This window comes from Lactuca serriola, chromosome 3 (genome assembly GCF_051521515.1).
Source record: "Lactuca serriola cultivar US96UC23 chromosome 3, Lser_US96UC23_V15, whole genome shotgun sequence".
In the NCBI taxonomy this organism is placed as follows: Eukaryota; Viridiplantae; Streptophyta; class Magnoliopsida; order Asterales; family Asteraceae; genus Lactuca; species Lactuca serriola.
In genome coordinates, this window is record NC_136410.1 from 106,552,002 (window position 1) to 106,624,090 (window position 72,089).

The following is a 72,089-nucleotide window of genomic DNA, read 5'->3' on the forward strand; positions in this document are numbered from 1 at the left end:
AACTAAACTATGCTAGTGTACAAGGCTTTAGAAGAGTCTAAACTAGTCTCTTGGCTTAAGGAAGGCTTTTAGGGTGTTTTGGAACCTAAAAATGGAGTTCACGGCCCAAGAACATCCTTGGCCGTGAACTCACTTCTAGCCTTTGTTTCTTAATGAATTTGTGGTCTAAACATGTCATGGTAGCTCTAGGTTGAGTTCAAGGCTTTGAGGGGCATTGGGCACACTTTGGCCCTTTTATAAGAGTTTACTCCCCAAGGTGTTCTTGGGCGGTAAACTCTCATATCTTAGTGTTTTCCTATGATTTCTAGTGTATTAAGCATATAAGAAGCTTTAAAACAACACTAGATAGAAGTACTCACTTTTCGGAACGAAGTCCGAAGATCCGTGAGAGAGAATCTGCTTTTCTCTAGTGGAAATGGAACTAATGAATAAATATGGTTCATAATTCTATATATGGTCCTGAGATTTTTGGCAGAAAATATTGTATTCCCGAAATGAACTCTAATATCATAGAGTTTTGGAATAACAGTGTTGCACAAAACCCTAGTGCATCCACTCTCCTGATATCTCCTTAAGTGTAAATCCTGAAATACTCAAACTTATACCCAAAAGTATGGAAATTCACTGTAACTGATCTAACTTCTATTCACTGGATATGGTTCGTACAGAATGGAAATTTTGGGTTGTCACAATTACATTGGGATTTTGATCCCATAAGGTTAAATAATATATATATATATATATATATATATATATATATATATATATATATATATATATATATATATATATATATATATATATATATATATATATATATATTAGAACTTGCAATATACAATTTTGCCTCATATAAGCAATTTTACCCTAACATGTCGATCCTTACAACGAAATGATCCATACTCTCGGATCTAAAATTTACAACATTACCTAATTTATACTCCCGGATGAAGTATGTATTATCCATGCTCTCATATAAACGACAAATGACTATGCGCACTCCATACACTCGGACTAAGGACAACTGACTATGTCTAATTCATTCTCGAATCAATGACACATTTTAATGACGATCGTCCCTTGATCAAATGGTTGACTACTTTATTGGGAGAAAGAAGCCATTGAATGTTTATTATCCTCGTTGGATTGGTCTAATCTTGTCTCGAGAATAAGGTTATGTTGAAAGTAATGGGATTATCATTCCAATTACTGCCCTTTCCTTAAAAATTATTAATGTTGATCCATATTAAGATGATTTGCCTATTACTGCAAGGATGCAAAAGTGGATTGAAAATCCATATGTGGTTGAATCATTAGACTCTAAAGACGATAATGATGAGGATGATGATAATAATGATTTTGGTGATGAAGATGATAATGATGATGAGAATGATGACGATCCAAAAGCTGATAATATAGAAGGGGCTGATGAGGAAGAAGACACTAATAAAGATGAAGAAGAATCAGTAGCTGACATAGGAAAAGACTTCACTTAGAAAATGAACTTTCCCCGAAGGATGAACAAGCACATTCTTTTTTCAACTACGTCCTCATCCTCTTCCTCTGTTGATGAAAATGTACCTCGTGGATCAACCCCTTCTATTGTGAAAACTAATTAGCCAATGATTCAAGATGTCAATTCTCCAAAGCCAGCGTCTCCTCATCCTCAAGCTGAGACTGTCCCTATCATGGCTGTTGTTTTTCATCAAGTTTATCAGTGAGAATCCAACTCCAACTTTGAAACTGTTGTGCTTTCTAAACTCTCTTTAATTGTGCAGTTAACACAGTTAATGGATAAAATTTTGACTAAAGTTGAAATGGATGTGTATATAATAAAGCGACTTATGGATTTGGGTGATAATGATGATGATATGGTTGTTGATACCAAACTCTCCAAGTGATAATCCTCCTCCACCTCCTCCTCTATCAACAAATCTTCCTCCACCACCTCCTGCACCATCTCATCCTCCTCTAGGAACTCTTTCACCTCCTCCTAACTCTCCTCCCCAGTCTGATGCTACCAAAAAGGGGGAGAATAATCAAGAGGATCCTCGACTAATGTAAACACAAGTGATCATTGTACCAACTCCATCTCAACCTAAGATGAGTAGAAGGGTTGAAGCTGAAGTTAATCCTCAAATGCAGATTGTTGTTGTTGACATTCCAGAAACTGGTGACCAATCATAAATCGATGACTATGGAGGGTTTTTTGATCTTGGTTTCATGCAACAAGCTATTGTTCCTACTTTTCCATTAAATATTGTCTATCCTTGTTCTTGTTTTGAGGAGGAGATTTCTCAAGAGGTTCCTCAAGGAACTGATAGTGACATTGACTTTGACAATGATCAGCTCAATCCACGAAAGAGGAAGGCTTCCTTCTTAGGGGAATCTCATGACGTTGAAGCTGGAATCTCTTCTGGTGATGTTGCTACTAGTGACCCTTCAACACCTCCTTCCAAAAAGAAAAGCAAGCTCATCTTTGATCTAAATGAGTTAGTAGAAACATGGAGGTTACCTATTAAGGAAGTTATAGAAATCATGTTAGAGTATAATGTTGCTATCTTACAAAAGAAGCAAGCAAGAAAAGAAGAATGTTTATCTGCCAAACTCCCTCAAGCTCTTTCTTCCACTAATGAGAATGCAAATATTCAATGCGATGATAATCACATCAAGAAAATCTTCAATAATAATGTGGAGAAACAACACATTGTTTCAGAACTGAATGACCGGATTGAAAGGAAGAAGTTTGGAGATGTTCTTACTCCCAGCTCAAAGCCTAATCCTATCATCAAAGTGATATACACCAAACTGAGGAACACGTTACTTAAGCTTCACTTAAAAAGAAAACAAAATATGAATACACTGAAGCTGTTTATGCTCGTGATCTATTCAAATTTGACTACAATGAGTGGATGTAAATTCAAGGAATTATCGACAAACACAATGGTATTCATGCTCAAGAAGTGAAGTTGGAAATTCAGCAGTTGCTCAACAAAGTCAAGAAGCTGAACCTTATGTCATCCGATGGTCCATCTAGACCATCCTCATCAGGAAGAACAGGTACTCCTAGACAGTCTAAGAATACCAAGTTTCTTTTTCCTTATGGAACTTGGTATATCAACAATGAATTACCAATGGGTAATGAACCAATCCAATATATGTTCATTCCTGATCTAGAGAACGAGATATTCTATCTCGATAGTCAAAATCAGATGTGCTTTCCACGTACTAATGATCTTCCTTATGCTCCCACTGAACATTTGTTTCATCTTCTCTTAGAAGGACTACGTCACTATGAACTGAAAAGAGGATATTGTGTGCTAATATCACTGGAGCTTAGTAGAAGACTGGATGAACTTAAGCTTGATCAATTCACATGGATTAAGCCTGAAATATTAAAAGAGGCTGACAAGTTCTACAATGGCTATTCCTATGAATCTAAAGAAGAAATTTAGTTTTGATATCATCGGATAGGGAGATTGTAAGGTTACACCTTATGATCTAATTATTCAAACACACGACACGTTGATAGATTAGCATCAGCGTCAACTACATCCATAGCCCCAGCGTATCAAGCTTATCAACGTCAGCTTACAATTTAGTTATCCAATTTTAATCATTTGTATATTAGGTAATGATATAGATAAGTATAGAATAGATCATAGATCCGATATCTTTGTGATAAGATCGGTTCTTAGTATAGATTAGATGTAATCCCTTAAATAAAGGGATATAAATGTATAGATTAGTATAAATACAGCATTAGCGGAAACCTTAATGTAGTGATCAATGCTTTGTGTCAATTGTATTTGCGACAAACCCGTCTTCTTGCTGAAGACAAAAACTCTTTCTTGGTGAAAGAAAAATTTGGAGAACTTCTGTGTTATTTACTTTCTGCTATTATTTTTATTAGATTAGTTTTATGTTTGTTATTCATACTTGTAGTTTATCCGATCGATACAAACCTTTAGTTTTGGGAAGGGAACGACTGTACGCCAAATTCTCAAAGTGTGAGTTTTTGGTACAAGAGGTCCAGTTCTTAGGACACCTCATTAAATAGAATGAGATTCTAGTCGAGCCGACCAAGATTGAGGTTGTTATGCATTGGGAATTTTGAAGTGTCCCTCAGTGATCAAGACTTTTTTGGGATTAGCAAGGTATTATCAGATGTTTATTCAAGATTTCTCCAAGGTTGTTGTTCACCTCATTCGTCTGACGAGGATGGGCGTGGATTTCTGATGGGGGTCTGAGCACCAGGCTGCATTCGAAACACTGAGACAAAAGTTACGTGAGGCCCCAATGTTGACCCTGCCTGAGGGTGTTGAGGACTTTGTAGTATATTGTGATTCATCCATCGCCAGTCTGGGGTCAGTTCTTACACAACGGGGGAGGGTTATTGTTTATGCTTCTCGGCAACTGAAGTCGCACAAGGTGTGATATCCTATGCATGATATGGAATTGGGGGCGATGGAGTTTGCCCTCAATATTTGGCGACATTATCTCTATGAGGTCCGGTGTACTATCTTCATGGATCACAAGAGTTTGAGATATCTCATGGACCAGCCAAATCTTAACAATATACATCGCAGGTGGCTTGACGTGGTTAAGGATTATGATTACGAGATTTTGTACCACCCAGGGAAAGCGAATGAAGTCGCAAATGCTTTAAGTTGTAAGTCGGTTAGTACTTCTATTAGGAACTTATGCATGAGGATTTAGATGAGTTCACCACTTTTTGATTAGATGAGGGAGGATCCGGATGTGGGAGTTAAGAAGGAAAATTAGAAACAAGAAAGGATTAGGGGCAAGATTGACAGGTTTTCTACCGACAGTGAGGGATTATTGACTCGGTGTGGCTGGGTTTGGGTACTAACTTTCGGCAAAATTAGGTAAACGTGTTGCAGGAAGCACATAAGTCCCAATTTTCGATAGATCCAGGAGCCACCAATATGTATCAGGATTTGAGACTTAGCTGTTGGTGGTCGTGCATGAAGAGGGAGATAGCTTGTTATGTTGAGAGGTGCTTGACTTGTCGGATGGCGAAGGCCAAGCACCAGAAGCCACATGGAAAGCTTCAGCCATTTGGAGGGTCCAATATGGAAGTGGGAGCAGATCATCGTGGATTTCATCATCAAGTTACATCAGCTAGCTAATGGGTTTGATGTAATTTGGGTGATAGTGGACCGTTTGACCAAGTGTACCTACTTCTTAGCTACTCGGGAGAGCTCCTCGGCCGAGAAATTGGTCGACGTTTATGTGTGTGAGATCTTCTCCTAGCATGGAGTTCCCATTTCTATTGTATCGGACCAAGATGTTCAGTTCACTTCTTGGTTTTAGCAAAGGTTCTACAAGGAAATAGGCGTGAGATTACATTATAGCATTACTTATAATCCACAGACTGACGACCAAATCGAGAGGAACATTCAGACACTTGAGGATATGTTGAGAGCTTGTTTCATAGATTTCAGTGGGAGATGAGACTCCTACCTTCCCCTAGCTGAGTTTTCTTACAACAAAAACTATCACTCTAGTATCGATGCGCCACCATTTCAGCTTCTTTATGGAAGGAAGTGTCGTACCCCAGTCTATCGGGGAGAGGTTGGTCACAAGGTCATAGAAAGACTGAGGTGGTTCTTTAGACGACCAAACTTACTCAGCAGATCACGAAGAGGTTGCAGACAGCTCAAAGTCGGAAGAAAAGTTATGATGACATGCATCGATCAGAGCTGGACTTCTAGGTCGACAATACATTTTTACTAAAGGTGTCACCTTGGAAGGGTGTAATCCCGGTATATTGGGTCATTTCAAGTGATTGCTAGGGTTGGCAGGATAGGCTATCGACTAGATCTGCCTCAGGAGCTTAGTCCGATTCACATCACCTTTCACGTTTCTTAGCTATGGAAGTGTGTAGTCGATGATTCAACAGTGGTTCCATTTGATGATATTCAGCTTGATGATCGCTTGAACTATGTTGAGAGGCTAATGGGGATTCTGGATAAGAAGACGATGGCCTTGCACAACAAGGTGGTATCCTTGGTCAAGGTCCAGTGGCAGCATCAGAAAGGTTCTGAGTGGACTTAGGAACCCAAGGCAGAGATGCATGGGCACTACCCTGAGTTTTTCTCAGTTGAGGAGTTCGAGGACAAAGTCTAATTTAAGTCGGGAAGAGTTGTAACACCCATTCTACGTTGAATTTAATTTACTACGTTAAATGTTATTTTGGGTAGCCACGGTGTTGGTAGTCTCACCACGACATGACACTACTATATGGGTAGCGGTGTTTTAATTGACCACCATGACAAGTCAATAGGTTCCATGCATGGTAACCGCTGTTGGTGAAAACCCTAATTTTTAGGGTTTAAGCCCTATTTAATCATCATTGACTCCCAATACCTTTTCCCTCATTAGCCTCCATTGCCCTCATTGTCCCTTGCAAACCTTAATCTCCATTGGTGGAGTTTTCAGCTCAATTTTTTTGTTTGGTGTCCATTATAGAATGAAGGAAGACTTTTGAAAGCAAGGAAGGAGATCCAGGCCTTGTAGATATGAGTTGTACACTTCTTGAGCAACCCCCAGGAGGTATAAAGTTCTGAACTTGATGATTATCTCTCTAGATCTTGCTAGTGTTAGATGTTGTTTGCTTTTAGTTCCATGTTTTTGGTTTATAGGAGTATGGACTACTTAAGACCAAATTAGTTGTCCTTTTGGATGTTTTGGAGTGTTTAGGGTTATAAAAATGGGATCTTGACCCTTCACTTTTCTCCATACATGCATTATGTGGCTCTTCAATGTTAAATGTTAGTGTTTAAGATCTGGACACTTTATAGCCATGTAAAGTCATAAAGTTGGAAACTTTATGACTTAGAATGTTATTTAGGCCTAGAACTGAGCTTTGGATGAAAGGAATTTATAGATTAAGAGCTTATTGCTTAACCCATGTTGTGCTTTTGCTCTTTTTGGACTTAAAAAAGAGATCTTTACTCCTTGGAAGGTATTAAGGGATAAAGTTGGAAACTTTGTCCATTTAGTCCCTAGATTGGACCAGATCTGGGCTTTGGATCCCTTAGAGTCGAGGAAATGGACTTATTCCATTAAGTTGTTCAAGGAACAATGACTACTAGGTGGCCATAACTACCAAGACGTGGCTTCGGGGCTAAGGTCCGCCTTTTTTGGCAGTTTCTGGCCGCGACGTGGCTACTAGATGGAGTTGACTTTTAACTTTGATTGAGTTTGACTTAGGGGCATTATGGGTATTTTGAGTTGTAAATTGAGTCAAGGTCACTGTTTTCTTTATAGGTGACCCATAGAATTGGCAGTTGGAGCAATGCTCTTTTCTGCTATCTTTTCAGGCTGTGAGGTGGTTTTTCCTCACTGTACTTGTGGGTCGAAGTCAGTAATGTCCGTCCAGTACATTGTGTATTTTGGCTTGAAATGTTGTTATACTATAGTGAACTGTTAAGATCTATATGATTATTTGGTTGCTTTTATGTATTTATTTGCTTTACATGTCGGCATATTGTGGTTGGGCTGAGATTGTGCAACTTTGTGCTGCCAGTCAACAAACCTGTGCAATCCAACCGAAAGGTTGTGGGCCAGTGGCAATCCAATCATGAGGTTGTGGTCCAGAAGGAGGCAATCCAACCGCGAGGTTGTAGGCCTAGGAAATCCAACTAGAAGGTTGTGGCCATGGCTAATGTTACCGGGAGGTTATGGACTCATTATGTATTATCTGTATATGTTTTGTTGTGTGGTACTTTGGCGAAGCTCGCTAAGCTTTGACTTATAGTTTAGGTCTTATATTTCAAGAACATCAGATGATCCGATGAAAGCAAATGCATAATCGTACACATCATTCGGTGTTATGTTTTAGAGATTTGGTTACACTATGATTCTGGGACATATGTACTTTATACTTGGTTTTTAAAATGGGTGTTATTTGAAAACAATGATTTTCCTTAATTAAAAATTAAAATTTTATCGTGATTTTTAGGTTGTTACAGTATATCTTTTTTTTTTTTTAATTTTGTATTATTCTTTTTCAGTAACTTTATAAAATAGAATGATATTAACTTAAATCATCTCCGGTCAATGGCCACTTTTAAACGTTTTGTTTTTAAATGAGTTGACTTATCTTCAACTTTGTAAAATATTTTACAATCGCCTCTTATATAATCTGTTAATTTTATGCATATGTAAAATATTTTACCTTTATTATGTTTATAAGAAAAATATTATGTGATTATCACAATTTATTTTTTGAAATTTGGAATATATATAAATAAAAACGCTAGCAACTGGCTAGTGAAAAAACGGAATTACATCGTTGCGTTTAGTTATGGGTTTTGAAGCCACAAGTTCCAATTAGTATGAAACTTATGTTTCTTATGAACAACCTAATTAAAAGAAATAGCAGCAATGTCATCAAGAAGCCTATTCTTTTTTGGTGCAGAATTATCAAACACACACTTATTCTGGAAGTTTTATAAGCTCCACCAGGCTATCAAAATGATTGTATAGAAAACCAATCATTTATCAACCAAAGTACGAGAAGAGAAGCTAATATACATGGTTCTAAAAATCTAGCTATGACGCACCATGCCTCCAACGCTTGTACTTGACGTCACGTCTTGAGAAAATGTCGTCTTATGTCATATATATGTATATAAAAATGAATAATATTAGAATATATATATATATATATATATATATATATATATATATATATATATATATATATATATATATATATATATATATATATATATATAGAGAGAGAGAGAGAGAGAGAGAGAGCTAGATTCAAATGTTTCTAACAACTATTGTGTGCATGTATGCACCAATGAGAATTGATAAAATAATAAATCATTAAATAAATTAAAAAAGGGTATAATGGTAATTAGGATATCTAATTATGGTAAAAAAAATTCATTTAATCTCTCTTTAATTAGTTAAACCCTAAAAAAGCCAACATCCTTAACCCTAAAACCCCCCCATTCCGTCGACTAAACCACCCAAACATCAACACATCCTCCTCCCTCTCAATCGGCGCCCTACACTGCGATACCCACCTCCGATACTTTCATCTGAATGAACGAAACAACTTTTCATTGGGAGTATTCTCTAAGGTTTGTTAGTAGGGTTTTTATTCGGGATACTCTTCAGAGACATTAACCGATCTCACACCCAAACTCAAATTGGGTTTTTCGCATCCAAGGTATTTTCTCTATACAAATTGGGTTTTCCGCATCCGAATCTCGCATCAGTACCCATTTGAGTCTTTTTTGTTAAAAGGGTTTGAGGGGTTGAAGGGAAGATGGAGGTGTATTCAGCGATCTGATGGTAGGTGCTTGGTTTCCGGTGAACAGTTCGTGAAGAAGGCGAATTTGAAGAACGTGCATAAATGGTATAATTTGGGGATGATGGTGGTGTTTAAATTTGGGTACAGGTTCTAACGGAATTAAAAAAGATGAAGCAAGAAACTCATTGATTTGACATTGTTACTGCTAATACTCCCAAATGTCTGCAACAATTACTCATTGGAACTGTAATATTTGAAGAACATCTTCTCTTTACTTGAGTAAGTTTTCCTTTTTTCATGTATTTTATTCATAAACATACAATTTAACACTTCTGATTACTGAATTTAGTGCAAAACTTAGACAAAAATTGATTGTTCACATCGGAAGTTTTCTATAATATTCATTGACTTTCTTTATTCACAATTTGGTGAAATTAGTTAATAATCTTCAATTATTTTATTTATGAAATGTTCGCCGGAGATCAACATCCGCTGGTCGCGATTTCTTAGCCACCACCGGTGTTATCCAATTGACTATTTAGATCGTGTTCCTCTTCCCGATCAATTGGCAGAATAATGTTGAAGACCTAACAATCAGAAGATACATGATGTCTTCAACGAAAATATGAACGTACAAAGTTTGCCTCCAAAGTCAAAGGTAACAAAAACAATCACTCCACATCTATTTTCTTTAGAATTGGTTGCTTTCATTGTATATGTATATTATTGCACTCTAGTATTCAAGAATCATAATATTCCATAACATTCAACTAAAAGTGTTTGTTCATACAATTTAGGAACGAGAAGGTGTTTGTTGGTTTCAAGAATATATACATTGTATATTATATACACATTCTGTTAGAATTTTACATTGTAATGGTGCTTTTAGTTTAATGATTCTTTAAGAATGATTTATGTTGGATGGTTTTCGTTGTTATTTTTGAATTTTTTTTTTATTAAGGATTAAACTCCATGATATGACACATAATTGTTTTTTTTGGTATCTTGATTACAACATCAACAAAGAATCATTCTGTTAGAATATTAAACAAAGAATAGAATGCTGAGATTTTGGCCAACGAGTGCAGGTAAATCTAGGGTTTCAAATTTCAATATTCTCACAACTTAGATTTGCCAGAATATATTTTATGTATTCTCTCATATTCTATGTATTCTACCAGAATATATAAAGTAATAGTTAATTGCAGTTAACATGCTTTTAACCATTATTAGTTTTCGTTGTATTTGTGATAAGAATGGCTGGAAGAATAAGTTGAAGACCTAATAATGTTGTTATTTTAATAATGTTGAAGAATGAATAAAGTTTGATCATAATCACATTTTAATAATGTTGTTATTTTTTAAGAACTTTATTCATTTATGTTGATATTTTTTTAGAATATGTATAAGTATATGAAAATGTAAAAGACTTTTAGTCTATAATAATATGTATGAATTTGTATTTATATTCGGATGCATAAGAATATATCAGATGGTTTTTATTTTTTAATCTCGTATTCAGGAATTTTGTTATTTTTCAATAATATTCTAATAGAATAAAATTCTGAAAAAAACATTATTTTAACAAAAAAAATATTCTGACAAAATAAAATCGGTTATGTTTACAAATTACGTTAGAACTAAAATTGATTAATTAAAAAAAATTCAAAATTTTAAAATTAGGAAAATTAATTATCCCTAAAAATCCAAAAATTTCATTTTATAATTGTAGTTAATTGTCCAAAATACCATTTTGTTAAAATTTTTGTGATTATATGGTATATGCTATCCTATTTTAATATCATACACTCTCAAATCATGTTCATTGTTTAATTTCATCCGTTGGTACAGATCTGTGCATTCTGACACCCAAGTTTATATATATATATATATATATATATATATATATATATATATATATATATATATATATATATATATATATATATATATATATATATATATATATATATATATATATATGGTTGTAACGCACCATGGCTCCATCACTTGTACTTGACGTCACGTCTTGGAAAAATGTGGTCTTAAGTCATACATATGTATATAAAAATGAACAATATTATATATATATATATATATATATATATATATATATATATAATTGCGGTCTTAACAAAGTTTATGACTCGTCATGACTCATAAAACTTGAGACTTGACATTGTCTTAACTACACGCCTCACGCAATTTAAAACTTTACTAAATCACACCATTTATCAATTTTAGTGAACACCCCTTGAGCCACTTCACAGTCTAAAAAGACATGATTAATCTCTTCTGAAAAATCACAACAAATCAGTCAAAGTAAGCTTGGCACATCATGAATACCACAGGTCACAATAGTATCTTTAGTTGGAAGCCGATTCTAAATTAGCCTTTAATATTAGCGATTAAAATTATATAAAATAATTAGTCAAAAAAATAACAAAGCTTTAAAATATTAAATAAAACGAAATGGTAAAATGAAACATTTATAAATAGTGGACGTTAATTGTGGCAAACATAAAAGTAAAAAAAAAGCAATTAATGGAATCTAACCATTTTGTATTATTGACATAAAGACAATTTACTTGCTATCTTTACAAAAGAATATTACTTTTTCCTAATATTTCGTTTTGTAAATTTTAAGGGGTTATTATATTTTGAAAATAAATGGTTGTATGATGATGACTAACGTAAATGTTACTATGGTAGACTAAGGAGAAAGTATTGATGTATGTTTTGTCACTTGATTGCCTATATTGAGGCTATGTAAGTCGGGCGTAACTGTATTAAATAGATTGATTCTCGACCCTAGCATGTAGCCAAGATGATAAGGAACACATAAAAAAACCAATTAAACTAAACAGAGTCCGTATGGGAAAATTATAAGCATTTGAAGTTTGGGAAAAACCGTGCTTAAGCCAATGAAAGTATATTGCCCGAATGAGCAGGTCATGAGAAAAACATGGACCGTGTTTTTTTGGACAAACCATATAGATGCTTCGAAGTGTAATAAATCTAATAAAATCATACGTGAATGAAAGCATGTCATTGCTAATTTATATATCGATGTTTATATTTTTACATCCTCGATTGTGGAGTGAGGAATAACATCTCCGCATCGTGCCATGGAAAACCTCAATGAACATTGTTATCGGTATATTTTGATCATTTATCGATAATTTGTTGATATATCTGGCAATATTAGAGGGGAATATATTGCAATTTACGGAATAAAAACATGTCCCTCCCATTTATATTGACCAATACTATCAACTCAATCACATTTAACTAAAATTGCACAAGTTAGCTTAGCCAACCTCTCTTCGAAATTAGACGTTTTGTATTCTTTACATGTTTTCCATAATATTTTTTCAACTTTTTGATTATTTTGAATCCTACCTCGAATATTTTTATAAATATATGCAACAAAGCCCTTGATATGTATTTAAGACTAAAGGGTAAAGACAATAAAATTTGGCATTCAATCTATGTTGGTATTATTCTATAGAGTAGGACGTGCTAATTCTTAAAAATAAAAATAATAATATAAAATAAAATCATAAACTGAAGGACGTGCTAATTCATTAAAGAAAATCATAAACTAGTCTTTAGTTTATCAAAACTTAAAAGTCATATAACAAAGAAAAAAGTAAATAAATTGTAGCATCCCACAATACATGTCCTGGAGATGTTCTTTTCCAGGTACAATAATCTTCTTTTGATTAGCTGGGTTATTGATTTGACAAGAAAGGTCCACAAATATCCTATAAATTATTTATAACAATATGACTTTTGACATCAAATTAACTTCTAATTTTTCAAATTAAATGGTTAACCAGAACGAATTGGGTTCGATCTTAATTTACGTTGTTTAGGCACAAATATACTAAATGCTCACAACGTGGTAAATAGTATTTCGAAGTTATTCATATGTTGTTCAAAACTATGTTTCATGATTTTATTTTGTACAATTTATTTATTTGTTAACGTTACCATATGTCACTTAGTAACAAGATAAATTAAAAACCGATTCAATGGTTTATTTTTGTCGGACAAAATTGTAAAATTGATTCTCGTGGTTTCTCAAAAACTATAGATAATGTCTAGGTTTCTAAAAAAACTATGGACAAAGTCTAAAATTTTTCTTAATTGCCTCAGAATTTTCTTATTTTGATTGTTGAAAAGATAAATTTATCCTTATAATTTGTTTTGTACATTTTATTTATTTATTTTAATATTTAAATAATTACAATAAAAAAAAATAAAAAGTAAAATACTTACACTCACCATACCCTCTTTTCTCTCGGTCTCTCTTTCACTCTCTTTCTTTATTTTTGACTCTTTTCTTCGACTTTTTTTCTCTTTCTCTTTTTATTTTTTTCCTTACCTTTCACTGCAAATATATTTCAAGAAAACCCAGATCGTCTCACTTAAGACCTAACCCTCATTTCTGTAAGCTCTCTGATTAGTGAAATTTGTTTTCTTTTCTCCGGTCGTTTCAATGATTATCAGCAACATCGGGTAAGAACAATGGTTTGTGGGTAGAATGATGGCACAAAAAAATAGAGAATATATGTTAATTTGAAAGCTCCAGATCTGTCAATTGTTGGAAAGGAGTAGCTCAGGTCAGATGAAAGTATAGACAATTGTGATCTCATTTACATTAGATAAAACTATTAGATATGAGCCATTTGAGGTGGTGTTATAACAAGAAGCAACAAAAAGAGGAGGTGATGTTCATTGTGTTATATCATCCGATAAGAGAGAGAGAGAGAGAGAGAGAGAGAGAGAGAGAGAGAGAGATAATGTGTACAACCAATAAATGATCTTGTTTCATTTAGTCATGAAGACAACAAGAAACAACACACCTAGATACAACAAGAAGGGGGTGGAGGTGTTTTTGATGTTATAACGGCGTTATGGGCTGCCACATCAATCTTAACGACGTTGTGGTTACCCATACCACTTGTTCTTAAGAAAACTAAAAAGAAAAAAAAAGACGATGATGGAAAATAAAATGTGTTCGTTTCTTGTCTGCTTCAGTTGCCCTTTGTTGTTGGTTCAGTATGCTTCCATGGCTTTGGTTTAATTATCTTGTTAATAACTTTTGAAAACTATTAGTCAAATATATGTTGGAAATTCGATGTGTAATTTCACAATCGTGGAATTCTTGGTTTTATTATCATTTTTTTATTTTATAGATTTTGGAAGGTTGTTTTTAAAAATTGTAAAGAATAACACGGTCTTGAATTTTAGTTTCAAACAAGTTTATATACTACAAAGTTTTGAAAGCCATTTAATAGATCTCACGAAGTCTCATGTGGACCAACATATTATTATTGAATCTCAGAGCATCCACAATACATAGTTTAATGAAAGAGTTGAATGATGTGACATGCCTAATTGGCATTCAATGGATTAAACTCTATCATTGTGGGATGTCATATTGGCATTCAATCAATATGGAGTTCAATGGCCATTGAACTCTTCGATTGGAAAAGTGAAACTTTTTAACTATTAAATATATATTCCATTGAACTCTACTGATGAAGCGATTGAGATGATCAAAACACTAGACAAAGGAAAAAAATCTTGCCGTAATATTAATAGCAAAAAAACACCGATCTAAATGGGTCTACAAAGATCGACGTAGATCACACAATAAAACACAAAAAAAAAACAGAAACTAAAATTGATCTACAGAGATCCACACATATCTATAACGATCAACCTAAATCTACAAAGTTCAAAAAATAAAGACCTAGAAACGGAAGCTATAAAAACCTAAATTATTGCAAAGAACACGGTCTAGAATAGAAAAAACACAAGACACAAACTACTCATATTCGAAACCTGTCCTTGATGTGAAAATGTATTAAGAACTCAACAAAATACAACATCAACATTTCTCTTTTATTTAGAAATAAGAATCAGTTAGTTTTCAAGCTACTTTCAATAGAAACCTCACTACAACAACCTTCTCACTCAATGATCAAACTAGAACTAAAAAACAAAGGTTTACAGACTCGATTAAGACTTAAAATACTAAAATCTTAAATTGACGAAGAAGGATCTTGAAAGAAAAATTGAGAGAAGCGACATTGACTAAAACGAAGATTATGAACTAAAATTAACCAAAACAAACATTAAATACAATAGGTCCAACTTCAGGTCAAACATGGCTAAAACCCATACCAAACCCTTTACTCTAACCTACCAAAGCATCCATGCTTCTTTTCCCTTTATTAAAATGAGATGCAACCTATCCACTTTGATAAAGCACACATTTATTCCTTCCATTATTATCAACCTATTACAAACTTTAAGAACTAGAAAAATATAACACAAATATACCTTTTTTATATAAACAACCTTTTAATGATAATCTTGACCAATTCTTTTTATAATTCTCAATAAGTGGAGTTTCTCATCTCTCCATATATGATGGCTCTTTTGGAGAGTACATAGAAGACCTCATATATATCTTACATCCTATCAAAATTGGCTACCTTCACTCCCCTGTGGATTAATACATCCTTGTTTTTCGCCATCGAACCTCTGTCTGTGGGGTCAATTAATCTCTTATAATGGCTACAATATGGAATAATTAGAAAGAACTATTAAGAACTGACACAACCAAGTTTGGGGAATAGGTTGAGGTGTGTTTTAAGTTGAGAGTAATGATTTTTTGGATTAAAGTGTGTAATTATTGTAGACATGCAATCATAAAGGAAAATCTAGGGTAAGACATAATCAAAGATTATGCTCTAACACCCAAGCTAGGATGTGGGTATTCAAGAGATGTATGTGTAAGAGAGACTATTGTTAAGTGAATTTATCACTTATTTAAAACGACAATGAGGTTGGAATTTATATTGTCATTGTGAAAGAAAAAATATTCGTTTTTTCATGAAAAGGTTTGGTTGTGGTACAATATGATTTTAGCAGGTTGTCAGTTATGATCCATTTGGAATGTGTATAGAGCATGATCCGATGATGGTTGTGAGACCTTCTATCTCGAAAATTTATCTATATTTATAGAAGGTGATGCTAATACTCTTTTCTAATTGTTGTAGAAGTTTTTCTGGGTAATGCTTGCATGCAATCTATAGATAAAAAAGAAGAACCTCAGAGCTATATCGGGGTGGCTACCCTATATTGCTCTCCGATAGCTAACTTAGAATGGGATTGCATGTTCAAAATATTAGGTTAATGTTCTTTTGTAAAAGAGTGAGTCTATTTCATCCTTAGGGGATAGATTACTTTTATAGCCCTTTTTCAAGAAATTAGAATCACCTTATTACATGGTATCTTATAAGATCAAGATATAATGAGTTGTTCTATTGTACTTCGAGAGCCTTATTTATTACTTATATATGTACCTTGCATATTTTTTAGGATATGTTTTGCTTAAGTTTTTTCCCAATTTATTGTAGTGTAATTGGTATCGCTTTACTAGCCGGGAATATGAACCTTAGTTATATCCAGGTATTGATTCAGGTCGATATTTTTCATAATATTGGTCTGGGTACACCACCAGTAAATAATTTATTGCATCGTTGGATTTGGATTCTGAATCCTTATGTTACTTGTCGTGCTTTCGTTTTGGGTCCCTGAATATCAATAAGAGGTATTGTTGCTCTTGTTGTACCAAGTTGGAGTATGGTCTTTTAGTTGGGTACACTATAATGCTGTAACGTCCAGATTTTCAAAATGTAGTTTTCATTTTTATTGATTCAATATATCATAGTATAGTTACATTATGTGGGAAAAAAATGATGTGAATACATGTTTGTATAGTCGAGCCTTGCCCTTCTCATGAATCAACAAAGTACCTGAAAATTAGTTATAATCAAACGGGTAAGCATGAAGCTTAGTGAGTTCCCCAAAATAACATATATTACAATACATATGCATGCAAATATCGCGTATCTAGGCTTAAAATAGCTTAAGTTGCTATTGCCACAAATTAGGCTCACAATTGTTTAAGTTTTTGTTGCCATAACCTAGTCTTTTAAGTATCTAGGCTCTCAATCGCTTAATTTGTTATTGTCGTTAGGATTACAATCGCTTAAGTTGTTATTTCTATCAACTCACCCTTGGCCTTTAGCATAAAATTGGTCCGCTTGCATCTTGGCCATCTGTAGGAAATGGGAATGCCTTAGCCCCCTAACAGATCATGTTAACATATAACATATAGCTTTACAATCAATGGCCTAACAAGTTTATCAATCTTATAGCAAATCATAGTCTAATAACATACTACAATCTAACCACATCCAAACAACATTAGGCTTGTAGAGACTATACTATCGGCTCTACTCTACCTTATCTTATATCCTAACATACATAATACACAATATATGAAGGTAACTCACCTGGACAGTTACTCAGAAAACTATCAGCCATCCTTCGGATGATCCAGCTAGCGGGTAACGCGTCTATTTTGACTCCCAAGACTAGGAACTCATTGATTTGGACTTCCTAGAATTTATGCTCTACGACGAACAGTCGCCTTCAGATGTAAAATGTAAGTTTGTTAATCTGATTAGGAACACTACTGACTCATTATAAAGCGATCAATTGGGAAATTTAATATATGATATCCTATCGGAATCCATTTTCTGAAATATGTCTCTATAAAAGGCTTATACCCTTTTGTTTTTGTGTCCTATGACATCTTCCTATGGTATACCCTTAAAATGCACATAAACCTAGATTACAAATAGTCTTTCCACCTAATTCAGGTGTTCTAACAGTATGAAATTGAATTAAAGCTGCCCTAACGGGTTTATCGATTCGAAAACTCTAGAACCAATACTCTTGTACTAGTGACAGACTAATTATTAATATTACCTATCTTCCAACCTACAAGATTATAATGAACACTAGCTCACCAATAGCCATATTGTAAGGATCTAACAACCTTACATGTATCAAGGTACAACTATTATTCAAGCAATCTATTCCTATGCCTTCTCATGATGCGTCGTGATACTATACAACTACCAGGATTACGATGCTAGATCATTCTTGTTATCATCCCTACCGGGCCTGAAGACTCACGATCAACCCTTCGGTGGTCTTAAAGACTCACAACCATTATTTGACTGTCCTGAAGGAACCTAATCTTCATCCTTCCTTGATATCTACTTATCGCAACTGATCTTTCTTATTCTAAATTTTGAGGCTACAAGCGATCAAAGGTCCTTAATCAACACCGTACAAATGCTAAAGTCTAACTGTCGTCTTATCTGAACCTATGAATATTAAAATCTGATCCTAGTTTTATATTAACTCTTATGGTCATTGACAAAAGGAATAACTGAACGAAACGCGTAGCTTTTACCTGAAAATCTATGATAATAATGATGCATATGAACTTGCACTTGAGGATCTATCTAACATGACCCTAAACTAAACCAACACATCTAGGAAATTTACACTAGTTTCTTACGACCCTTTTTGTGTTCTTTATCACCACTTGAGCTCATGCATCCAAGAAAACTTGAAAAGTTTGAACAGGTCTCTGATGATACCCTACCGTCTTACTACAATTTTAAATCTCAGAGGAAATCCTTAGATCTTTTCTTTACAAGTTGAAACTTTATTGACATTACTACAAGAACATCTTAACTATCGAGGTGTCTACACAACTGAACCTCTAACAATTACTACCGATCATGAAAATTTTAATGAGCCACTCCTCAAATTGAACTCTTTCCAATTTTATGCTAGGGATCCTTAGTTACCCTCAACTGCTACTAATAACCTCAAGGTTGTCTGGTCGAACCTAGATCAACAACTTGATCCAATAAGCCTATAATGTATGCTACTAATACATATACAACCCTTGGAATGTACTACCATCTCTCTTAGTTGACATAGTCCATCCTAAATGATCCTATTCTATGCTTCTCTTATTTTAGCTATACACGCCAAAAAAAGACTTGAAATTGTCGTACGATGGAAACATTCTCTCCTTTGACATTGATCATATCACTATAATTCTTTGGAACGGAATAATCAAACCCTTACTTCGTGACTTGACAAGCTCTTTAATTCTAATGTATAACTTGGGTGGTCCATTCTTATTCTACATGAAAGCAAGCAATGTTGCTTATGGTGAACTGTGCGATCTACTTAATTTCTTGTCAATCAGCTCCAAAGTTGCAAGGGTAAATCCTACGTCCTCAAAGGAATAAATCTATAGGGTTCTTTTGGATATCTAAGTCGCACCTGCGAATTTGGCTAATTTCTAAATCCTATCGGGCGCTTGGGAGGAAAGACCAACCTTTCCTTAAGAAGAATTCCAAGAAACTCATAGTTTATGGGTATTCTAGCAGAAGACTTCCTTCTTCCTTCACCCTAAACTGAAACTAAAAATATCCACCTAATTTTTTGACAATTCACCTGGATCATGACGTTGAAATCGAAAGTCGAACTAGCCTTAAGGGTTGTTTCTCCCGACATGGGTTCGACTCATCATCTGTTGCTACTTGTAATTGACCAAAGTCAAATTTGGCTTTGTCTATATGATTTGTAACTCCTTTTGACTTTGAAGAAACTCATGATTATCATTTCCAATGACTTTCGACATTCTCGTCATAGAATTACTTCTTGCGCCTACCGTAAGTGGTCTCCTTGCATAAAACGACCAAAACAATATAAGATCATGACAAGCACAATGTTTTCTAGAAACGCAATAACATATATATATATATATATATATATATATATATATATATATATATATATATATATAAAGGTTATAAGTGGGTATTACTAATGTAGTCGAACTACTAGCAACACTGATGGCTGTTGTATCTTCTGCATCATTCTCACTTCTCCGTGATAATCACCTTGTCACATTCCAATTGTCCCTCTTGTAACAATCCTCCTGATACCTCTAAAGCACTTGGTTTCAAGTGAACGAAAGATGCTCATATGTGCCTGACTATACTAGGTATAACGATCATAGTTTCCCTAGGCTCCTACATGAGTATCGATAGGTATGAACCTATTTGCCGATGGTGGTACTTGAACATACACATGTTTCTACATACTCTAGTGGATCTTCAATTCTAACTCTTGATTCATACACTCAATTCCCAATGTACGCACACACGTTTCTTCCTAACTCATCCCATGATGCGGTATCTATCGCAACTATAGTATAAAACTGAACTATTATATCCTGAAGACCTTTTGTAAAAAGATCCATAACAAGCTAAACCCCTGTTTCTACAAGAAAAAACCCTAGTATGTAAGATACCTTCCATCTCTATTATCCTTCTTGTGTTAACAACTCAATTCATCATCCTTTTATCATGGGAGGTGGATATACTGCCACACCACGATATGTAGCAAGTCTAGCCGCTAGTTTCTTCGCCCCAACGACGGTTGTAATCCGTCTGTCGATTATCTTGATCATTTCCTTCCTAAACGACTAAAGTCGGCACTATATCAGACAAGGTTCTCAGAAACATCCATCTTATGCAAATCTACTTTATTTGGGCTCGATCTTTTATGGCCACCTGGGTTCAAACTTAGAGCCACTCTCCTAAAAATCACCATAAAATGACTGAAACAATGCAAGACGTCTTTTATAGAGCTAGCCACACTATCTATCGAACTATCAGGGCCTTAGTAACCTTGTGTCTCTTCCTAATCCAAATGTGAGTCATATACTTCTGGTAGTATAGACATCTACTACCTTTCACGCTAGTCATACTTTTCCTAAGAATTGCCCCCAAGTTTGTAAGTCACTTTACAACACTACATATGATGATCGCTAAACACACACAAACACACACATACACACAGCCACACACACACAGATATATACATATACATACATATACATATATATATATATATATATATATATATATATATATATGTGTGTGTGTGTGTGTGTGTGTATGCGTGTATGTGTTTGTGTATGTATGTTTCCCAATGAGAATTTATAACATATTTTCCTAGACTCCACTAGGATTTTGCATCTCTACAACACCATACCTAATGACTATATTGTTGGAAAGAGTGTCCAAGGTCATTAACTATTGGCAATATTTCTAATAATAACATGTTGTTTTTGGGTTGCCCTCAAGACCAAAATTAAGTAGAATAAATAATGGAGAAATTTTTTTCTTAATTATTATGGTTAATAATTAATTAGAAACTAATTGGAAATATATTTTGGGAATTAATTATAGGGTATAATATTCAATTAATCAATAGTTGGTTAATCAGGAATGTTCCAGAAACCTTATGGAATTAGGGTTGGATGAAAATCACTCCATCCCACATGGGAAAGGGAGTGAATTTCGTGGTTGGCGTCTTGTCCCACATGCAATGGAGTACAAAATGTAGGAAGGGATCCAAGGCTATAAATAGGGCCTTAGAGATTTCATTCTTCCTTTCACCTTGGCTTGACGTTTTGCCAACCCTTCTTCCTCCCCCTGTAAGGACGATTTCTAACCCTCTTAGGGTTTGTGAAATTGACCTTATCCTAGTTATTTTATTCCACTCTTTGATGTCATTGGGTGTGATACCATTCGTGGGATTTTAGTTTGGGTCCTCTCATCCAAGCAACTTCGTGGAGGACAAGATCTCAAGTATGGAGATCAAGGGATAGGAAAGAGGTATGTTTTTCTTCTTTGTATTTTTGTTTTTTAGGGTAATTAGCATGAAGCCATAGATCCATAGGTTGCATGTACACTTCGATATATCATAGTGTTGATTTTCCTGCTACTTAGTTTAGAGTGTATTTAATGCGTAGAAAACCCAACAATAGTATTAGAGCCATCAGTTCATGATTACATTCACCCTAGATCCATACTTTCTGTAAATATTTTTTTGGAATTGAATGAAAGAAGAAAGACTAAAACTTCGTAACTGAAAAAAGCCCTATGTCGCATCTCACGACACAAGGGATTTATTCTCATGACGTGAACAAGTGAGATTCGGGTTTCCCCTAACTTTTTTTAAACTTGAAGATTTATGATATGGATAATTAACAAATTTAAAATGTTTTTAAATATGGAAAACAATAAATATTATTTAATAGAGATTTGAATTTGAATATTAACCCCTCATAATTTATTAATTGTTACATTACGTCATCGCAATTAATTAGAATTAATAGTAAACAACTAAAATTAAAGAGTTTTATATTTACCCCTTGTATATAAATATATTAGAATTATATATATATATATATATATATATATATATATATATATATATATATATATATATATATATATATATAAGAAACTTACAACATGTGTCTTCGCGGTGAGGGCTGACACATGAGTATTGACATTTGGGAATTAAGGAGGTCTCTATGATTCTTAATGAAGTCAGTTTTTAATATGATTCATGCTTATTCCCCTCACCGCATTATTGCATTTTGAGGGTGGAGTATCGAAAGGGTTTGATAGTGATAATAGTCAATTTAAAAGTATTTTAAATACAAGTATAATACAAAATCCCATTTTATGAATATAATGTGAGTCTCATATTATCCAAGAAAATTGCACATTCTCTTTATTTTCTGTTGGAGATCGTGTGGTTAACCGGCTCATCAATCTAGAGTATAGGTGAGAATGATGTGGAACTCGTGAATCTCAAGCGTAATTTGAGCCGGGAATCATGCGATTTTGCATGGTTAATTCACAATCTATTTAATGTGAATCTTATGTTATCCATAAAAGTTGTACATTCTCTTTATATCTTGTTGATGGAGCTCGTGTGGTTAAGCGGCACATCAATTTGAGAGTACAGGTAGAGAATAATGTGGAACTCGCGAATCTCAAGTGTAACTTGAGCCGGGGACCATGTAATTTTATATGGTCGATTCAACATTTGTTCAGTGATTGACCATAATAAGTACTTATTCAAATACATAATAAGTACTTATTCAAATACATCTAAAGGTTTGGGTGAAGTGTATTTGTGAAATCACAGTCTTGGATACATAAATGAGAACTGCAGTAGGAAGTATCCTTTTGGATCGGATTTTGGATATCATTTGACCTCGAGTCTCATGATAAATGCAAATCTTGTTTATCAAGATATATGATGAATACATCAATGGGTAATGCGAATATCTGTTAGGACTGGTATGCACTAATAGACTGTTTAGATTAACCATGATACATGGCCAGACCAACTTCATATGAGCGTGAATCTAGGACCTTTCAGGTGTTCAAAGCTCTCATAAAGCAAAGTTAAGAATCAACTGTGCAAATAGGATGAGAGACTCACAGTGAGCGTCTCAGTCCAAAAATTTATTGATCATCTACATATTTGTGAAAGAGTTTCACAAGCTATCACTACCAAAAACACTACCACAAGTATTGTTAGTTGGATAGAGAAATAAATCATTCATTGATTTTATACTAGATGAGTCGCACTATGTTTACTAATAATTCATGGATTATACCATGACATGGAAAGGCATTTTTTTTCACACACTTCTTTTGACCACCACAGCATGGCATGTATAGGTCACGGCGTAGCTGCCGCCAATGACTTATACTCTAATTTTCGAGTTTTGCACCGTATTTAAAGGAATGAGCCAACAATCAGCAAGCAGGTTCTCATTTCTCTTCCTAGCATGTTTATGGACCTTTGTAAGTATCCGAGACTCCACCTTTATGTTGTAAAGTTTTTGGATCTTTAGTTTTCCGCATCTTCTTCTTGTTCATGTTAGTTAGGATGGTGAGATCCCATAAGGGTTGCAACTCAATGAATCTTTGGGTCATTTGGAGTAGTTGATGGCTTGAATCTAAAGTATGGTTGGGTTTTTGATCCATGCATGGGATTTTGGTCATAATCCACATTTTTACCTAATATGAGTTGAGTACATGCATTGGATATGCATTTCTATAAAGCACCGACTTTTAAGTTAGTTTTTTTTAGTGTTAGAAATTCTTCTAGAACTGATGGACAAAGGACTTGGAGATTAAGTGATTAATGGTTAACTCCATGTTATATTTTTCCCATTTTAGACCTAAGGTTTAAGATCTTGATGTGTAGTAGAGTCTTAAGGGATATATTACAAAATTTATCCATCTACACCATGGAAAGACCAGAGCTGAGCTTTAGATCTCTTAGAATTGGAGCAAAAGGCTTAACTTATTAAGTTGTTTGGAGCCCAGTGCCCACAACATGGCCCTAGGCTGTCACGGCATGCCAACTGGGTAAATTAGCGTATGTTTTGTCACTTTTTGGCCAGAACGCGATCAAGGATGGCTATGACGTGATCAAGGATGGCCACGACGTGGAAAGTTGACTAAGGTCAACTTTGACTATTGGCCTTTGACTTGCGTTGAATTTAGGGAAAGCACATAGCTTTGGAAGGCAGGCTAAGGGTTTATTTGTATGGCTATGTAGTTGATGTATATCATCGGTATTTTCGGAAGTGAGAGAAGTACAGTTGATTATCATATGAGAGCTGAGTCTTCTTGCAGTACTTTAGGGTCAAAGGCACCAAGTCGACCCACTTGTTTGTGATATGAAGGATGGTAGTTGTCTTTATGATACTTGTATTGAAGACATTGGGGTAGCCTGTGGCATTTGTATGAAAGACCATGGGGTAACCCATAGCACTTGTGTATAAGACCTTGAGGTTAGCTAAGGCACTTCAAGCGAAGACCATGGGGTAGCCCATGGCAATTGTATGAAAGACCATAGGGGTAAGCACTTGCATGAAAGACCATGGGGTATCCAATTAGTGATGTCTGTAGCATATGTTGTATTTTGGGGAATCTTACTAAGCTTTGTGCTTACAATTTTGTGGTTTAAAATTTTCAAGTACTTCCAATTTGAAAGGGAACGACCTGACATGATCACACAACATCCCCCTCATGATTCTGCATTAATGATTACTTGTACTCTAATAAAGTTTGATATATTGTATTATGATTGATTTTGAGACACCTGATGTGTGGATTTGATGATTTAAAATTAAAATTTTTATCACTATTTTTGAGATTTTACACTTATAACCCTTCTTGTAATGGAAAAACTTATACAACAGGATACTATGAGCCGGATTGTAGTCTTGTAATACTTCCACAGTAGCCATGGGCCCAACCCATGATCTTTCCAACTATCGACAATATCGAGCCAAAAAATCAACATGAGTCGAAACCCCAACATGCTAGCCCAAACAGGCGTTTGGGTTGTGCTTGGAACCCTAAATCCTTCATTAGACAAGAACATGAAAAGAGGTTCTAAGAAAACTCTCAACCTAAACCTAGTCACGAACCTGTAATGCGCCACTACCGATGCTTCATGCCCTCAACATTTTCCTTTCTAATTAAAACTAACCAATGAACATTATTCCTTGCATAAACCTCAACTTATATAACAACCAGAACTGGCTCTCCACTTGTGCTAGGATATGAAATTCCATATTGATTCACACTTATGAATATTCCCATTAATCCCTTCTATTCTCCCCTACTTGGATTCAAGTACGCTCTGCTAACCTTATAACCATTGGATTTTCAGAGCCATCCTACAACCACAATGCTTAACCACCTCCATCCTGAGCTCACAAGAACTGAGATTCCACGACCAAACAATCAAGGGTAAGCACACCCCAAATCAAATTAAATACTTCTCTATTCTTGAAGAAATATTTCCACATCCAAGGCACCATCCCTTGATACAATTCAAAATCCTTGAACAAACTCATTTGATGACAAAGCATTAAAAAAGCCGCAAACGGAAATAAATAGATAGCTAGTCAAATGACTCAATTGCTACTGGGAAAAACCCATGTGAACGTGTACCAACCATGCCCTTAGTTAATAAAACAACAACAACTTTTATCATACTAACGCTAACGATTGGTTCAACTAGCTAACCAACCCCTCAACTGACATCCAAACTGAGCGGCACACACACCTTTGAACTGTATGTTTGTTTTCCCAAAATGGACAACTGGCCACAACGAGATCTTTGTATAGAAACTTCTGATACGAGTACTACACGCCCAATCCTGAAAGCATGAATCTGAAAACAACTCAGCCTGCACTAGCGATCTGACCAATCCCTTATACCTTACAACCATGTAATGTCTCAACAAGCTCGAATACCAAATAATTCAGTAAACTTACATCACAACTTCCTCAGATCCATTGCGCTGAAACCATCAAAATCAATCTAGATGCTAACCCTCCAAGTAGAACACTCAGTTCACTCCCATCTAGGGCTCATGCTATCATTGTCTGTCTCCTCCCATGTTGACGATCGCAACCGGCTCAAACAGATTCCCGTCAAACATGATTCTCGGTATGCAAAATGGCACATGATAAAACCTCAAATAATAATAATCATACAATCCTAAAGAAACTAGGATTCTTAAATAAATAAAACATAACGTCTCATACACACAATCACATGATCATCAACATAAATAATACGAGCCTGAAGGAATTGAATACGATATATTCATGTGAAAAGGTTTGATGGAACTCGGATCTCCTCGGCATGCAACTAAAATGCTTGGCTCCTCACCATTGGAGCCTCCACTTTGCCCTCGTGGCCAACAGTAATCCTCAGAGTTGTTGGAACAGGTTCCCTCACCGCTCCACTCATCAACCTTGGACACTCTTCCTTCTTGCGACCCACCTGGTTGTGGTGAAACAAATCAGGCTCGAACCGCAAGGACAATCCATGCTAAAATGACCAACATGGACACAACTGAAACATCCCCTCTGTTTCTCATGAAAGTTACCCTCGCGAGTCCTCCCACACTTGACAAAACGACCCTGGCCCTTATGGCCTCCCAATCGTAAATGACAAATCTTCGGCCTCTTTGTCTGGCGCACTACAGCTTCAACCTACTTAGGCCCACACTTCGTCCAAAGCTGCAACTCAGTGTCTGGCTCCTAGGCTCTAACAAACATGTAATATAAGGTCTTTCAACTCAATAGGCTCACAAACTCCCAAATATCATCCCGCATTATATCATGGCACCACGTCTTCTTCATTTCCTCATCTGCAGCATACTGCTTAACCAGTAAAGGCCTCTCCCTCAACTTAGCAGTAATCTCCGCCACAGTTTCAGTCTTCTGGAGAAGCTCCTGAACCTCCCTCGCCAACTACTGCACCTCAATGGCTAGCGCATATTCCACCCCAAATACCACTACAAAATCTGTCCAAGACATGGTTGACACGACCTTAGATCCCAAAGAGCGACCAACCTCCTCCCACCAGTTGTTGGCTCCATCCTTTCATAAGGCAAGATGAAAATACAACCTTCGATGTCTTAGGGTGGAAACTCATCCGCTGAGCATTATCCATGTCAGAAATAGGGTCCTCCTTCCTAAAGAACTTTGAGGCTTTGCAAGCCATGAACTCCTGAAACAAGAGATTTCGTACCTCGATCTGACTAGCCACAATATCTACATGAAAAGCTCCATGTTCTCATCCAAAAGCTCCATTATCCCTCCCTGATAGTACCAAACATCACAGGGGTCGCATCAAAGATACCATGAATGATCTCAGACGTAACGAACTCGTGAATCCTCTCATCAATCAGCTCAGCACCAAAGCCTGAATATGAACCAGAACCAGAACCAGGACCTCCTCCATGAGTGCTCATCACCATACTAAAAAGCAACCATACAAAAGATCAAAACATAACCAAAGAATTACTCACCCTACATGCTTCTTAGAATCCTCGTGACTTTCCATGATTCGAGTACAGATCTTGTGCTTTTAGTAGTACGGGCCCAATAATACCTTCCACACCTATCCATACTTTCCTCAAGAATCATCTCAAATCTTCTAATTCGCCTCTACATACTGATATTCCCAATAGACACTAAATAGTTCACCACTCGCACTAAAGCACTTCCTAGGCTCTCCTAGGATTCCTACCTCACCCTGCCATCAGCTACTGAAAAACCCCTACTAATGTCATCTAACTACTACATGAGCACTATTACATCCAACAAAACTTAAATTATCATTCTACAAAAAGACTCAACCCTACAACACTTGGACTCAAACAATAGCTGCATAATTGGGCCAATCAATCATTCTAAAATTATTTAGCTTTTCCAATACGTAACTTAACGTATTCATTTAATAACTAAATCACATATGTATGAGTCCTACAAAGCACAAAACAAGCAACATTCGAGTAGTAAAACACCATAGGATACAAAACATCAAAATGCATCCTTCCTAATAGGCATCTCTCATAATTGGTATTTTATCATGTAACCCTAAACATATCGTCATGTTGACTTCTAACATTAAAAACACATATAAAATATAAACATGTATGGGTATTTTGGGAATCAAATACTTGTGGATTGATTGCACGCATCACACCCCTTTCGTTGTAAAATTCTTTTTCAAAAAATTTATTTTCTTTTAAAATGATTGCCAACTCCTCAGTTTGAAATCAAATACACCCAAGAGTGTACTCGAATCCCTCGAACCAAGGCTTTGATACCAACTTGTAACGTCCTAAAAATCATAATAAAAATTTCATTTTTCAAATACCCAAAAGATACAACTAAATGTTACAAACTTATCATAGTATAAATATTCTCTACATCAGAGTGAGACCAAATAACAATGTTGAATAAAATCTAGGGGATGTTGTATGATAATGTCAGGCTCTTCCCTTTGGAACTAGAAGTATCTAAAAATGTTTAAACCATGAACCATACAGGCCCATCCCATCATAGCAACTGCCCAATCCCTACATACATACGAGCCCAACCCAACATACATGTGGGCTAGCCCAACTTACATATGGGCCTAGCCCAATATACATATCGGCCCAACCCATCATACATATAGGCCATATGAAATCACCTTGGGAAACTTGAAAAGAAGTAATGCTGACTATTACATTATTAACAAAAAGCCTTCGATGACTTATCGGCTGCCTTGCTTGAGGAAGAGTTTCACTAAAATGGAGACGAACCGGAATAACGTCCGATCTTGTTTCTGGATTGAGTGAGAAGGTAGCTAGCAGCTTCCATAGCTGTCTGTGATAGGCCACAAGGTGAAGCAGAAGGGAATTCATGGACAAATGTAGCTGTTCGGGAGTCAATAGACTGTTCGGAAGTAACTGATCCCACATTAGCATTAGTAAGGGAAGAGAAAGACCTGATTGACCTAAGGCAAGAAAGTCTAGCCTAGCTTCCTTTTCTCCGTGCCCGTTCCGCATGCGCTTCGCGCGCCATTGGCGCTTTGCTCTCCTCTTATTCTTCATTGGACGGTTCGGATGGACTTCGCCGTTCTTTCCCAACTAAAATAGAAAAGGCTGTATCACATCGAGATGTCGATTCGTTTTCCGCCCCCAATGAGATGGGGAATTTATAACTCCCTATTTAGACTTTTCGGCCCTTCATCTTTCTGAATCGAGACCCGCCTAACATACCAATGCAAGAGTCATAAGGACAACTAACATCCTACATAGCATAATGAGAAGACTTACCTGACTCACGAAGTCAACAAAACAACAACTCAATGCCACACAACCAGTGCTAAAATACAACTATAAAATCATACATGGTCCAATCTTAATCTATACCCTATATCCAATAAATTGACCAAAATTCAACAATGCCAAAAACTCAACGTTCAAAGTCAACAACTAACAATACCAACATTTGACCCTCACTTCGTGACCAACCCTTTTTCATGTCATGAAAATGCACTCAACTCATTTCCAAACTCGATCTCACACCAACTAAGCCAACTCAATTACAGACAACTTACTCGACAGGCACCACGATGTGAACCCTCCTTGGTCACGTCGTGAAGAACGTATGAGGTAAAATCATAATGTTTTAAGTCCTTAATCCATTAATTCTTCAACTCCAACTTTCCAGAAAGCTTTAAGGGACTCCATAGGTTCATAAAAATGACAACTTTATGGACATGCATGCTCTATTCATGTCCTTTACCCAAACTATGTTAAAAGGAAGTAAAATAACCTAAAATCATGCAAGGTTCATAATCCACATCTAATCCTTATATCCATAAGTTATAATGCTCTAAGGACTTTGGAGGACCACAAAGTTGCCAACATTATTCCATCTATACAATCCAACAAAACCATGAACCAAAAGGGACTAAAAAACTTAGATCTAAGAGAATAAATCCTAAATGTAGAAGCTTTAATTCTTAAAAATGGTCCAAAAGGTGATATCAAAGATGAGAAAGTGGTTATTGCTTAGTCCTTGCACCAAGTCTCCTTCTACTTCCTTCAAAGAGCACCAAAACCACCAAAATAGTCTAGGGTTAGGGTTTCTAAGGCTTAAGCGAGATGGAGGCTAAAAATGAACCCTAAATCTAGGTTTAGGGTGCTTAAATACAAAGGAAACTATAAAAGACCATATGCTTGGGTTGCATCCCTTGTCAAGTCGTGACCAAATACATGTCATGTCGTGACAAATCCTCCAGATACGCGTTCTTCAATTTGGTTTTTCACGTCGTCACCAGACTATGGTTACGTCGTGACACATGATTTTTCCCAAAAATCATGCCTTTGTCTCCTTTAAGCCCTACTCTAACCCAATGTGGATAACAGGTGTTACACGATTCCTATTTTCTATTGGAACGCTTTAACCAACAACTGAGCCTTATACCTCTTTTTGTCTTGTATCTCATCTTTGACCTGAAACACCTACTTTTGTAATGTCATGTCCCAAATGATTTCTTTTTGGGTGCGGGAGAGGTATTTTAGATGATCCACGTGTTCGGTTATGTTTTGGAGCCAAAGGGTATTTTGGTAATAAGTCAGCCCAGGCTCTTATGGGTATGGAATGTTTGTTCGGGAAGTTGTAAGGCAAGTATGAGTTGATTAAAGCTTTGAGCTACTTGTGACATTTCCATGGATATAAGGATCATCCAAATTGAGTTTATAACAAAGAATTTATGGCCTTCGGAGTTTTCAGAGTGTAAGAAGAAACTGTAGTACGCGGGGCATATATAGGAAGTACGCGGAGCATACTAGTGCGAAGGTAGTACGCTGGGTGTACATTGGTGTACTCTTAGTGTACCCAGAAGGAAGGATCTCAAACGTCGGCCTCGTACGCTGGGCTTATGAGGAGTACGTCAGACGTACGAGGGGTACTTTAACCCTTAATTTTGATCATGTGTACCCTATTTAAACATCTTTATTCCTTAGGGTTGGCCTCCTTATCAGCATCTAAAGCCCCAAAAACCTAAAAACAAGTCTTAGCCTCCATTGTTGGGTGTTTGAGCCTTTGGTGAGAATTTGGTGTTCATTTTGTGGATCTAGAAGAAGAAGGAGAAACTTTAAGACTTATTGTTTGAAGGAAAGCTTTGAGATCTAGCTTTTACATCTCCTCTTGGTAGCTTGTTAGGTATAAAGTCCAAACCTTTCCTTTTCATTTCATGGTTCTTCTTGGTTCATTTTTGGCCATTTTGACCCTTTTTGTTTGATTGTTGGGTGTTAAAGTCGTTTTTGAAGCTTGAAATTGTAGATCTGGATATATCATGGTTTCCTTGGGCATAAAGGTCTAAACTTTCTTGCAATTAAGGTTTCATGCATGTATTAAGTCAAGTATTTAGCTCTTTTGAGCTCTAGAGTCCCATTTAGCCATGTATACACATGAAGTTAGCAACTTTATATGATTAACCACCTTAGGGAAGTCAGATCTGAGTTTGGATCCAAGTGTTTATAGATTAAAGGATGAATTTAGGAAGATGGCCATGGTTGGTGAGTATTTTGGGCATACAAGTATGTATGTCTCACGTACAAGCCTTCCATGCTATACGTTGAGTGTACGGGTTGAGTATACCCGCATACTCGGTAGACTTGGCCCCTTTCGTTTCGGGCTTTGTTTTTAGGCTTGGTTGTGTTGGGCCATGTTGGGCCATCTGGATTTTATGGTTGGTCTGTTGTGACTTGTTGGAATTTCTTATGTAAAGGCTCATGCAAGGAATTGGGTCGTAGATGTTTATTTTTGGATTTTGGGCCTTGTGTCATCTAGTTTGAGCCTTAGCTTTGGGTCATGCTTGAGGAAGGGTAAAAAGGTCTTTTAGCCTAGTCTAAACTCATAGTGTGAGTCAGGGGTTAGATGTTGATGGTTTTTCATTGTGGTATCTGATAGCGCATGGAGTTTAGCGGGTTTGTAGTTAGACACTATTCGTGGGTTCAATTGGTGATGGGGTGTTGTCATGATATTGTCGATTCGGGGATCTAATAGCCATCAGCCAAGGATCGTCTGTATGATTTTGTAGTGTGAGGTGAGTTTTGCTCACTATTCTTGCAGGTCGAAGGAACCAATGCCGGTCCATTGGATTGATATCCTGTTATGCATTTTATTGCGTTGTTGTGATATGTTAGATTAGTATCCTAATAGATTGGATTTTTCTATGCTTGGTGATCTGTAGATCTGTTTGACTGGATGTAGACTGTTATATGATTATTTGTTATATGTGCACATGTTTGGTCGGTGGCTGAGGCTTCACTGCTTTGTACGTAAGCCAATAGGTCGGGGTATTAAAACCCTATGGTTGAGGGCCTTGGGTATTCCATCCTGAGGATAATTGGACCCATAGTATGTTGGCATTCCAACCCGATGGTTGAGGGGCCTGGGGTATTCCAACTTGATGGTTGGTTGCACCCGTAGTATGTTGGTATTCCAACCTGATGGTTGATTGGACCAATAGTATGTTGGCATTCCAACCCGGTGGTTGAGGGTCTTGGGGTATTCCAACCCGATGGTTGATTGGACCCATAGTATGTTGTTATTGTATATGTGTTACTTGTTGTGTTGGTACTTTGGGGGAACTCACTAAGCTTTGTGCTTATAGTTTTGTTTATGGTTTCAGGTTCTTCAGATGATTTGGGGCAAGGCGAAGGCGTGATCGTACACATCATTGGTTTTACAACGGATTGGATCTTGAGAGACTCTGATTTAAAATCATTTTTTTGGAAATAATGTTTTTGTAAAAACTTTTGTTAATAAATGTGTTAGTTTGAAAAGTTTTAGTTTGCTGAAAATTTTGGGATGTTACAAGTTGGTATTAGTGCCCTGGTTTGAGTGAATTGGAGGAACACTCATGTAAATCCATTCTCAAATTAAGGAGAAAGGGTTTTAAAAATGATTTTCAAAGTAGTGGTCTTAAAAATAACTTTCAAAGTTGCTTTTAAAATAAACAAAAGAGGATGTGATGTGTATGATCAGTCGGAGCCAATAAGTTGACCCGAAATTACCACACCGTTCTTTGATATTATGATATGTTAGAACAGCATGCTAGTGATAGGCTAGGGATATTCATGAATTACAGGATATAATTGTCTGATTATATGATGCCTCTCAGTGGTGTATTGATTTGGTTTGTTTGGTTCAAACCTAGTGAGCTTTAGTTTGAGGCCTCGGAGATTCTGCTTGAGGCCAAGTATTCGAGTCTCGGGACTCAATAAAGGGACGATGAGTATGATCGGCTTGGGTTTTGCAACGGGAAGTGGGATGGTGATTAATCGATTGGAATGTCATTATCTATAGAAAGGGTTATGACCTTTCAGTTTTTTCTGAGTTCGAAGAAGGAGTGAGCATGCTTGTAATTTTGAGAGTTAGGAAGGGTAGTACCTGATTAAGGTCGTTGAGTTATGATTTGTGTTCTCGCCAGTAAGTGGTACTTCGAGCCCTAAGTGGGGGAGAACTGGGATTCTCATGTTAAGTATTTTAGCCGTTGAGGGATTTTCTAGTTCGTTGTTTGGATTGTTGTATTCGAATTAGTTTGGTAGATGTTGAACGGTGGATCTTTTCCAGAAGCGGGTATGTTCAGTTCCATGTGAGTATTGATTCTCTTTATTAATTGTCAATGTGTCCATGACCACTGGTTGTAGGGTTCATTATTCAGCGGAGGTTCTCTCGAAAGTTAAACTGTGTCAGCCGAAATTCAATGGTCGGGCCAATCTGTTATCAAGTTTAGTATGTTCTATGTTCCTTTGGTCTTCGGGTATGTTTACCCTCAATGGTGGAGTGGCAATTTTGTTCATAACAGACTTAGTTTTGGTAACCTTCAGGATCACCTTGGGAGTCTTCTCAAGTTAGTTACATAGTGGTGGAATCCATTCAGTCTCAGTCAAGTATGGGATCTTGTTTTGACCGATCGTGAGGATGTTTTTTGTTATTGATTGAGGTGTTATTTCGATTATCTATGGTAGTTCTTTTCTCTTTGGACGAGATTATGGTTCCCTAAGGATGTGCATGGTGGTTTTTAATATGAGTTGGGCAAGATAGCACTAGAGCCCTTGGTTCGAATGATGTGAATGGTTCTTTTGGGTTATAGCCTTTGAATTTGAGTAAGAGTGCAATCGTTATCCCATTCCCAGGTTGTTTGCGACCATGCTTTCCTAAGGTTTTGTTTTGGTAGCAGCCTGGTTGTGCTCAGTTGGGGTTGTGGGGGAGTTGATTTGGTACCTTCAAGGCAATGGAATGAGGTAAGTATCTTAAGTATTGGAGCACTGAGCGAATGATGCGATAACAAAAAGTTCGGTGTGATATCGGGAGGTATTCTAGTCATAGGTTTTGGGCCTAGTGAACATGATTGTTCATTCTTCTGCTTGTGATACTTTCGGTGTTGACGCGCTGATGGGAGTCAGGCGAGTCACAAATCAAATGGTTTGGATAAGAGAGCAGTAAGGGTTGTAGGGAGTATCAACCATGTATCACGAAGTCTTTGTGGAATGTATGCATTATAACTCCGTTTGTTCGCAAGTTGTTGCTAGGGTTTTGATTTTCAAGCTAGGAATTGGTTATGAAGTCGCAAGTCATAAAGTTCTTTATAGCTGTCTCGAGTGGATGCCCAGGTGGGGGTACACCTAAGCCAATAAGGGGTTGGATGTAACGTGGAAATTTTTGGTTTGATCATCTTTGCTCATCGAAGCAATGGCTGGTAATGGCATAGCAGAGAGTCAAGGGTTATTAAGGTTTTAGTACATCATATGATTTGGTTTTGGGTGAAGTTCGCAATCAATATATTTTGAGCATCATTTTTACATGTTTCTGGTAGTGTCTCCAGTCAAGACTGGGGTAGGTTTATAATTGGGTGCTCATCAGTTTTAGAGAAGGGTCTACTAGAAGATATTATGAGTCGCCATTTCCGAGTGGGGATTTTGTGGAAACTCTCGTTGGGAATCACCAGTGTATTCATGTAAGGTCTCTATTCAGAGAGATGTAGGTTAAGAAATTTGTATGTCAAGGTATCAGCTAGAAGGTTCAGGATTTAGCTTATGTGTTTGCGCTCTGGGATGGTTCTACCTGTGTGAAGTTCGGGTAAGTGATGAGGCCTCAGAGTTATAGCAGCATCATATCGGTCCATCAGTTAAGGAAATCAACATCTTGTATCTCATTGTGTTCATGAAATTGTTATCATCAGGATTCAAATTGATAGTTTGATGTATAAGTGTCATGGATTTAGCATTTCCTCAGTACGGGTGGTCTATCATGGAGTCAGACCAATTCGAGACCTCAAGCTTCAGATAAAGTAGGTTGGGTTTCTGCATGGGATAGTGGATTTGTCTTCTTCGGTGGAAAATTCAATTGGGCTCAGTTTCCTTAGGAAGGTAATGGTATGTTCAAGGTTGTAGTTATGTACCTCAGGCTGTCGGGCATGTCGGGGATGGTAAGGACAAAATCTAATTTAAGTGGGGGGAGAGTTGTAACGCCCTGTCCCGAATCATTTCCTTTTGGGTGCGGAAGAAGTATTTTAGATGATCTGGGTGTTCGGTTGTGTTTTGGACCCAAAGGGTATTTTAGTAATATGTCAGCTTGGGCTCTTATGGGAATGAGATGTTTGTTCAGGAAATTGTAAGGTAGGTATGATTTTATTAAAGCATAAAGCTTCTTGTAACCTTTTCATGGATATAAGGATCATCGAAATGGAGTTTATAACGAAGAATTTATGGCCTTAGGAGTTTTCAGGGTGTAAGAAAATACTTAAGTATGTGGGACGTACATAGGAAGTAGGCGGGTTAGTACGCTGGGCGTACATTGGTATACGCTTAGCATACCCAGAAGGAAGGATTGCGAACCTCGACCTCATATGTTGGGCATATGAGGAGTACGTTGGGCGTACGAGGGGTGCTTTAACCCTAAATTTTGATCATGTTTACCCTATTTAAACATCGTAATTCCTTAGGGTTTGCCTCCTTATCAGCACTAGTGCGAAGAGCAGTATGTTGGGCGTACGTTGGTGTACGCTTAACGTTCCTAGAAGGAAGGATCACGAACCTTGGCCTCATACGTTAAGCGTACGAGGAGTACGTTGGGCGTAAGAGGGGTGCTTTAACCCTAAATGCCAGAAACCCTCAAAATGAGTCTTACCCTCGATTATTGCGTGTTTGAGCCTTTGGTGATAATTTGTTGTTCATTTAGCGGATATAGAAGAAGAAGGAGAAACTTGAAGACTTATTGTTTGAAGGAAAGCTTTGAGATCCAACTTTTGCATCTCCTTTTGGTAGCTTGGTAGGTATAAAATCCAAACCTTGCCTTTTCATTTCATTGATCTTCTTCTTGGTTCATTTTTTGGTCATTTTGACCCTTTTTGTTGATGGTTGGGAGTTAAAGTTGTTTTTGAAGCTTGAAAATGTAGATCAAGATATATTATGGGGTCCTTGGGCATAAAGGTGAAAACTTTATGGCAGTTTTGGTTCCATGCATGTATTAAGTCAAGTATCAAGCTCTTTTGAGCTCTAGATTTCCATTTAGCCATGCATTCACATAAAGTTGGCAACTTTATGTCATTAACAACCTTGGGGAAGTCAAATATGAGTTTGGATCCAATTCTTAATGGATTAAGTGATGAATTTGGGAAGATGACCATGGTTGGTGAGTATGTTGGCCATACAAGTATGTACATTGCACGTACTCGACAAACTTGGGCCCTTTCGTTTTGGGCTTTGGTTTTGGGCCTGGTTGTGTTGGGCCATGTTAATCCCTTCTGGATTTTATGGTTGGGTTGTTGTGACTTGTTGGACTTACTTGGGTAATGGACCACAAAAGGAATTGGACCCAATTTGTAAAATTGGGCCATAGATGTTTAATTTTGGACTTTAGGCCTTTAGTAATCTAGTTTGGGTCGTAGCTTTGGGCCATGCTTGAGAAGGGTAAAAAGTTATTTTACCCTATTCTGGACTTATAGTGTGAGTCAGGGGCTAGATGTTGATGGGTTTTCATTGTGGTATCTGATAGCGTGTGGAGTTTAGCGGGTCTGCAGTCAGAGACTATTAGTGGGATCGGCTGTTGATGGGGTGTTGTCTTGATATTGGTGGTTTGGGGATCTGTCAGTCAGCAAACAAAGATCGTGTGTATGATTGGACAGCGCGAGGTGAGTTTTCCTCACTATTTTTCTGGATCGAAGGCACCAAAACCAACCATTTGGATTGATATCCTGTTATGCATGTTATTGTGTTGTTGTGATTTATTAGATTGGTATCCTGATAGATAGGATGTTGCTATGTGATGAGTTAAAAACTCTTAGATCGTTTAGATCTTTCACAAGTCGATAAAAGAATTCTAACAGTTTAATAACAAATAAGAACAAACACAAATCAGAATCAAATATAAGCTTATGATTCAAAACTGAGTCACACCTCAGCAGAGCTCGATGAAGAACTTCCGCTATAGAGGCGAGCTAGGGTTTACAGAATAGTAAATTACGAAAGCAATGAAAGAGATGATTGTTCCTAAGCCTGCATGCATGCAGCTTAAATAGTAAACCCTAATGTAAAATAATGCACGGCTGGACAGGCCCAATACCGGTAACAAAACTAGGCTATGGACCGAGCCCATGACGCAATCCTCTAGACTCAACAATCTCCCCCTTTGCGTCAAATGAGGCGAGAGATTATTTCTTCTGAGCAGGTCTCACCGTCTTTATAACTTTGAAAAGTTTAAGAATAATGGCGAGAAGAGTCTGTCGGAATAGAATATACCACCTCAGCATATCGACGAACAGCTTTTTATCGGCAGCAGTGTTTTGGTCGCACCTTTGTACAATCTCCAAAATATGCTCAAGATAGGACGTCGAGAAAAGGTGTTTGTCAACAAGAGAGAACATGCATTTTTGACCTTCGCCCCTGAGAAACATTACTGTATGATACTTGGAGTCAATCTTCCCCTTGATCATGGAATTAACATTGCCAGCTCTTCCCATCGATTTGATCGTTGGTCGCTTGTGTATGGCAGATGCAATTTCCTGGTCCATCTTTGCTACCTCATGTATGTAGCAAACAAGCATACGCTTGACATGATTAATAATTGGCTGATACTCCTGCGGATTTGATAAAAGGATGTTGTTGAGGAGAATCCAGTTGTGGGGGTTGAGGTTCGGTAGATCAGTAAGGGAAAAGTGGTGAACAATGCCTTCGGTTCCTCTAGTCACCCTGAACTTGACATTTATGAATTTCCCTGCTTAATAGGGCTTCATCACCTTGACGGTGGTTATCTTCTTCGAACTCCATGTTTGGTATTGAGGTTGGGAAAACTCCAAGTAGAAATCTAACAGATCCCTATCTACCTTCGGGTCTGGAGATGGAATGGCAGCAGTGGAGCTGAAACAATGGAAGACGAATGCCTTTTTAGTGATTGGCGTATCGAACTGCACATCCTTGGAGTTGTCACAACTGAATGACATTGTAGGTTCGAGCCATAGAGCAGCTGGCTCGTCAATCGCACACCTCTGAAGCGATTCTCTAGTCCATTCAGGGAACATGACCTTTTTCTTTTCAAGGAGCTCCACCTCCTTTCGCTTTTGTTCTAGCTCAGCCTTCTCCTTCATGGACATTTCCCCAGTTCATTTATCTGAAGAATCAACCTTTGGATCAGGCTTCCTGTGAATTTCAACATAGACATCGTCTTCTTCGTTGTCGGTATCATCTTCACCGATTTTCATCTTTTTTTTCTCCTTATTACTGACCGAAGCTTCATTACCCTTCGGTTCAGTGGCTAGCTTGGAGGTAGAAAGAGGAGGTTGATTTGTTTCTTGCTTTTCTTGCTTCAACTCTTTCTCTCCTCCTTGTTGTGGTTGGACACCAGTCACCGGAAAACCCTCGATGCGACTAAGGACGTCTAGTGTCGGTCGGAGCTTTTCTGCCAAATGCCCTCTGGTGGTGATTGTGACAAGGGGATCATGACCTTCAATAAGATGAAGGAGGATGGAGTGAACGTCTGCAGTAAAACTCCTTATTACCTCCCTCTCTAACTTGAGGCCATCAACCTCAGCATGAGCAGATCGCAGCTTTTGAGTTTGCAATTTGAGCTGATTTGTGCGTCTGGCAAGCTCATCCATTACACCATTTTCCATAGCTAAGTCCGCTTGAAGTTGAGCTAAGCATTCGTTGACATTAGAATGGAATGCTTCATTTTCCTATTGAATAACAAGGCGTGTTGCTTCAACCTTCAAGCATTCAGACTGAAGAGTCTGTCGAAGAGTTTCTACAGAAGAAGTAACTGTAGCAGCATTCTTGGCAGCAGCAGCCTACAAAGAGTCTAAAAAGATATGAGCCTGGGAAACTAGTTTATCAACTTTTGCGGTCGCATCCTTGCACTCCTTTGTAGAGGCATCAATAACACGAGAGGCCTGTTGACACTGAGAAGTGGAGGCTTCAATAGCATTGGCTGCAGCAGTTAAGGAGGTTGAATGTTCTGCAACAACTTATGAGAACAGAGCCTTTAATGCAGCATCTAAATAAGCCCCGGAGGAAGAGGAGGAAAGCAGTTGATCTAGCTTGTCGTTTACTGCTTTGAGATGATGTTTGGTGATAGGTTCATCGTCATCATCCTCACTCTGGACTCGATAAGGACTGAAGTATGTAGAGTCGAACTCCAAGTCCTCACCGCCCAAAATTGGTGTTGTTTCTGTAGAAGGTGTAGGAGATAAGGGTTTAGAAGAAGGTGGAGGTTCGGTTGTTATAGGAGTTTCGGTTGTTAAAGGAGGTTCGGTTGTAAAGATAGGTTTGGTTACTGGTGGTTTGGGAATGGTGAATAGGGGTGTTCGTTTGGATGGATCAGTTTGATCAAATCCAATCAAGTAAATCCAAATTGATTTCGGTTTTCAAAACATGGATCCGAATTATCTAAACGAAATTCAAATCCGATCCGATCCGATCCAATTACAATTCGGTTGGATCGGTTTTTATAATTCGATTTTCAACACCGAAACATTTTAAAACAACATATAATTATAATATTACCCAACTTTACACAAGAAACAAAAAAAATAATTTTGTTGTGATTTGAAATTCATAAACAACTAATAAGAAAATATATTATAGTTAAATATTTTATAGATACAAAACTTTTGAGAGAAAATAAATATTAATGTTTTTTATCGGGTGAAACGTTTTTAGCCTATTTGAAAAAATAAATTACAAAATTAATAAATAACTATAGATATATCTTATAAATAGATAAATAATAAATGTTTATTCGGTTTTTTTGGACTATTCGGTTCTTATTTTGTAAACCAAAACCAATCCGAAATCCAAAATAATAATTCGGTTTTTTTGAAAACCAATCCAAAAATCCGAATATCCGAACCAATAGTCCAATCCAAATTGTTCAATTGGATAATTTGGTTTTATCCGAATAGTGAACAACCCTAATGGTGAAGGTAGGTTTTGTAGTGGTGGTAGAGGTTGTATCTGTGAAGATAGGAGTGGGAATAGGTATTGAATTGAAGGGTTGAGATGTGGTTGTTTGAGAGATAGGAGGGATAGAAGCAGGAATTGTAACAGGTGGAGGTAAAGGAGGCAAAGAACGAACCGGAATTTCTGGAGTAGGGGAGCGAGGTGGAGTATCCCCTCGACCCGAAGCCTCCTCTTCATCAGAACTGTCGTTCTCAGAGTCTGAAGATGGAACGTTCTTCTGCCTAGGAGGAACATATTCTTAATCCGAACTGCTTGAGGATTGAAGAATAAGTTTCCTAGCAGGCTTCTTCTGCTTTTTAGGTTGAGATTGAGAAGGAGCAGCTTTATCAGATTTCCTCTTCTTGGGGGTTTGCCTCTTGGATGGTTTTGTTACAGGACCCTCCTTCTGTGATTCAGGTTTCTTGCCCCTTTTGGCTGGTTTATCAGCTTCTTCAATTGAACGAAGCATCGCCGGCGTAAGTTCACGCGGACCAACAGGTTTACGCTTCCAGTACTGCTGAAGTACATTACTGGTTGCAGAGATACAACCGAGGATGGTTTCTGGAATTGAACCGATGTATGAAAACTTCGTGGGGTCAGTGACGATGATCTTCGTCGTGTGAAAGGTGGCGATGGAGGAAAGCAAGGAATCTGCCATAATGGGGACACGATTGCGATCCATTGCCCACTTGGTGATAATGGTCCAGAAACGCCCACATGAAATTTCTGAGTGCTTTGATGAAGAAAGCAGACTTTGAACTAGCTGTTGCCAAATTATAGTCCCATAGTCAAGGTTGAGCCCGTTGTACAACCCATACAACACCGTCATAAAGGCTTTGCTAGCACCGTCAGAACCAGCACTCCGCTCAGATAAACCCTTGAATAAAAGAGTGAACAGGCCATTCCAATGAGGAGGAAGGCAAGACTTCTTGAACTTCGTGACGGTAGTTAGGGTTTCAGTATACCCCATCTGATAGAACATAGTAAACAGTTGAGCAGTAGTAATGGAGTCAGGGTTTACCAGAGACGGATCTTGTGAGAGACCAATTAGGGCACAGAATCGACTCTTGGAGATGGAGACTTTCTCATCGTGAAGCTCAAAGTGGACACGTTCATTGGCTTGTCGTAGAATGCTGTAGAGTAGACAGTGGATAAGAATGACATAGGCACAATTTCAACCTTTGTCAGTGCAGCGACGAGTGGAGAGTATTTGAGACACTCAACCACATACAACATGTACGACTCATAAAAGAAGGGAGTTAGATCGATGATTAGGTTTTGTTGGGGTTTATTGGTGAGTAGAGGTTGACGAACTGAGGTATCATGAACAGATGAAGAATCTGCCATTGTAGGAGCTTGAGTGTGATGATGAACAGTTGCAGAAAATAAGCAGGTTGCTTGGATAGCTTTTTGGAAGTGATAAAGGTTGAGAGAGTCTCGTTCCAATTCCTTTTATATGTACAAGGAAGAGAGAGAAGAATCCGGCTGAAATCTTGGATTATCTCTAAAACCGCGCCTGAATTGATGTGTGAATAGTTGGCATGCCGAAGATGATGCAGGAGAGAGAAAAACGTTTCCCCTTTTTCACGCCTTTTCATAAAATCAACTTTTTCAAATCGCCAAACCATTTGAATTTATGCTGAGTCAGCTACCTTTTCATCCCTATCGTTTCACCTGACGACGCTTGAGTTTTTGTTCCTTGATGATCTGTGTAAAACTTAGAGATTTGGAAAATTAAAAATTTTCGTGCAAAGGGTGTAAAAGATAAATAAATAAAACAAATATTTTGGGATTATCTGTGATGTCATTTTTAGACATAAACCAATTGATTCTGGGCAAAAATCACTTCCTTCAACGTCAAGAGAGACATTGAAGTGCTTGCTTGGTTACCCATGAAATAACAATCAAAAACTTGTTGAGAAGTTTTGAAAGGCATCTTTTAAAGGTTAAAGAGGGTGGCTTTGGCTTCAATTCATAATTTTGATACTTAACATAAGATCAAAAACAGAATGAAGTACTTGTGAGATCGATGAGATCTGTTGAACAAGTAGGTGAAAAATAATTTTATAGTGACAAGAGAGTTTAAGAAATCTCAAAAAAAATAAAATGGATCTTTTAGGGTTAGAGAAAGCTTGGTGAAAAGCAATCTCATAAAGATCACTAAAAAAGAAAAAGAGATTCCATTTGGTAACAAGTAAGATCTTGAATTTTTTTGAATTCGCCATCAATACATTAGTGGTGTTGAATTTTGGGTTTCACTTAGTACATAGTGGCATGAAACTAAGATCATGAACATAGATTTTGTATAACCATAAACCTCAGTGGTTAAAACTGAGAGTCTTAGGGGTTATGGTGATGAAACGAAATATAATGGAGAAAGATGATGGAGATGGTATAAGGAGCGAATGTACCTCTGATTATTAAATAAAAGATGGTCGAAGCAGACAACTCTAAACTCAGTGTGAGTAGAGTAAGGTAGCTCATAATTAGAGTGAACTTGATAGCTTGGTTTGGGAAAACATGATTGGTGTAGATCATGTTATTAAGGCTTCACTCAGAATCAGTTGAGGCTTGAGTCAACATACAACAACATGCTTCTAGGGACACCTAACTAAGGAAAAAGGATTTACCTGCCGGAGATGCGTCATCGAGAATCACACTTAAAAAAAACGTTAGAAACATGGAAAATAGTAAAAACACAGGAAATATTTTTGAATTTTTTTTTGTGAAAAATTGAACAAAGGAAAAAATATTTTTGGATTTTTGTGAAAAATTGACCAGATGAACGAAAAGAAAAAAAATATATTTTTGGGTTTTTTTTTAGAAAGAGAAAGGAAGTAAAAAAAAGTTACAAAAGAATATAGTGGAGACGCCTTTAAAAAAATAAGGAAGTTCAGAAGAACCGAACCCGAAATAGACCGAACGCTCGGTTCATTTCGGTTCATGGACCAACTTTACCCGAAATAGACTGAACCCGATATGGACCGAACCCAAAATAGACCGAACGTTCAGTTCATTTCTGTTCATATAGGTTCGCTCTATTTCGCTTGTTACCTTTATGGGAGCGAAGGCGATTTCGGTACTGACTCGGCTTGCATCATTCCAAGGCCTTGCAAGATCTTATTGAAGCTTGCATCAGGTAAAGCCTTTGTGAATATATCTGCCAGTTGATCAGTCGTTCTGACGAAGTGAATTTCGACGTTACCATCTTCGACATGATCCTTAATGAAATGATATCTCAGTGCGATATGCTTAGTCTTCGAGTGTTGCACTGGATTGTGGCAAATTCTGATTGCGCTTTCAGAGTCACAGTACAAGAGGATTTTCTTCATGTTTAAGCCATAATCCTGGAGTTGACTCTGTATCCATACGACTTGAGATGTACAAGATGCTGCAACAATGTATTCGGCTTCTATAGTGGATAACGACACACAAGTTTATTTCTTGGATTGCCAACTTACTAATTTTCCATCCAGAAATTGACATCCTCCTGTGGTGCTTTTACGATCTAATCCACAGCCACCTAGATCAGCATCTGAAAAGGCTTGCACAAAAAATCCTGAATTGGTTGGATACCATAGACCGAGAGAGGAGGTTCACTTTAGATAGAGAGAGATGTTCTTTACTTCTTGAAGATGAGGTTCTCGAGGGTTGGCTTGAAATCTAGCACAATAACAAACTGAGAACATTATATCAGGTCTACTTGTTGTAAGATACATTAAAGACCCGATCATCTGTCGATAAAGCATTGTATCAGCTGCGGGTTTCTCCAATGAAGGTGTAAGTTTCGTCCCAAAAGCCATCGGTACTTTTACCTTGGAGTCTCCTGTCATTCCAAACTTAGTGAGCAAAGTCTTGGTATATGCTTCCTGATTAATAAAAATGCCTACGGGTCCCTGTCTAATGTTTAATCCAAGAAATAAATTAATAGGACCCATTGAGCTCATCTCAAATTTAGTTTCCATCAACTTTCAGAATTCAGCTGTTAAGCTTGGATTCGTGGAGCCAAAGATGATGTCATCAACGTAAATTTGGACAATCATAAGGTGGTTACCTTCTCGCTTACGAAAGAAGGTTGGGTCAACCGAACCTTATTTGAATTTAGACATCTTTAAGAAACGAGTAAGAGTTTCATAGCATGCTCTGGGAGCTTGTTTCAGGCCATAGACAGCTTTGTCAAGGATATAGCAGTGATCAGGATACTTTTCGTTTACAAATCTTGGCGGTTGCTCAACATACACGGTTTCTTCAAGTTCTCCGTTGAGAAAGGCACATTTGATAGACTTCAAAGTTCTTGTGAGCTGCGTACGCTAGGAAGATCCGAACATATTCCAATCTAGCCACTGGAGTGAAGGTTTCTTCATAGTCGATTCCCTCTTCCTGACAATATCCTTTGACTACCAGCCTTGCTTTATTACGAATGACATTTCCTTCTTTCTCCATCTTGTTTCGGAATACCTATTTGAGACCTACAACCGAAGCATCCTTTGGTGTTGGAATAAGACGCCATACCTTGTTTCTTTCAAACTCATTTAACTCATCCTGCATGGCCTGAACCCAGTCTGAATGATCAAGAGCCGAATTAACAGTCTTTGGCTCGATTTTGGACACAAAAGAATTGAACATGCAGAACTCAACTTTTGAAAATAGAGCAGCCTGTTTCGCTTTGATTTGAGATCATGTCAACACCTTTTCAGAGGATTCCCCAATAATTTGAGTATGAGGATGATCTTTGGTCCACTTCACAAGTGGAGGAAATTTTGGATCATAGATGGGATCCAATTCAGCATTAATTTCTTCTTCGAGTTCAGACATATTGTCATCTTCACTAACTGTTTTCTCCTCCTCAAAGAATGATTCCTGTTCAGGACCAGCATTTATACCTCCTTCATTTGTTGGAGTTTCAGTGGAGGTGGATGTATTTGTTGATGTGTCCTGCCCCTGGAAAGAAAAATGTTGATCATGATGAGGAGAGCAACCCTCCCCCTCGACAGTAGGATGGTCATTAGAAGGTTGGCTTCAAGCTGTATCTTCGGTTCCTTTGGATTGTTCATCAGTCATTTTCCTAGCAGCATCATCTATAACTTATTTCAAATTGTCAACTTTGTTGTCTGCCGCTGCTGACTCTGAGTTGATCGCTTTTTGAGGTTCATCAAACAAGAGCATGAATTGGTCAAAGAGATTTGAGATTGAGACAGTAACCTGACCATTCTTTGGAAATATGTCTTGAGTTGCATCTTCGGTTGCCCTTAGCTTCTTAACATAGCTATCATCAAAAGTGACATAGTATGTTTCTTCAATTTTCTTCGAGCGTTTATTGAGAACTCTATATGCCTTGGAGTTCAGGGAGTAGCCTAAGAAAATTCCTTCATCCGCATTAGCATCGAACTTGTTGTGATTCTCTTTGGAGTTGAAAATGAAGCACCTAGAACCGAACACATGAAAGAATTTCACGTTTGGTTTTCGGTTGTTCAGAATCTCGTAAGGAGTAATGGAGAATCGTTTATTCAAGTAAGATCGATTCTGAGTATAGCATGCAGCTGCAATTGCATCAGCCCAGAAGTATAAAGGCAGAGATGTGAAGCATAACATCGTGCGTGCAACTTCACACAAGGATCGATTTCTCCTTTCAACAATGTCGTTTTGTTGCGGAGTATAAGGGGCTGAGAAAAATTGAGTTGTCCCCTTTTCAGCAAGAAAACTTTCGAATTCTTTGTTTTTGAATTCCAAACCGTTATCGCTCCTTATATTACGAACAATCTTTCTGAGTTGTGTTTCTATCTGTTTAATGAAGAGCTTGAGCTTTGTTACAGCTTCTGACTTTTGCTTGAGAAAGAAGGTCCATGTGAACCTTGAGAAATCGTCTACTATTACCAGAATGTACTTATTTCCTCCAATACTTTCGATAGATGATGGACCACATAAATCAATATGGAGTAATTCCAATGGTTCTACTACCTTAGTGTTAATAATAGAGGGATGGATGGCTCTGTCGACTCCGCTTTCCCATTTCACATGCCGCACAAAGATGTTCTTTATCAAATTTCAGAACTGGCAGCCCTCGAACACGATCACCCAAAACTAATTTGTTGATGTCCTTGAAATTCAGGTGAGAAAGCCTCCTGTGCCATAGCCAGCTTTCATCGGAGTGAGCCTTTGTAACCAAACAGATTATTGGTTTTCCCTTTATCGGATTGAGGTTCAGTGGATACATTTCTCTTTTTCGCTTGGATCTTAAAAGAACGTTGCTCGACTTCTTCTCAACAATTTCCGAGCCTTCGTCGTCAAAAGATACTTTCAACCCGGTACCAAGTACCAGCTGTGAAACACTTATGAGATTGTGTTGGAGCCCTTCAATGTATGCTACCTTCCTTATGGAGAATTCGCCATTAGTGACCATTCCGTATCCTTTAATGGTTCCAAACGAGTTGACTTAGAAGGACTAGGGTTTTTGACAGGCGGACTAGGATTTTGAGATTTGGAATTAGGAGAGACGTTAGGTTTTTGGTTTTTGAGATCCGACTTGTAGGCTTGAGGACCGAAACTTTTCTTTCGGTTGGAGTTGGATGAGGGACCGAAACTTCCCTTTCGGTTGTATAGGGATGAGGGACCGAAACTTCCCTTTCGGTTGTATTCACATGAAGGACCGAAACTCTCCTTTCGGTTGTAATTAGAAGATGAACCGAAACCACCCTTTCGGTTGTTAATGGGTGATGGACCGAAACCGCTCATTCGGTTGTATTTATTTGAGGAACCGAAACTACTCTTTCGGTTCCAATCTGTTGATGGACCGAAACCTTCTTTTCGGTTCCTATCGTAACTGTGCTTTTGGTTCCTTGAGTTTTCCTCCAATTTGGATTTCCTTTCAATCCTTACAAAATCAGGATTCTGAGAGTTCCAAAATCATTTTCTTTCAGAGAGATTCTTCTTGTATCTTACGTTTCGTTGATGCTTTTGTTCGGCGACCTGTTTTGGATTTCTATGAATGTTGGCCTTTCTTTTAGAAGCATGAGCACAACATTCACTCTTTGTTGAAGAGGTATCACTCGTGGTTTGTGTCGGTTTATTCACATAAGGTTTGGTTCCACTTTTGCTCGGCATATCGTACTTTGTGGGGTCATTAAGTGGTTTAGGTATATATCTACCTTTCACTCTCCATGAGGTTTTCTGAGAGAGGCCCTTTGTCTCGTCTGCATTATCGATTGGGGCTGACCAAACGTACTCATCACATCCACCAGAATTGTCTTCTTCTACCATCGCTGTTAACTCTGCAGTTTGTTGTGATGTGACCCCCGACACAGTGTAAACTTGATTTGGGGTAGTTTGAACCTTTTGGTACACAATAGCTTTAGCTTTGAGAGATTTTGTCTTGTTAGTAGTGGAGCGAGCATACTCAACGGAGTTTCAGAAATGAGGTTCTTATTGGACTTTGGTTCATTCTTGGCTAATTTCGAACAGTCTACCAAATCTTCTACAGAAATTTCACTCATATCATCGTCCTCATTAAGTTCAGATGTATTTTCAACATCAATTTTATTATCTGAACTCAAGTTGGCATTCAATGAGTCAAACTTTTGTATATTTTCGGCTCTCAGTTTCAATCTATGATTTTCATCAAGTAGATTTTTGAGCATGTCCTTGTGGTCCTTGGACTTTATGTAAGATTTAATTTTGTCCAGACCTATCTTATATGTTGGGGACACTTCATCAGAGGACACGACACTTTCACAGTTGTATGCTTCTGCATCGATTTCATCCTCCTTTAATTCAAGGAAAGTTAAAATCATACGATGGATTTTCTTCCCTATTTCACAATCAAGATGCAACTAAGTAATGTTAAAATAAAGTCTCTTAGCAATTAAACAAAAAACGTTTCTTTGTTTGAGAAGTTTAAGATTGTCTCTTTGCAAATAAATTGAATCATCTTTTGATCCAATTAATTCCTTTTCCTTTTACTCGATCCACATTCTTCGTTCCTCACTCTTTGAAGGAATCCTGCTGATTTGATCAGTTAGGTTAGAATTCGTGACACGGGTTTGGGTGAGACTGCTACTTATGCTAGAGAATTTTGACATCAAATTATTTAATTCCTTTTCATAATTATTAGCAGGTAATTTTAGAGAAGCAAGAATATCTTGTACCTTTTTTATCAACTCATCGCATTCGATGATCTGAGCACTGACAGGCTTGGCAGCGAAGCATCTGTCCTCTCTCTCTTTCTTCTTCAACTCCCCCATTAGTTGTGTATCCTCTCATTTGGGACACACCCTCAGTCACTGCAAAGCATCTTCCCATTGACTGCTCTGCTTTCGCCATCATAGCCTTTCCGTGAGTAGGCTTCATGACTTCATCATCCTCCGAATCTGTGGACCAGACTTCCACACCTCCAAACTCATCACTGTTGGTCGAACACAACACAATTAAAGCATTCATAGAAGAGTTATTAACAACATATTTTCTTTTCTTTATCTCCTCCAATCTTATCAGGAGGCTCACTTCCTCATCCTCTTCGCCTGTCTTCTCTTCTTTCTTTCTCAACATCCAGTCTTTGGCGAAATGATTTTTGTCTCCACAGTAGTGACAGTCAAAACCTGAGTCTCCTCCAGTCTTAGTCTCCTTCTTCAACTCTTCGTTCTTTGATCCCAGCTTCGGTTCCTCCTTGACCCTTTCGGCGCTATAACTTCCCTTCCAATTACGGTTTTTGTTGGTTGGGAATTTCTTCTTGATGAACTTTCTTGGGTTTGACACCATCATAGCATATTCCTCGCCGGTTAGATAAAATTCGGCAAGATCTAAATCTTCTTCTTCTTCGATCGAACTCTTTCCTTTAGAGACAAGAGCTAGAGAACCAAGACCAGAAACAATATTCGTTTCCTTTGATAAGGCATTCTCTTGGGATTTTAAGATACCCACAAGCTTTGCCAAAGTGTATGACTTGAACTGTTCATGAGCTTTGACAGTTGAAACAACAGCCATCCATTCAGGTCTGAGACCATTCATGAAAGTGACCTTTTGTTCAATCACCTTTCTTTTGATACCATGCTTTATCATCTTACTCAAAAGATGATTGAAACGATCGAAAGTTGGATAAGCTTTTCTTCAGGCTTTTGCTTAAAATCACCAAACTTTGATAACAGGAGGGTTTGGATAGAGTGTTCCAGATCTTCATCTGTTGAATATAATTCCTTCAATCTATCCCATATCTCCTTGGCTGTAGTACAGGAACTAACCAAACGAAAGGTATCTGATTGCAGCGTAAACCTTATCATCCTTAGTGCTTTGATGTTGCACTGAAACTTCTCCTTTTCATCCTGAGGAATGTCTTTTACGTCATTAACGAGCTGATTGTATTCCTTCTGTGTTTTCACAATCTTTGACGTGCTGGAATGAGTGAATGGGCCAGAAGTGATTGCTTCCCAGATTAGATAACCATTGTCGTCCGATCCAATCACGTAGTCTTCAAAGTGATGCGTCCAGACTTCATAGTCTTGTGTATACAAGATTGGTATTCTTGTTGTAGACCCTATGCTGTTGGAGATATTGATAGGATTGGTTTGTGAATCGTCCATAGACATGATGAATACTTTTGATCGAACACCTGTAAAAGATCAGACTTGTAATATTTCAATTAGGGTTGGATTAACAATGAATGAGATACGTCAATAAAGAGTGACGGCTCAATAAATATCAATCAATGCGGAATAAGAAACCCAACGAACATCTTCGACAAAAGAGATGTGTATGGATTACACAGTCTCCTGTTGTGACAACCCCAAATCTATTTCCGTTACAAACCCCGTTTTCACTAACGGAACGTGTCACTATACGTTATTTTATGTAATATTTGAAATCGTCAATATCTGAATGTCCAAATTTAAACATGGCTTGATATTATTATAAGAAATATGACTCGTATGTGTTAACCCCGTTTAACCTAATAGAGTTGTATTACCTTTTCAACCACTTCACCCGGGTAAAAAGTTTTAACCCAGGTAACTTTAAACATCGGGTAGCCGTGTATCGGGTGCGATTCCTGAGACATATGCAATGGGTGTGCACAACATTTGAACACTCATTTACTACACACCCACACTCTCTCTCTACTTTCTCTCTCTAGACTCGAAAACGACCCCGATTCCGCTAATTTCCGACTTCCAAACGTAAGCACTCATCCTCTATCTTATTCTAGACATGCTTCATTGAATTTGAGGGCCAAAAATCAAAGAAATCAAGGACCATAAAGGAGTTTACGGCCTAAGAAGCTCCTTAGGCCGTAAACCCCCAAATCCAAGCCAAAGACCAAGTTTTTCCTTCTTGTATGTTAGTATACTAATTAAGGCTTATAACTAGAAAGGTTTGGACATTAAAACACAAGAAAATGATGCTTAAAAAGGAGTTTACGGCCCAAGCATGTGCTTAGGCCGTAAACACCTCAAACACCCCACAAATCCATGTTTAAGGCTCCAAAAACTCTTCTAGGGTGTTTAGTAATTTAGACTTGACAACAAGGAAAGCTTAAAGGCATTAAACATCATCATTTGAACATAAAAAGTGGAGTTTACGGCCAAGGCTAAGCTTGGGCCGTAAACACCCAAACTTTTGTGTCAAACAAGCCCCTAAACTACCCTAATGCATGAAAGGAATTTATCTAAGGCCTATGGAAGTGTGTTGTACCATTAAACACTTCATTTTGACACCAAATGAAGAGTTTACGGCCAAGGATGTTCTTGGGCCGTAAACTCCCCATAAATATGTGCCAAATTGTTCCAAACTCACTATAGGGCCTTCTAGGATTTTTCTAAGCCATTTGGGACCATGTTGTACAAGTAAAACCATCATCTTAAAGGACTTATAGGAGTTTACGGCCCAAGAACAAGTCTTGGCCGTAAACTCCCTAAAAATATCACAAAATATGATGTTTAATCCTTCCCTCTTGGTCCAAAACACACACCACTAAATCAAGGAAGTGAGATAAGGCCTTAAACACACATTTTGGAGTGCCACAAGAGTTTACTGCCAAGCCTAGGGGGGGCTTACGGCCGTAAACTCCCAATGGGTGGCTTTTAGGCTATAAAATCTAAGAAAGTGAGCTCATGGACCCTCCCATAAATCATCCGTGGCCTTGTACCACTCCCGGGAACCCTTTCTAGGCCTTAAAACCCCGAAAACGACACTAGAATGTCCAAATTATCTAATGAAAAGCATAAGATGATTAACTTCTTGTAAAATACATATTTCATATGACATTAGGGTCCTAAAAGGTGCTCAAGTGGTTATTTGGTACCAAACGCTCAATCGACACTTTTACCCGATTCACCCGATTTCCGCGATTTCAGGTGAGTTCATACCCCTTAATGAACCTTTCAAATGTTTTAAATGTTTTAGGGGGGAGATACAAGTTGCTTATAAATGTTTATGCAAAGTTTTACAGAACGAATTCCGAGTTACAAGGATTAATCACATGTGATTCACTACCCTTAGTTCAAATCACATGTGATTTGTCCCTATGCCTTAAAAACGGGTTTTACCTTTTTCAAACTATTTTTAGACAGTGAATCAGAATTTATATGTTCTTTTGGAAAAATACTTTTATTTAATCAATTTGCTTAGAAAATGTAACCACTCTGATATATTTATATAAATAAGACTTGGAGGACTTAGGACCGATATCTCGCCTTATTTCTTGTTCTTGTTTGATTGTGGGCTTAGGGTAGTAGTTATCCGTCCGACTGTCGTTGATTTCTTACTTATATAATCTGTATATCAGTATGGTATACGAATATTACTACTCTCACTTAATGCTAAAGTCACTAACATGCTAAGAAACATCCCCATTAAGATAACCATAATAGGTATGGTTAGGGTCGCTACCGCTACTACTCGCTAAAGTTATTATTATCTACACTATAATACTCACTATTACTAGACGGTACACTAGTAAGAGAATGCACTATGACCAATACTAAAAGATTTCCACACTATAACCATAGAGAAAACACTAAACAAACAATAATACACTAAAACGCTACGAGATACTCTATTCGCTATTCACTACGCCCAGAGTGTTCTAGCAGGAGACGACTCTACATGTATAGATCTATACGGGGGCAGACGCTATTACATCCCGACTGTTAACTCAGTCCGTGCCGTACAGGCCCAGGGATGCCACTACTTCACTACACTGTGCATGACCGGGAAGGTCATGGGATTCTCTACTATTCTCACTACTGGTAAATTACAAGGAATACGCTACAACTACACTAAAATACTACACTAAATGTTAAACCACATCCCGAAGTAAGTAAGTATCTATCACTAAAGGAAGCTCGCACCTCTATCATGGATCACGGGCTTAACTTATCCTGTCACATTTGTTATTTGGAGATTTGCCAAAGAATTTTTACAATAAATTGTTTTCAAAGAGATAAAGAATGCATACTTTTCACAGATTGTCACTTACAATGTATTTCCTGGAAAATATGGGATTTTCTAAATTTCTACTACTTATGAACATAAAGGATACATTTTTAACACTAATGCTTTGTATACAAAAACTCACACTAAACACTTATGAACTCACCAGCTTTATGCTGATAATTGTTTTCAAAATAACTTGTATCTTCAGGTCAAAGATAGACAGGTACAGACGCATCATTTTGGAGAAGGTGGAGTACACAAGACCCATCTCTTATTTTTGAATTACTTTTGAATGATTGTTAAACATTACAAAACACGCATGTAATTAAATTCACTATGTAATACTATGGTTGTATGATTCTTGTTTCTACTATTATGCAATTGTGATGATACTGTTCACTACGTCATCCACCCCGAAACGTATTCCGCCGTTATCGGTTTTGGGGTGTGACAGATTGGTATCAGAGCATTGTTTATAGTGAATCAAGTATATCAACCTATAAAAGATATACGAACTATAAACACTTCGGGACTAAAACACTCTGACCAAGAATATATACTGCTAAGTATCTAAAAGATCTAACTAAGTATATATATACACCCATCACTATGAAACACAGGAATCAGTATCATCCTAGAACAAAACAAAAGTATCAAGATTGTTGGGCAGCACAATTGGGTTTAGAGACATAGTCACATTCAGGATGATGTAGCCTGATCAACTACGTTTTCCTGAGAGTGACTAGCATGTGCCTAAGTTCGGTTGTGATGTTGCAACGAGTCTAAAACTTACCAACAATACTACAATAACGCTAACATAAGAATACTATAGGAGTATTCTGTATCTCTAGATTTTACGTATGTGTTATCATCAAGGGTCGTTACTAGTAGGACAATAGTTGCTAAGTGGATACACCACGATTACATGTGATTGGAACGCTATAGACTCAGAATCTGCAGCCTTTGCTTCATTCCCTGTTCTTGTTTGATTGGGGGTCTGAAGTTAGGGTGGTTTATTCGAAGGACTATCTTGCTTCGGTTACATGTGATCGGTATGCACTATGCAAGTATTGGGTCAACTGGTAATGATTCCTCCTATAAGTATCTTAGAATAGTACGTCTATTAATCTTCTTTCCCCCTTTCTCGCGTATATAGCATGGCTGGCTTCCACCTACCCGGTGATCCGTACTTTCCGAACCAGGGCAATGGAGGATGGCTCGAAGAGGAGTCAGACGACGATCACCCTATTCCTTTGGATGATCATCATGCTGAAGGCTTCTCGGATAGCTCGAGCTCCGAGCCGGAAGTCAACAACCAACCTCCTGAAGCCCCGAACCCTAACCCCCGACCGGCATTTCAGGGCCCCACTCCTATGTGGGCAATATCCTTGCATCGATGGAGCGAGGAGCAGGGTCAGCCCTTACCTTACAATGGAGACCGAAGCTTCTACCACATAAGCGAAGGAGGATCGGCGGATCGGGTTCTGCCCATCATAATCCGAAGAATTGCCAGGAATGTCGAGCAAGGTCAAGCCGCTATTGGTCGAATGGTAGAAGTGGATGCCAACTCAAACCTCAATACTGTTCGCATTCGCCAACTCGAGGAAGCCGTGGACAGGACAAGGAGGACCAACGAGGCTCTGCAGCATCAGCTGGCTGCATCCCGAGCTGAAGTTAGGGAACTCCGAGCACGCCAAAGGACTCATGATCGACACCTTCAAGAAGTTATGCGTCAACTAGAGGATCTGAGGATTCGCCCGACAAACAGCCATCGCCAGTAGAAGACATCTAGTTACCTCACTCTTTTGTTTAAAGGACTAGCCTTTCATCTCTATGTTCCGTAGGTCTTTTGTCTGTAAGCATTCCTAGTTTAAAAGTACTCTATCTAAACCTCCAAACTGCCAACATTTTCTCTATGGTATGATGTAAGACCTACTGCTAGGTCAATTTTCATGAACTTCTGTTGCATCATTAATACCAGTGTATTGGCAGATGATTTCTCTATTGCTATAGCTCTTACCCTGATCTTGGATTATGTGGATTCAATCCATGAGACACTCTATTCATATTCGCAATAGGCTCTTACTATTGCTATCATTTCTATGATCTTCCAGTGAAGGATGCCTCCACGAAAGCGTCCCAGCAGAGGAAGACCTGAAACTCAAACTCCTCCTCCACCACCTCCTCCTCCGCAGTTCGATCCGGTGTTGTTCCAAGCGGCTGTGATTGCGGCTGTAACAGCAGCCATGGCCCAAATGAACTCGGGTGATGCGAGCGGTGGAAATTCTAGATTTGGTGAAGTCCACCAGCGAGTGCAGGGATGCACTTATAAGGACTTCATGAATTGTAAACCTGCTTTCTTTGATGGAACCGGAGGAATTCTGGCATTGTCCCAATGGTTCGAAAGAACCGAAGCTGTATTTGAGATGTGCTCTTGTCCCGAGGAGAGCAAAATCAAGTTCGCTGCTGCTACCCTCACTAACAGGGCTTTGTCATGGTGGAATGGCCATGTCAACGCACTCTCCTTGGTCACAGCCAACGCCATGGGCTGGGACACCCTAAAAGATCTTATGAGAAGAGAGTACTGCCCTAGGGGCGAAGTTCAGAAGCTTGAGGAAGAACTCTGGAACCTCAAGATGAAGGGGACCGACATAACGGCTTATACGGCCAGGTTTTGCGACTTGGCGGCTATGTGTCCCAACATGATCCCCTCTGAAAGCAAGAAGATTGAGCGTTACATCTGGGGTTTAGTGCCCCCGTATCGAGGAAATGTTCTGGCCTCACGCCCTACCACTTTCGACAGCGCCAAGGAATTGGCCCAGAGTCTGATCAATCACGAAATCTCCTCCACTCCAGCAACAACAACCACAACAACCACTGCACCATCCGGATCATCCGACAGAAAGAGGAAACGATGGGATAAGAAGAAAGGCAAGAAAACTCAAACCGCCTCCAGGGATCAGCAAATTGTGGCGGTTCATGCTGCCACCACCCCGGCCGCACCAGCTGCTCCAGCCCCACCGAAAGCTTACAGTGGGAATTTGCCTAAGTGTCCCAAGTGCCCTTTTCACCACAACGGTCCATGCCGTGAATTGCAGTGTTCCAACTGCGGACGGAAGGGCCATACTGTCCGATTTTGCAAGGCCCCTCCCAAACCTATTACACAGGTTCCTGGTACGGGAGTGACCCCGACATGTTATGGCTGCGGCGAAGCGGGCCATTTTAAGAAGAACTGTCCGAAGACTGCAAATGCTGGGGGAACTGGAAGGTTACTTGCTATCGGTCACAATGAAGCAGTAGCCGATCCCACAGTGGTCACGGGTACGTTTCTTCTCAACAACTCTTATGCCTGTGTCTTATTCGATAGTGGTGCAGAAAGAAGCTTCATAAATCAAAACTTTAAACACTTACTCAAACAAACCCCTCAACCACTAAAAGAAACATTCGTTGTAGAAATGGCTAATGGGAAGACAGAAAGCTCTAATGAAATCTATATAGGTTGTACTCTCACGTTAGATGATCACCCCTTTTTAATCGATCTTATACCAGTCTCAATCAAAAATTTCGATGTCATTGTTGGTATGGATTGGCTAAGCCTTCACTATGCCGACATCCTATGTTCCGAGAAAGCCATTCGCCTGAACTTTCCGAATCGAGAGACCCTAGTGATATACGGAGATAAGCCAAGTACAAACCTTCGTATCATCTCTAGTATTCAGGCTCAGAAATACTTATGCAAGGAATATCGCGCCTTTCTTGCTCACGTTGTCGACACTAACCAGAAATCGAAAGATCCAAAAGACATTCCAGTAGTGTGCGATTTTCCTGATGTCTTTCCGGAGGATCTCCCAGGCCTACCTCCTAAACGACAAATTGATATCAGAATCGACCTAATCCCAGGAGCTACCCCCGTAGCTAAGTTGCCCTACCGCCTAGCGCCCGCCGAAATGCAAGAACTATCCGGTCAACTCAACGAACTGCTTAGCAAGGGTTTTATAAGACCGAGCTTCTCACCTTGGGGAGCTCCGGTCTTGTTCGTGAAGAAAAAGGATGGATCGTTTCGGATGTGCATCGATTATAGGGAACTCAATAAACTCACGATCAAAAATCGCTATCCTCTCCCTCGTATCGATGACCTATTCGATCAACTCCTAGGAGCCAGTTACTTCTCCAAGATTGATCTTAGATCGGGGTACCATCAGTTGCGGGTGCTCGAGGAAGATGTTCCAAAGACATCTTTCCGAACCCGCTACGGGCATTTTGAGTTCGTGGTGATGCCCTTTGGACTGACTAACGCCCCCGCAGTATTCATGGACTTGATGAATAGGGTATGCCGTCCATATCTAGATCAGTTCGTCATTGTCTTTATTGACGACATTCTTGTCTACTCTCGGAGCAAGGAAGAGCACAAAAGCCATTTACGATTAGTCCTGGAAACCCTACGATCCGAGAAGTTGTATGCGAAGTTCTCTAAGTGTGAGTTTTGGATCCGGAGAGTAGAATTCTTAAGGCACGTGGTCAGTGAAGACAGAATCCACGTGGACCCCTCCAAAATCAAGGCTATTGAGAACTGGTCAGCACCAAAGACGCCTACGGAAATTCGTCAATTTCTAGGCCTCGCGGGCTACAACCGTCGATTCATCCAAAATTTCTCTCGGATTGCGAAACCCCTCACCATGCTAACACAGAAGGGTGTGCCATTCGACTGGGAAGAGAAACAGGAGAAGGCATTCCAGACCCTGAAAAGAGCCCTATGCACCGCACCAGTATTATCCCTTCCCGAAGGGACAGAAGATTTCGTTGTATACTGTGATGCATCCAATCAGGGGCTCGGTTGTGTCTTGATGCAACGAGGCAAGGTTATCGCCTATGCCTCGAGGCAGCTAAAGAACCATGAAGTGAACTACACTACTCACGACCTCGAGTTAGGAGCGGTCGTCTTCGCATTAAAAATCTGGAGACACTACTTGTATGGGACGAAGAGCGTGGTGTACACTGATCATAAAAGCCTCCAACATATACTGAACCAGAAGGAACTCAACATGAGACAGCGTCGATGGGTCGAACTACTTAACGATTACGACTGCGAAATTCGATATCATCCGGGGAAAGCCAACGTAGTAGCAGACGCCCTGAGCAGAAAAGAACATTCCGGACGAAGAACCAAGTCGCTGACAATGACTATACATTCGCATCTATCCACGCAGATCAAGGAGGCTCAGCTGGAAGCCTTAAAGCCTGGAAATGTGGCGGGAGAATCCCTGCGCGGAATGGATAAAAATCTGGAGGTTAAGGGTGACGGAACCTATTACTTTATGGACCGAATCTGGACTCCACGCCATGGAGGTTTTAGGGATTTGGTTATGAGAGAAGCACACAACACTCGTTACTCCGTCCACCCGGGTTCAGATAAGATGTACCTGGATCTCAAAAAGCTTTACTGGTGGCCGAACATGAAAGCAGAGATCGCTACCTTTGTAGGTAAGTGCCTTACTTGCGCGAAGGTCAAAGTAGAATGTCAAAAGCCATCAGGACTTCTCCAACAACCAGAAATACCAGAATGGAAGTGGGAGCGAATCACAATGGACTTCATCACCAAGCTGCCCAAAACAGCAGGTGGATTAGATACCATTTGGGTCATCGTTGACAGGTTGACCAAGTCCGCCCACTTCCTACCCATCAAAGAGACGGATAAGATGGAAAAGCTCACTAGGACTTATATAAAAGAAATAGTGCGATTGCATGGCGTCCCTATATCTATTATATCAGACAGAGATAGTAGATTCACCTCTAGATTTTGGCAATCATTACAAAAGGCACTAGGGACGAGGCTGGATATGAGTACAGCCTACCATCCGCAGACTGACGGACAAAGTGAGAGGACGATCCAAACCTTAGAAGACATGCTGCGAGCTTGTGTGATCGATTTCGGGAAATCGTGGGATACACACTTACCTCTTGTGGAGTTTTCCTACAACAATAGTTATCATACGAGCATCAAGGCAGCTCCATTCGAAGCTCTCTACGGCCGAAAGTGCAGATCTCCGTTGTGCTGGGCCGAGGTGGGAGACACCCAGTTAGCTAAAGGACGAGTTCCTGATAGCACCCTCACCGGTCCAGAGATCATTCGAGAGACGACTGAGAAGATTTTACAGATACGTGAACGACTAAAAGCCGCTAGGGATCGACAGAAGAGCTACGCCGACAAACGAAGGAAACCCTTGGAATTCCAGGTCGGAGACCGGGTCCTTCTGAAGGTCTCGCCCTGGAAAGGCACGATACGCTTTGGGAAGCGTGGAAAGTTAAACCCAAGGTACATAGGGCCTTTTGAGATTATTGCCAGAATCGGCCCCGTAGCTTACAAACTAAACTTACCCCGCGAGCTAAGTAACATACATCCCACCTTTCACGTCTCAAACTTGAAGAAATGTCTGTCGGACGAGACTCTCGTGATCCCCCTCGACGAGATCGAGATCAATGAGAGCCTCAACTTCGTGGAAGAACCTGCTGAGGTTTTGGATCGTGAAGTAAAACGGACGAAACAAAGCCGCATCCCAATTGTGAAGGTTCGGTGGAACGCCAAGCGAGGACCGGAATTCACTTGGGAGCGCGAGGACCAAATGAAACTCAAATATCCTCACCTCTTCGCTTAGTAGTGTTGTAACATCATATCTGTTTGTATCCTAAATTTCGGGACGAAATTCCCCTAAGGGGGGGATGATGTGACAACCCCAAATCTATTTCCGTTACAAACCCCGTTTTCACTAACGGAACGTGTCACTATACGTTATTTTATGTAATATTTGAAATCGTCAATATCTGAATGTCCAAATTTAAACATGGCTTGATATTATTATAAGAAATATGACTCGTATGTGTTAACCCCGTTTAACCTAATAGAGTTGTATTACCTTTTCAACCACTTCACCCGGGTAAAAAGTTTAAACCCAGGTAACTTAAACATCGGGTAGCCGTGTATCGGGTGCAATTCCTGAGACATATGCAATGGGTGTGCACAACATTTGAACACTCATTTACTACACACCCACACTCTCTCTCTACTTTCTCTCTCTAGACTCGAAAACGACCCCGATTCCGCTAATTTCCGACTTCCAAACGTAAGCACTCATCCTCTATCTTATTCTAGACATGCTTCATTGAATTTGAGGGCCAAAAATCAAAGAAATCAAGGACCATAAAGGAGTTTACGGCCTAAGAAGCTCCTTAGGCCGTAAACCCCCAAATCCAAGCCAAAGACCAAGTTTTTCCTTCTTGTATGTTAGTATACTAATTAAGGCTTATAACTAGAAAGGTTTGGACATTAAAACACAAGAAAATGATGCTTAAAAAGGAGTTTACGGCCCAAGCATGTGCTTAGGCCGTAAACACCTCAAACACCCCACAAATCCATGTTTAAGGCTCCAAAAACTCTTCTAGGGTGTTTAGTAATTTAGACTTGACAACAAGGAAAGCTTAAAGGCATTAAACATCATCATTTGAACATAAAAAGTGGAGTTTACGGCCAAGGCTAAGCTTGGGCCGTAAACACCCAAACTTTTGTGTCAAACAAGCCCCTAAACTACCCTAATGCATGAAAGGAATTTATCTAAGGCCTATGGAAGTGTGTTGTACCATTAAACACTTCATTTTGACACCAAATGAAGAGTTTACGGCCAAGGATGTTCTTGGGCCGTAAACTCCCCATAAATATGTGCCAAATTGTTCCAAACTCACTATAGGGCCTTCTAGGATTTTTCTAAGCCATTTGGGACCATGTTGTACAAGTAAAACCATCATCTTAAAGGACTTATAGGAGTTTACGGCCCAAGAACAAGTCTTGGCCGTAAACTCCCCAAAAATATCACAAAATATGATGTTTAATCCTTCCCTCTTGGTCCAAAACACACACCACTAAATCAAGGAAGTGAGATAAGGCCTTAAACACACATTTTGGAGTGCCACAAGAGTTTACTGCCAAGCCTAGGGGGGGGGCTTACGGCCGTAAACTCCCAATGGGTGGCTTTTAGGCTATAAAATCTAAGAAAGTGAGCTCATGGACCCTCCCATAAATCATCCGTGGCCTTATACCACTCCCGGGAACCCTTTCTAGGCCTTAAAACCCCGAAAACGACACTAGAATGTCCAAATTATCTAATGAAAAGCATAAGATGATTAACTTCTTGTAAAATACATATTTCATATGACATTAGGGTCCTAAAAGGTGCTCAAGTGGTTATTTGGTACCAAACGCTCAATCGACACTTTTACCCGATTCACCCGATTTCCGCGATTTCAGGTGAGTTCATACCCCTTAATGAACCTTTCAAATGTTTTAAATGTTTTAGGGGGGAGATACAAGTTGCTTATAAATGTTTATGCAAAGTTTTACAGAACGAATTCCGAGTTACAAGGATTAATCACATGTGATTCACTACCCTTAGTTCAAATCACATGTGATTTGTCCCTATGCCTTAAAAACGGGTTTTACCTTTTTCAAACTATTTTTAGACAGTGAATCAGAATTTATATGTTCTTTTGGAAAAATACTTTTATTTAATCAATTTGCTTAGAAAATGTAACCACTCTGATATATTTATATAAATAAGACTTGGAGGACTTAGGACCGATATCTCGCCTTATTTCTTGTTCTTGTTTGATTGTGGGCTTAGGGTAGTAGTTATCCGTCCGACTGTCGTTGATTTCTTACTTATATAATCTGTATATCAGTATGGTATACGAATATTACTACTCTCACTTAATGCTAAAGTCACTAACATGCTAAGAAACATCCCCATTAAGATAACCATAATAGGTATGGTTAGGGTCGCTACCGCTACTACTCGCTAAAGTTATTATTATCTACACTATAATACTCACTATTACTAGACGGTACACTAGTAAGAGAATGCACTATGACCAATACTAAAAGATTTCCACACTATAACCATAGAGAAAACACTAAACAAACAATAATACACTAAAACGCTACGAGATACTCTATTCGCTATTCACTACGCCCAGAGTGTTCTAGCAGGAGACGACTCTACATGTATAGATCTATACGGGGGCAGACGCTATTACATCCCGACTGTTAACTCAGTCCGCGCCGTACAGGCCCAGGGATGCCACTACTTCACTACACTGTGCATGACCGGGAAGGTCATGGGATTCTCTACTATTCTCACTATTGGTAAATTACAAGGAATACCCTACAACTACACTAAAATACTACACTAAATGTTAAACCACATCCCGAAGTAAGTAAGTATCTATCACTAAAGGAAGCTCGCACCTCTATCATGGATCACGGGCTTAACTTATCCTGTCACATTTGTTATTTGGAGATTTGCCAAAGAATTTTTACAATAAATTGTTTTCAAAGAGATAAAGAATGCATACTTTTCACAGATTGTCACTTACAATGTATTTCCTGGAAAATATGGGATTTTCTAAATTTCTACTACTTATGAACATAAAGGATACATTTTTAACACTAATGCTTTGTATACAAAAACTCACACTAAACACTTATGAACTCACCAGCTTTATGCTGATAATTGTTTTCAAAATAACTTGTATCTTCAGGTCAAAGATAGACAGGTACAGACGCAGCATTTTGGAGAAGGTGGAGTACACAAGACCCATCTCTTATTTTTGAATTACTTTTGAGTGATTGTTAAACATTACAAAACACGCATGTAATTAAATTCACTATGTAATACTATGGTTGTATGATTCTTGTTTCTACTATTATGCAATTGTGATGATACTGTTCACTACGTCATCCACCCCGAAACGTATTCCGCCGTTATCGGTTTTGGGGTGTGACACCTGCTCTGATACCAATTGATGAGTTAAAAACTCTTAGATCGTTTAGATCTTTCACAACTCGATAAAATAATTCTAACAGTTTAAGAACAAATAAGAACAAACACATATCAGAATCAAATATAAGATTTTGATTCAAAACTGAGTCACGCCTCAGCAGAGCTCGATGAAGAACTTCCGCTATAGAGGCGAGCTAGGGTTTACAGAATAGTAAATTACGAAAGCAATGAAAGCGATGATTGTTCCTAAGCCTGCATGCATGCAGATTAAATACTAAACCCTAATGTAAAATAATGCATAGCTGGATAGGCCCAATACCGGCAACAAAACTAGGCTATGGACCGAGCCCATGACGCAATCCTCTAGACTCAACACTATGCTTAGTGATCTATAGATTTGTTTGACTAGTTGTAGACTGTTATATGATTATTTGTTATATGTGCACATGTTTGGTCAGTAGTTGAGGCTTCACTGCTTTGTGCGTTAGCCAACAGGCCGGGGCATTCCAACTTGATGGTTTAGGGTCTATGGTATTCCCTCCTGGGGATGATTTGATCCATAGTATGTTGGCATTCCAACCTGATGGTTGAGGGGCCAACGGTATTCCACCCTAATGGTTGGTTGGACCCATAGTATGTTGGTATTCCATCCCGATGGTTGATTGGACCCGTAGAGGTGCCCAAAAAGAGATTTGATACAAATCTCTTAACCCCAAATTTGGTTTTCCTCTCACTTCTCTTAAAATCGTCGTGATCAAAAATATCTTTGGCCGCGATGTGTGCTTTGATCAGAACCCTAATTGTTTACGATTTTTGGTGTTCAAGTGTGTTCATCATCAAGGGAGTGTATTTTCTTAAACCCCATATGCTTATGCTTGGTTGCATCAGATCTAGTTAAACATGTGATTTTCTTTTGGATTATGGGATTTATTGTCATTGTTTCTGTTGTGGCTTTTTGGTTTGTTTGTATCCTCGTAAACTAATAGTGGTGTTGAAGCCACATGTTCACATATTTTATAGTTCTTATTTCCAATATGTTCTATGTTAACCTATTTGCATGCATGTGGATTGATTAGATCAAGCCACTATAATATTTAAAGGTTTTAATAAACCTTTTTACAAATGTAATGATCATCTGATCTCATCATCATCATGCCAAACATGGAATTTGAGAGTTCAAGAGTGAGCATGTTAATGTTTGTGAAGATCATAGAAACTATACCATTCAAGATCACTTCTAGGAAGATTATCAGTTTGTTAGATTGTTCCTTCATTTAGTACTTGGGATTATGAACGATGATAATTTGAGCTTTGTATTGTTTTGTAATTATTATGTTTTTTGGATATATATATATATATATATATATATATATATATATATATATATATATATATATATATATATATATATAGTATCCTATTTATAAAAGTTCATTATCTTAAGCATGGGACATGATATTGCAAACTCATTATTCATATTGAACCTATTGTCATGGGAACTAAAAATGTCAGTAACTGGATAAAATAGTGACGACTTTCATTGATTATTGATTATACTGATCCATGCATGGATCATGAAAGCCCAAAATGTGATGGAGTAGTGATTACTAGTGGGCTAGAAGGTGGTTTGGGCTCAATGGTTGGGTTGTGCATGGTAACCCACAAATTGAATTAGGGTTGCATGAAGGCTAGGGCAACATTTTTAAGGCTTCATAAGTGCTAAAAACGTTACTTTTTACTTCATAAAGCCCCCTAGCCATATTTATCACTCTTTGGTGGATTAGGGTTACACTTTAATGCTTCTGATTGCTCATTAATGCTTCTTATGGCTCCTTAATGAAGCATAGACGTTTTTTTTATTCTGTCTTGGACGTTTTTTTGTGTTATTTCAAGAGTTTCCTTAATTTTTATTTACTAGTTTTAATGAATAATTGGTTGGTTGGCTTGTAACCACCAAGTTTGTAATAAAGGCTTCATATAAAGCCAAGTTTATGCATCGAAAAGTAATAGACGAATTTTAATCAAAGAACCCTTTTGTACACTTTGAATTATTGTCATAGTTCACAAATTATCATCTTTTGGACGTAATCCTTGAGTTGATCGAATTCAAACTAATAGGTCTTAGTTTGTCTTCAGATTTACAAGTTATAGGTCTAGTTTGTTTATCAAATCTATCCTTTTATTGTTTTTGTCTCAAACACTATTCAATCTCAATTCAAAACAGCCCATACACGCATCATAAGTGGTATCAAAGCCTAGTTCCGATTGGGTGTAACTAAGTTCTTGTTCAAAAAAAAATCTGCTAAGTTTGTTTGAATTCAGTTGTTGTCCAAAAATGTTGCGCAAGCTATATGATGAAGAAGATGATGAAGAAGATTCCGGTCCCATCTACGACACCGATGGAGAAGGGGAATTTTGTGAAAGGATAAATTTCTTGGTTGAAGAGGAATTTATTGAAGAAATTGAAGAAGAAACTAATTTCATGATCGGAGATGAATTTGTTGAAGCAATTGTGGAAGAAATCAATTTTGTTGATATGGGCAAAATTGTTGAAGAAATTGTGATTTTTGTTGAACAACAAATCTCATTCCAAGAGCCTATAACCACGAGAACAAATGACTATAAGTGCCACAAAAATTCAGGTTCTCATATCTTTTATGAATATAATTTCTTTTCTAAAGATCTTAAAGAAATCCAAATTGGAAGCTTCATTGATCAAGAAGGTTTATTCATTTTTCATCTTCATTTTCGTTTCAAAGTGTGGGAGATTTTTACACTTTGGAGGCCATGGAATGCTTATATTTTGCATTTTGAAGGCCTTGGTGAGAGGAGGAAGCATGGTGAGAAGATGGATTTTACTAATTATGATCTTAATAATGATGCTTTTGTTTTGTCTTCGTACATTGATCAAAAGGAGAAAAAAACTTGCTTATTACTTTTGATAAAAAGTTTTGTGCAATTAGAGATGGGGACTTTTCATTCGTGGCTCAAAAACAGCAAGACCCATTATTTTTGGATGATGGCAGAATTTTGTACCCTCCAAAAGACAATATGAAGATATCTAAAAAAATATGTGTTCATGGTGGTAGCAATCAGTCACCAAAAGAGGCATTGAGTGGCAATTCTTATGCCAATTTTCAATGTTGTCCACAAAAAAACATATTTTCATTAATTCTTCATTCATTGTTCAAAAACACCAAGACCGATGGCATGAAGTTTGTTGGGAACAAAAGAAGAAGGATGGTATCCATCTTTTTACAAACCATCTTTCTAAGAGAAAATATGAAGATACAAGTCCTAATTATTTACATAGTAGGGAGCTCATGATGTTTGGACTCATATTCTTTTGGTGTGCCTTAAATTTGGAAGCCATCATATTGGGGCGTGCTGCTCATCAACTTACAAATACAAATGATGTTCCATTTGTTAAAAATGATTGCAATTAACCATTTAAATTATTGCAAGGTTAATTTGCGGGGTCGAGTTCATGGGAAGGTATGAAAATGGTTTTTGATCCACAAATGGAAGATACGGTTAGGATTCAATTCTATGAGTTCTTTGAGTTGTTTGAAGAACATGTGTATTTGGAGAAGAGACCAGCTTGGAGTAAATAAAATGTCACATTCTGCAATAAAAAATTGTTTTCAAGACCTGTTGTCATGGAAGGTTTGCATGGGAGAACAACACAATTTGGTTCTTACTGAATTGAGGACAATTCCTTATGAAGAATGAGGGAATGATACATGTGTGGAAGTGACAAATTCTGAAAATGATAATGGTTACAAGGTGGATTTGGGAGGAGACCATGGAATGCATGCTACCTTTAATGTGGGAGATCTTTCACCTTATCTTGATGATGATGGACTTGATGAATTGAGGTCAATTCCTTTCAAAGGGGGAGGGGATGATCCATGCATGGATCATGAAAGCCCAAAATGTGATGGAGTAGTGATTACTAGTGGGCTAGAAGATGGTTTCGGCTCAATGGTTGGGTTGTGCATGGTACCCACAAATTGAATTAGGGTTGCATGAAGGCTAGGGCAACATTTTTAAGGCTTCATAAGTGCTAAAAATGTTACTTTTTACTTCATAAAGCCTCCTAGCCGTTTTTATCACTCTTTGGTGGATTAGGGTTACACTTTAATGCTCTGATTGCTCATTAATGCTTCTTATGGCTCCTTAATGAAGCATAGACGTTTTTTTTATTCTCAAGTGTCTTGGACGTTTTTTTTGTGTTATTTCAAGAGTTTCCTTAATTTTTATTTACTAGTTTTAATGAATAATTGGTTGGTTGGCTTGTAACCACCAAGTTTGTAATAAAGGCTTCATATAAAGCCAAGTTTATGCATGGAAAAGTAATAGACGAATTTTAATCAAAGAACCCTTTTGTTCACTTTGAATTATTGTCATAGTTCACACATTATCATCTTTTGGACGTGATCCTTGAGTTGATCGAATTCAAACTAATAGGTCTTAGATTGTCTTTAGATTTACAAGCTAAAGGTCTAGTTTGTTTATCAAACCTATCCTTTTATTGTTTTTGTCTCAAACACTATTCAATCTCAATTCAAAACAGCCCATACACGCATCATATACTTAGTGACGGGATGAGTGGTCGAAGATGTATTGACCATTATACTTTAGTCACTACTCGGTGACCACCTATTTAAGTAACTAAATAATTTTAATGATGTTTTGGTCAAAAATTACACAAGTATAAATCAACCAAATTTAATGAGAGGCTGTGATGTTCAAATTGTGCAATAAATAAAGGTAAAGAGAATGACACGATTATTTACAAGGAAAGCCCTTGATCCTTGTTAGGATCTCTGGCACAAAACCTTGGGATGTGATAATAATCACATGCCTTGATGATTTTATTAATATAAAATGATGATTACAGAGAGTATTTCAGTAAGAACAAGTGAAAACGTTTGTAGAGTAAGCTAAGAGTAGGTGGAGTCTGTCGTGTGCGAGATATGTGTGTCAGTTTATAGTCTAAACTAGCTAACAAGATGTCCAATATTCCCGGGATCATATGACCAGCTTTGTGAATGTCGTTTGACATGGTATTCCGGGTCTTTAGCATAGTTGAGAAAACTCCCTGTTGAGAATAACTCTTCTCTTGACTATTTATGCACATGTTTTAATTAAGAACGAAATATAACCATTATAAATGTTAGTAAATAATAATAACGGTAATAGTCGGGATCCTGAGATAGTTGAGGATCCTGAATATTTGATGAGGTTTGAGGATCCTGAATGCTTTGATGATCCTAGCCCTAACAATTGCCCCAAGTTAATCCAGAAAATATAGGAGTTAATTTCGAGAATATTAAAAGGATAACTTAAAAATAAATTAAAAATAGGAGATAAAGAAGAGTTTAAAAATTGTTCCTTAATGGATAAATTTTATCCATCTCGAGGTAACCGAGAAGCAGTCAAATCATCTTTCTTATCTCTTCTTTGCTATAAATGTGGGCTTCCGGTAATTTCTTCTTTACTTTCTTCAGTCTTCATTGTCTTATTGAGAAGGTAAATTTTCCTCTTACTTGTTTTCTTCTATTCCTCTGATTTTCCTCATCATGGTTAAGAAAACTAGTCGTTCTCGAGCTAGCTTTGTTACTTCTCCCGAGAATGACTTCGGTTATCAAGAAATCTTATCTTATTATGAGGCTTGCTCCTTCGACGATGAGGATATGGAATCGTTGAAAGAAATTATGGCCTTTCATTCCGATGAACTTTTTTGACCTTTTGAGGCCACCGTTCAACCGAATTTTGCTTCTATGACATGGGTTTGCTTTCCCGAATACCTATTTACTCTTGGGTTAACTTATCCTTTTACTGGTATCATTCGTGATTTCATTTTGACTACCCAAATTTCTTATATCCAAGCTATGCCTATGGTTTAGGGGATCATGTTTTGGATTGATCGCTTGAATTCAGTCCAAGAATATGGACATCAGGTTACCTGAGCTGGCTGTCGTTTATGATCTTTCTACTTTTGGCAATTCTCGCTTCTTGTTAAGAGTTAAGACTAACAAACCCCATGGGGATTCTAAAATCTAAACAAAATGATGGTGCTTGGAAGGAAAAATACTTCTTCGTGAGACGTGATTCGATTCCCGATGGGGATTCACTGGCAAAAACATGGACTAAAAAGGGTAGGATTTGAACTTAGATTTTAAGGATCATGAAATTTACTTCCCTTGTTTTGTTTTTTTATCCAACATTCAAATTTGGGGAGCTTGTTCCTGCTACTGGTGATTCTTAGGACAAGGTTTCCAAATGTCTTGCACTTCCTGCACTTGAAAGTTCATTCAGGTTCGAATATTCCAGTCTCCAAGAGGGTTCTTCTACTACTGCTTCTATGGCTACTGGTAACATTATTTTTCTTGGATACTTCTTTTAGATTGATAAGGATCCTGAGTTGATAGGGATCTTTGGCAGGTTCCAAGACTACTCGGTACAAGGCTCGTTTTGGTTTGGCATATCTTGAAGACGATATGACAAGTGGTTTCATCAAGGTTAACCAAGAAAAAGGTGTCACTCTTCTTCCTCCCAAAAGATCTCACGTAGATCTTACAGTTAAGGCTTCAGGATCCCGAAAGCAGAAGCCTTCTGAAGTTGTGGAATTTGGTTTAGAGAATATTGGCATTGAGGATGATCTCAGGAAGTTGACCACTTTTACTCAAGTCGTAAGTTTTTCCTTCATTCTTTGTTATTTTTCTATTTTTTATTGTCATTTGATCTTTTTTAGGTTTCCGACGGTATCTTTGCCGATTTGAGGCTCCAGGCTGAGAGAGCTTAACAGGCTCTCCAGGAACAGAAAGAGATGTGGAAGGCGACCAATGAGGATCTTCTAGAAGCGAGTTGAACTTTTGAGTAAGGAGAAGGTTGAGAAAGAGGATGAGCATGCCACAGAGATTGAGGAGGTGATTGTTGAGCTGAAGAGTAGCAATATGATAGTTATTTGGGAAGCTAAGACCAAGCTTATTGAAGATCTTAAAAATTCAGGATCCTGGAATGTGGTTGGTTGGCGTGAGGCATTCGCCCAGCTGACTGGCAAGCCTACTCCTGTCACTAAGGATCATGCGTCGCATCTGTTGGAGGGAGGAGAGAAAGATGGGGCCAATGATGATCAGACTAAGGTCTAGGCCTTCAAGAAGATAAATTAAATAGTTTTTGTTTTATGTAAGACATTTATCTTTTGTCGTAGTAGGTTGGTGTGCAACTTTTTGAATGACATGGTATAATTTCTCTTTTGTCTACCTTTATTTCCTTGTCCTGTTTAATCTGCATGTCAGATATAGCACTAAGATCTTTAAGTAGTTAGGATCCTGAAAATAGTGAATAATTTTCAAGATAAAGTTCTTTTTGCAAATAATAGATAAAATGATGTGATGAGGATTGAATTAGTTAAACAGCTAAAAGTAATAACTTAAAATAATAAGAACTGACTTTGTTAAGCAATTTAAAATGTTAAAAGTTTCTTTAAAAGTTTGATAACTTACTTGTAATCCTTAAGAGTTTCAAATAATTTTTATAATAAAACAGGTATAAAAGAATTTGTTAAGAACTAATTTTCGTAAATCTAAGTGCTTTAAAACTTCTTTAGAAATATCAATTTAAGATAGTAAATGACTCTGAAGTGATGAAAGTTTATAAATCAGCAATTGGTTTAGGCTCCTAAAAAGTTTAAGATCCTTAATTTTACCTAAAAAATTTCAAAGTTAAGAAGAAGGAAAGATGGAACCTGATTGCCTTTGAGTTTTTCCTTAAGCTTCATAAGTTTTTCAATCTTAGAATTTACCGAGGATAAATCTCAACTTAGGAAAGAACTTAGGATTGATGTTAACTTCTAATGATAAGATTCTTGTTGATAAAGATCTGTACCAATGAAGATCCTTAAGGATGAGGATCCTTAATGAAGAGGATCCTTAATCATAAGATCATACAGGGGAAATCCCTTCTTAGGATAACCTGTTTAGGTTATAGACTTTGACAAAATTCTTGGATAACACCATAAGTTCAATTGATAACATGTTAATGTTATATATTGGGGAGGATCCCAACTTGTGACATATTTCATGGGGAAGATCCCTACTTATGATAACATGTAAATGTTATCATTTGTGTGTATTTCCTGGGGAAAGATCCCAATGTATGATAGCATGAAGATGTTATAAGCCTTATGTAATTTCCGAGGTAGGATCCCAATTTTAGATAACATGAAAATGTTTTAAAACTTAAGGATCTTAACTTATGTTCAAAGATAAGAGGGTTGCCAAGGCACTGCATCGTGAAATGATCCCCTTGTTTGTATCCCATAGTTAGATATCATGCATTCAAGTGAGGTGTATACACCTTAGTTCATGTGAAAGATGTAATTAGCTCTTTAAACCTTAGAGGGGATTAAGTACCCTTAAGTGTAGGATAGATGATCAATCTCTAGCTTGTGCATATGATTGTTTAAAGATCATACCGTTGATATGATGGAATTTTCCAAGTGTTAAGATGTTGAGATCTTTGTGTGTAAATATCCTTATGCTTCAGGATCTTCAACCTTGAGGATCCTTATGTTTTGGGATCATTTCTTATAGAGATCCTTAGTTGTGCGTTGTTCTGCATATCAAACGTTAGCTAGGGGTGGGTGTTAGTCTAGCTAATGCTCCTCCGATGCTTAAGTTAGTAATGTATTCGAAGAGAAAATAAGTAATCATGAAAAGTTTAAGGTAAAGAATATGTGCACCTCGGTTTTGTTGAAAATCAAATTATTTACATATAGTATGCTTTGAGATGTATAGGATTCTAGGATCTAGGAAAAATGTCTCCTTTGAGTTTTGCTAGCCAATATGCTCCTTTTCTTGCTTCAACATCT